Source organism: Rhinoderma darwinii, chromosome 8 (assembly GCF_050947455.1).
Source record: "Rhinoderma darwinii isolate aRhiDar2 chromosome 8, aRhiDar2.hap1, whole genome shotgun sequence".
NCBI lineage: Eukaryota > Metazoa > Chordata > Amphibia > Anura > Rhinodermatidae > Rhinoderma > Rhinoderma darwinii.
This window is the reverse complement of record NC_134694.1, coordinates 27,032,984-27,105,072: the sequence shown is the minus strand read 5'-3', so window position 1 is coordinate 27,105,072 and position 72,089 is coordinate 27,032,984. Positions and strand designations below refer to the sequence as shown.

At 41.7% G+C, this 72,089-nt stretch overlaps 1 protein-coding gene across 8 annotated transcripts; it reads right to left on the bottom strand.

Moving 5' to 3' along the window:
- Positions 1-16,319: 16,319 nt before the first annotated feature.
- On the bottom strand, positions 16,320-54,539 carry GTF3C3 (general transcription factor IIIC subunit 3). 8 transcript variants are annotated; one of them, XM_075835536.1, is made up of 20 exons: positions 54,344-54,539; positions 54,002-54,148; positions 50,826-50,975; positions 48,769-48,880; positions 47,607-47,797; positions 47,043-47,166; positions 45,800-45,991; positions 45,208-45,373; positions 42,223-42,370; positions 40,141-40,207; positions 35,904-35,998; positions 35,226-35,397; positions 33,605-33,807; positions 29,386-29,487; positions 27,481-27,616; positions 24,672-24,909; positions 23,114-23,304; positions 19,851-19,975; positions 17,906-18,058; positions 16,320-16,500 (listed from the first exon to the last, which is right to left on the bottom strand). In XM_075835536.1, the coding sequence occupies exons 3-20, from the start codon at positions 50,925-50,927 to the stop codon at positions 16,378-16,380; spliced, it is 2,640 nt and encodes an 879-aa protein (XP_075691651.1). In that variant the 5' UTR covers positions 50,928-50,975; positions 54,002-54,148; positions 54,344-54,539; the 3' UTR covers positions 16,320-16,377. The 8 variants fall into 8 exon arrangements, 6 of the variants coding, with proteins under 6 accessions (XP_075691651.1, XP_075691652.1, XP_075691650.1 ...); XM_075835537.1 differs by having other exon boundaries at positions 54,430-54,531; XM_075835535.1 differs by lacking the exon at positions 54,002-54,148.
- Positions 54,540-72,089: the final 17,550 nt, after the last annotated feature.

Sequence of the window (72,089 nt, the reverse complement as noted above, 5' to 3'; positions counted from 1 at the left end):
AATTATGTAACCTAGTTTTACTAACACAAACAGTAAATTGAGAATAGTCCACAGCCCTGTAAAGGATAAGTCCCCGGATTAATAACCGACTACAGATAGTTTGAGATACTATTTTTTAAAGTGGCACGTTTTTATTTGAATAAATTTGCAATCTGCACTTTCATCGTTTTACCTACTTTTTCTTTAATCAATGTTGATAAATAATTAAACTCAGCCTGTTTCTTGGAGTCGGATGCAAAAACTTTAAGGGTACGTTCACACGGCTTATTTCAAGGCATTTTTTGGGGTGTAAACACCTCGAAAAACACCTGAAAAAAAACGGAAGCTGAACGCCTCCAAACATCTGCCCATTGATTTCAATGGGGAAAACGGTGTTTCGTTCCAATGGGGCGTTTTTTACGCAGCTGTTTGAAAAACGCCGTATAAAAAAACGCCCTTTAAAAAGAAGTGCATATCACTACTTTAGCCGTTTTTGGAGCCTTTTTTCATTGTTTTAAAAGAAAAACAGCTCCATAAACGGCTTAAAAAAAAACTGCATCAAAAATTGGTCAATGCTTTAAAAACAGCTCCGTATTTTACGTTTTTAGTTCAACGTGTGAGCAAACACTAAGTAAAAAGTTAAAGTTACGAGTTCCTACCTACCATGTGCTGTTCACAATACTGGCGTCTTATATGTGTCAGAGGGGTCTCTGTACACCCTAAACCCCTGGTCAAGAGTCCCTTTTTACGGCCCGAAAATAGGCTGTGTGAACATACCCTCACTGTCAACTTACAGCATCCAACAGAAGCCCTAAGGAAAACAATGGGCATGGTGCCATGGGCACAACCATGTCCATCCTGCTTGGCCTGCTTAATGGGACAATTCTTTCTCATAGAAGCTGCACACATACGATTTCTCATTGGCTGGCTTGTTTTTGTTACCCCCTAGGTCTGTACTGGTGACTTTTAATAACTTCTTGCCATGCTAAAACTGTGCAATATTACCACCATGTGTGTACTGACGGTTCCGCTCATTATTTGCTATTATGCCTATGAGCTTTTCCATGTCAATTATATCCAGTTTTATGGTGCTAGGTAATTTTTTTTAAAATTCTTTTCACATTCTATTATATTTCACCTTATATTTAAAGTGGATCTGTCACCATATTATGTTGCATTGTTTAAGGGCAGAATACTATAGAGACAGGTCTGCTGCAATATTAGCTCAAACGGCACAATAAACTATTATCAGCTAGCGAAGAATACAGTGGACTCAGAGTTGCTCATATCCTCACAGCTCAGAATCCGATATATTATATGTCCCCCCTCCTCTCCCAGCATAGTAATAGTAATCCGATAAGGTAAAGGGTGTGATTTTATTTTTATTTACTCAAATAACGTGTTCATTTAAAAAAATAAAAAAATAGAACATTTGGAGCTCTGTATTAGGGCCCCCCCCCCCCAAAAAAAAACAAAAAAACACCCAAAGCTCTGGCATGTATAAAGATATTGTATAAAATTAATTAACACAGAATGCTGGACCTAAAATTGACATGGTCACTTTTGGTAATATTTAAAAATGAAATGCCTGAATCCTGGCAATAATGAGAATAAAATTTGTTCAATTCTGCTTCAGAATGTACAAGTCACATGATATGGAGGTTGTAAGCAAGAAAAAAATAACACAAAAGCTACACAAGATTGAGAATTGCGCAGTATACCTTAGAATGTACCTATACTTTCCAAAAAATGTTGACATGTCCAAGCATTGAGAGACGAGCGAGCGGTGTACAGACTGAATAGAAAGTCCGTAGACTGCTCGCTCAGCTTTCTGAGGAAAGCCAAGCAGAAACGAAGAGACACAGTGTTCATCTGAGATCTGAGCGTTTCTGCTGATTCGTTTTAGCGATCGGTGGGGGTCTCAGTGCTCAGACACCCCCCCCCCCAATCAAAACTTCTCACACGTCTCTATAACGCATGAAACGTTTTTTTTAAAGTACAGGCACACATTAAAGTCAACAGCCAACTTTTAACACTGTTACTTTTAGTTCAAACATTTTATCTTCACAACAATATTCTGGGTACAGAGCGCTAAATGCCCTTCATTGGCAGTGCGTTAAATGATAAAATGCTGGGTTCTGAGAGCTGCTACTAGAGGTAGCTTAGAAGCGGCATGCTCTTTTATAGAATTCAACGTATAAATATATTGCGTAAGCTCCAAACGTCCTCCTAGTGTTTTTTAAATTTAACTATATATCTATGCAGGGGTTTTAAAACGCTGTATTAGAAAAACTGGACTTCGACCACTATAAACTCTATAAAGAAATTAATCAGCAAAGAATTTTGTGCCTATTAGGCCTAATTCACACGAGCGTATTTCACGTCCGTGTTACGCGCGTGAAAATAACGCACGTCACACGGACCTATGCAAGTCAATGGGGCCATTCAAACATTGTGTTTTTCACTCAGTGTGTGTCCGCTGCGTGAAACTTACTGCATGTCCTATACTTGCGCGTTTTTTGCGCATCACGCACCCATTGAAGTCAATGGGTGCGTGAAAATCACGGACAGCACACGAACACACCTCCTTCAGTTTATTTAACTGACGTGAAACGCGTGACATACTGATGACATACGCTCGTAGAAAACGCAGACACACACCATACACTGATGTCACACGGAACTGCAACACAGGAAACCGCTGCATTTTTTAGGCGCGCAAAACGGACACGTTCATGTGACTAAGGCCTTAGTTTGTCAAAAAAATTAAATTGTGTTCCAACAGGGAGATTCACTTTAAGGGGGTATTAACTTTGGACAACCTCTCCCTACGTTGGTCTTCCGCAAGGGGATACAGCTGTTGGGAAAAGAGGGAAACAAGTGTATATTTCAACACTGCAGGTATAATGCACGGATGAACTGGGTCCTCCAGATGGGGCGCAATTCTTCCCAACGACCCATTCAAGGTAATTTTTTAAATCTAATTAATAAGCTACAAATTTGTTTATGCAATGTCTTTTTTTGACATTGAGGCCATAAAGTGCTGGTAGAAAGATTTTTACATATGTTGAAAAAAGACGCAGGTCCATCAGGTTCAACCTTTCTCAATAAATTACCCGTCATTCATTGATTGATTAATTATAACCCTCAATGCAGTTTGTCAGTAAATAATCCTCTAGCCTTTTTTTAAATGTTGACATAGTATCTGCCATTACTACCTCTTGGGGAAAGGCATTCCATAGCTTGACCACTCTAACTGTAAAGAATCCTTTCCTATATTGATGTCTGAAACGTCTTCTGCACACACTGAATGTCCCCTGATCCTTTGTAGAGTCCTTGAAAAGAACAGATCATGCGCTAGTTCTCTGTATTGACCACACATATACTTATACAGTGAAGGAAATAAGTATTTGATCCCTTGCTTATTTTGTAAGTTTGCCCACTGTGAAAGTCATGAACAGTCTAGAATTTTTAGGCTAGGTTAATTTTACCAGTGAGAGATAGATTATATTTAAAAAAAAAACAGAAAATCACATAGTCACAATTATATATATTTATTTGCATTGTGCACAGAGAAATAAGTATTTGATCCCCTACCAACCATTAAGAGTTCAGCCTCCTCCAGACCAGTTACACGCTCCAAATCAACTTGGTGCCTGCATTAAAGACAGCTCTTACATGGTCACCTGTATAAAAGACTCCTGTCCACAGACTCAATTAATCAGTCTGACTCTAACCTCTACAACATGATCAAGACCAAAGAGCTTTCTAAGGAACAGGGACAAGATCATAGACCTGCACAAGGCTGGAAAAGGCTACAAAACCATAAGTAAGACGCTGGGTGAGAAGGAGACAACTGATTACAGCCTTTTCAGGTACATTGCCCAATAACCGTTGTACTGCGTAGGGTGAGCAGTAAAAACGAAAACTTATCATATACTTATCATTAATAAACAACTACAATTTTGGACTCCTGGCTTTAGAATTCCTCTCCGTCAAAATGATTCCAGTTAACCAGAATTAACAATGCATCTCACATCTACATACAGTATACTACTACATTATAGCGTGTATTTCTGCCTTTTTATTTAAAGGGGTTTTCCAGTCACTAAAAATTGATGGTCTATCCTCAGGATAGGCTATCAATAGCTGATCGGTCGGGGTCTGACTCCCGGGACACCCGCCGATCAGTCTTTTTGAAGGGGGTGCAGCACTCGTGTGAGGACAGATGGAAGGGAGAATGACTGCAGGGTCACAATACACACAGGGTTTGTTTGTAGTCTGTAACCATAGAGACACATAGTTCTGCATAAAAGCTGTAAAATATTTTTAATCAAGACTATTTGCAATGTTGAATCACTTTTTTTTATTATTCTAGATGCATTGAAGCATTACATATTAGACACTGCATCTGCAAATGTTCTCCGGTTCATCTGTTTTCTGCTTATGGTGTTGCAGGAAGCAGCTGCACAGAAGCTCACAGAGAGACTTATGTTATAGAAATACAGCACCTCTGTACGGCTTCGTTCACATCTGCGTCAGGGTCCCGTTCTGACGTTCCGTCTGAGCTTTCCGTCAGAACGGAGTCCTGACTGAAACAAAAGGAAACCATAGGTTTCCGTTTCCATCACCATTGATTTCAATGGTGACGGATTCGGTGCATATGGTTTCCGTTTGTCTCCGTTGTGCAAGGGTTCTGTCATTTTGATGGAATTAATAGCGTATCGACGGAACATCAGAACGGAGCCCTGACGTAGATGTGAACTAAGCCTAAGGCTACATGCACACATTGCATAATTTGATGCGGAAAATCCACATTACAACTGCAGATAAACGCAGGTAAAATCTGCGTGTAATATTGCAGTTTTTTTTACTGCGTCTGTAAGTGCGGAAACCGGTGCATATTTAGGTGGTTTTTATAAACTAGTCAGATGCAATTCTGAAACGGAAACTCAAGCTAAATTGACATGCTGCGGATTCTAAAACCACACCGCAGATGAATTTACATGCAGAAAATTATCCGCCACGTGTAGGTGAGATTACTTGTAATCTCATTTACTTTGCCGGTACTTATTGCGCTGCGGATTCTCCACAGGAAATCCACGCGGCAAATCTGCATTGTGTGCATGTGGCCTTAGGCTGTGTTTTCATATCGCGGTCAACTTGCATTTTTTGCAGCAATTTTGGCACGATTTTTTTTTTAAAAAAAACAATCGTGGCAAAAAAAACAACAACTTGACTACTATGTGAGAACACAACAATATCTGAGGTTTACCTGGCACTTTGGCTAACATATTATTGCTTAAATAATCAATGTTTTCTTGCTCATTCATAAAAAGTTCTCCTCATAATTTCATTGTGTGACTTAGACAGCAGGAAACCTAAAATAAGTTTTCTTACAATGCCATTTTATCACACCAAACAATATGTTTCTGCTCTTTCAGGAAACTGTGGAAACAGCGATAAGTCCGTTAACTTTCGACACAGCATACTGACATTAACGTTGACCTGGGACTAAAAAAAACATCAAACTGAAGGGTTGCCGTATCTTACAGTGACTTTAAAATTAACGTATCTATTCCTTAAGCTAATTTTTTAGATTCTGGAATTCCCGGCCATATTTTTATATAATCAGACGAGTGTGTTTGATACGCCGGTGTTTCGGGCTGTAGTAACTATTGTATTCTGAGAGCAGGTAACTATGGACAATACACATAAACATCAATGTTTTTTTAATATTGTGGACATATATGCGCCTCTCATTCATCCAAACCCGTTTTCCTGTCCTGGGAATATCGTGCTATGCCTTTTCAGGATACAGGACTAAGGTACATTGAAGACTTTGCTCCAGCAATGCTGCCAGATACAGATGGAACTGATCTGAATTTGCATGTGAACTGTTCATGTAAATGTGACTGTGATCACGGAGCCAGGAATACGTTGTAGGTTTACTTGTAGTCCTACTCATGTAGAATACTTAGAATTTAAATTTTAAATACTTGGCAGAAAAATCCCAAAGCGATGCACCTAGGAAACAGTAATCGTAAGACCTCATGCACACGACCGTAGCCGCGGTCTGTGATTACGGCACGGACGGGATGCGGAGCTTCTTCCGCATTTGCAGACCATGCTCGCGGTAATAAGTATAGGAGTACGGTCCGTAAATATGAAAAATTGGACGTGTCCTATTTTTTGCGGCCCGGACAGACACACCCGTAAATATATAGGAAGGTGTCCGTGAAATGAGTAGAAATTAATAGATCCGTAATTGCGGATAAAACTATGGTCGTGTGCATGGGGCCCCATACGGTATATGCATTAAATGCAATACAGTTGGAGATCGCAGAAGAAGAAAAGGACTTGAGTACTCCAGTTTGACGTAGGCTAAGCAGCAGTACTCAATGTCAAGCAGCAGTTGCAAAAGCAATAATTTAGGGGTGTAAAAACAGAAATAAAAACCTGCAATCCAAATGTAATATTGTCCTTCTATATATCCCTCTTAAGACCACATCATGACTATGGGATGCGGCTCCACTTTGTAAAAAGGATACAGGAGCGGAAAGGGTCAAAAAAACTTCTCTTAGAATGAGAGGCTGGGAAAAAAAGATGCCTTAGAAGTGATCTTCATTACTGCAGCTCTGCTCCTATTCAAGTGAATAGAAGCAGAGCTGCTGTAACCCACCATGGCCGCTATACAGTGGTTGGAGCCTTCTGCTTTCGGCGCCCAGAGGCGACAAAACGACGGGTCTGGTGCACAACAGAGACAAACGGAAACCATGGGCACCAGATCCGTCACCATTGAAATAATAATATATTTAAAGTGTTGGAAATGAGAGGATGCCAGGAAGAGAGGAATGTGGTTTAGAAAAAATAAACAAAAAACACATGACAGGCCCTCTTTAAGGAGTTAATATGAGTAGAACGATTGCATACCTGGGGCCTTCCACAGTATCTGAGTGGTTAAATGGCCGGAAACTGAATCTTCGATCCGGGCCGTTGCAGTGAGGGGTCAGCTGGGACATACAGCTGACACCTACTGAGTAGTCGTGAGTGAGCCCACTGTGAGCCAGCTCTAAATTTCCCTTTCCCGTCTGTGACATAACTGTACATCAAATGTGTTCTTTCATTCCCCCTGAAGCTCCGTAGCCACGTCTATCTGAAAAAGACCTTGTAACCGTTCCATTAAGTGCAACATTCGCTTTAAATAGCTTCCCTTCTGGGAAAAAAGAAAAACAACTAAAAACCAACCCATTCCTTTTTGTCCTCGGCAGCACCCATAGGATTTTGATCTCGACCTGATCTAGGATAAAATAAACTACAAAGCAGCAAGTAAGGCCCTGTTCACACTGAGTTTTTTTGCAGGCACAAAATTCTGGATGGAATAATCAGCTCGTTTTTTTAAGTGGTTTTGCACCACACGCGTTTTTTGCTGCGGTTTTTGAGGCACTCTCCAACAGAAAGATAGAATAACTGGGAGTGTTTTTTGCAGGAAAAAAAAAGCGTAAAAAATAGTGTTTATTTCCATCTCCCATTGATTTCAATGGGGTTTTTGAGGCGTTTTTTTTTATAGGGGTTTTTGAGGTCTGCATTATTTTGCTGGTATTGGTGCAGGCATTCGCCATCACATATAATTATGGTTTTGATTGCCAGCGGCTGCCACGGTGTATGTTCTCACCCTGATCGCAGCCGTGGCCTTATACATGACATTGCTCGCATTTTTTATTTTTTCACACCAAAAAGCATGAAATCTGCTCAGCAATGTAATGTATTATAAGGCCATGGCTGCTTTCACAAAGGTTTGCTGTGGAATTGAAAACGATGCGAGAAAAGTAATGAATAAAGAGGAACTACAGCATTTTTTTTTGTTTTGCACATTCTAACCTACCAGCAATATTCTAGCACGGTCATTGGTTTCTTCCCAGTTCAGCTGCATCTATACATTTTGACCCCTTTCATTATGGGCAGCTGTGTCATGTGATCTCAGTCTGACCACCAGATCAGCCCATGCTCTCATGTGGGGGTCAGTTTCTCCTGTGGGTCTGACTTCCTGCAAACTACAGGATTACATCACCAATCAAATCCCTCCGGCAGATCTGAGACATCTCCCCACTCCCCACTTGTTTGTCTAGATTTCCCCCATGCATATAGTACTGCTGAGGTGATCATTTCTCCCCTATAGAAGGGAGAAGGCGTGCAGTGATAAAATAAGTGAGTCCATACAATGATTAGCTGCAGAGTTATAAAACGCCTTACTCACACCAACTGTCTATACTATCTGTGTGTGCTTAGTGTTTCTACGAGATGCTGCATCTTACTCCCTCCCGTGTGAAAGCAGACAGAGAAATCTATCACTGGCAGGAGGCAGGGTAGAGAGGCTGAAGTTGCATTACATAGGATACACAGACTGTGCAGTAAGGGGACAGAAGTTCTATGTCACTGATCTGTCACCCGATTCACTTCGATAGGACTCAGAATAAAGCAAGTGCAGTGTGATGAGACTCCACCCCCTCTGCAGAGCTAGAGGCATTATGGGAAATGTAGGCTGCATTAGGGGGAACCATATCAGAGGGGAACTAGGAATCAAGATGGCAGACAACTCATAAATGGCACATTAACTAAAACAGGCATAGGCGGGGGGCGTGGCTTAGCGGCGTATGTGAGAGGAAGCAGGAACCGGAGCTCCCGCTGCCGATACCCTGGAAATCATCCTGAGACTCCACTATACTAACGCGGACATACCTGTAGTGACTGGGGAGAAGACGGTGATCCTCCAGGTACAATTCTGGAGCTGATTGAGGCTATTATGACCCGGTCCAGGAAATCTAAGGTGGCAGAGGACGGTGAGCTGGGGCTGCAAGATGGCGCCGACATGTGCTCGTATACAGAGAGCAGGGATGTGAGAGGGGCGGCAGCATCCAGGCTGGAACGCTTTGCGAGGAAGGCCCCTATGAAACCTGAGGCAGCTGGAGGAATGTCGGATGGAGGGAAGGAGCAGGCTGGCAGCTCAGGCTCGAGATATGAGCCGCTGCGAGCACAGATGGAGTCAGAGGAGGAGGAGGAAAATGGAGGAGACGCTCCAGGAGGTTCAGGAGGAGGATTGAATGGAGGCACGCAGAACTTGGACAAGCCGGGCCCCATGCTGGCAGATGTTTTTTCGGCGGTAAGCCTGAGTAATACTACGCTGGCTAAGCTTACTTGCCAGGTGGGGGGAATCAAGGAGGATTTGTCTATCATACGCCATGACTTGCAGAAGGTGGCAGAGCGCACAACAGCGGTGGAGGGCCGAGTCAGCAACTTAGAAGATGGCATGCTGCCCATGAGACGGGATGTAAATGCGGTGGCGGAGGATGTAAAGTATCTCTTGTCTAAAACTGATGACTTGGAGAATCGTTTAAGATGAAATAATGTGAGGATGGTGGGAATCCCTGAAAAAGTGGAAGGGTCTAATCCGGATTCCTTTTTTGAAAAATGGCTATTGGAGGTCTTTGGAAAAGAGTCACTGACCCCATTATTTGCAGTGGAAAGAGCCCATAGAGTACCCACACGTCCTGGTCCACCTGGGCGGCCACCGAGACCTGTTTTGGTAAAGCTGCTCCATTATAAAGATAGAGACATAATTCTTCGAAAGGCCCGGGAAAGTCAAGATATTCGGGTGAACGGTGTGAAGGTGTCTTTTTATCCGGATTTCTCTGCAGAAGTTCAGAAGAGGAGGATGCAATTTCTGGACATAAAAAGGCGGCTGAGGAGTCATCGAGTTCCATATTCTATGCTGTATCCTGCAAAGCTACGGGTGGCGGCATTGGGATCCGTGCAATTCTTTGAAAGTCCGAAAGATGCACTCAGATGGCTGGACAGTCATGATGATCAACTGAGACACGATCGAGAGGAAGCGGCGGCGTGATCAACAGGCGGATGGTTAAAGAAGGGACTCTGCTATGAAAAGAGGAAGATGAGTTACATGATGGCATAAGGCCTTGTTTTTATGCAGTTTTATGTTGGTCTAAGGTTAGGCTGCAGTTCATGTGTCATTGATAGTTGGAGGGGAGGAAAGTGCTGTCAGTTCAAGGGCAGACTGAGATGTTGGAGTCATTAAAAATACTAATTGTTTATTGAGGAGGAGGTAGCGGGAAGCTCTTGGTTTTTGAAGTTAACACTGTAGGGGGAAAAAGAATGTGTTTTTACAAAGAGAGTGGGAAGCTGTATGGTCATAGAGGTGAAGTTCTCTTCACCAGCCCGGGCCCTCTTAGGAGGGTATGTTTATGGATAGTTGGGGGGGTTAGGGTGGGGGGAGGGGAGAGGTTTTGGAGGGAAAGGGAGTTTGCAACGCAGTACACTCAGATAGCCACTGGAGGTAATAGGAATAGCCACTGTCAAAAGCAAGAAATGTCCAGATGGGGGGTAGGGTAAATCTGTTGTCCTGGAATGTGAGAGGTATGGGGGAGGTAGTTAAAAGGCGGGCTATATTTGATTATTTGAAAGGGAAGGCCGCTGGAGTGATAGGCTTACAGGAAACTCATCTTACGGCTGATACGGTGCAACAGATACATAGGGTATGGATACGACACAGCTTTCATTCTTTTCATTCTACATACTCGAGGGGGGTTAGCCTCCTAGTGCATAGAGATGTACCGTTTAGCTGTTTAGATTCCTTTAAAGATAGGGATGGGAGATATGTTGGGGTGCATTGTAAATTGTTTAATTGGGAATGTATATTTGTGGTGATGTATGTGCCACCCCCGTACTCTGTGGTACCAATGAGAGAGGTGTTGGAGAAACTGGCTGGCTGGCCTATGGTACCGACCATATTGATGGGAGATTTTAATAATATAATGGATAAAGGGTGGGATAAATTTCCAAACGGGGGGGGGAGAGATGTTTGTCTGACAAGGTTTGGTAAATACATGACGGAAGTTGGGCTCACAGATATCTGGCGGGCAAAGTGGCCGTATACTACGCAATACTCATGTGTATCATCTACATATGGATCGCTGTCCCGAATAGATTTAATGTTTAATAGGGATGGAATGTGTGGAGGGGGTGGAATATTTGTCACGATCGCTGTCTGATCATTCTCCAATGTTGCTAAAGCTCCGAATAGGTGTACAGACGGGGGGGCTGAGAATGCACTGGAGGCTCAACCCATTTTGGATACGCTTGGTGGGGGAGGAGACCATAACCATGAGCTTGAGAGAGTACTTCGAATTTAATAAGGGTACGGTTCCTACAGACATTCTGTGGGATGCTATGAAGGCGAATATAAGAGGGGTGTATATAAGGGAGATCACCCACATAAAAACTAAGACAAGGCAAATGGGTCAACATTTGACGGATCGGGTGACAATAACAGAGGTGAGCCACGTTACCAATAACAATGCGGAAACTTTAGCTCAATGGAAGGCGGCTCAAAAATTGCTTAAGGAACATCAGATAGAGCAGGCAGCTAATAAAAGATTGTTTTTGCAGCAAAAATACTATGAGGAGGGCGAGATGACGGGTAGGTTGTTAGCAAATATCGCACGGCCGGCGCGGGAGAGTGCGTTCATACATCAGTTAAGGACAGCAAGTGGGGCTCTGGTGGAGGAAACAGGAGATATACTAGGTGTGTTGACATCATTTTATAAGGAACTATATCGCACTAAGGTGGACTATCCGGAGGATCTTCTGTCAGAATATATGGCAGAAATGACATGGGTTACTTTGGGAGAGGAAGAGAAGGAGGGGTTGGAGGAATCTATTACTTTAGAGGAAATACAGGAAGCGGTGAGTTCTATGGCAAATGAAAAGGCCCCAGGGATAGATGGTATACCCACTGAACTGTATAAAACATATGGAGAGGCGGTTCTGCCAGAGTTACTGGAGGTGTTCCAGGATAGTTTCGCCAGAGGGCGTTTACCGCAGACAATGTATGAAGCTGCTATAGTTGTGATTCCTAAAGAGGGGAAAGATCGGACACAACCTGACTCTTACAGACCGATATCTCTGTTGACTACACACATAAAAATCTTAGCTAAAGTGCTAGCTAATAGGTTGTCACGAGTAGTTACTACAATAGTAGGGATGGATCAGTCGGGATTTATGCCAGCACGTTCTACAGCAGTTAACTTACGTAGACTTTTCTTACATTTGCAGACAGATGCTCCGGATAGGCGGTGTAGAGCAGTGTTGTCGTTAGATGCTGCCAAGGCGTTTGATAGTGTGGAATGGAGCTACTTATGGGCTGTATTGGAGCGGATAGGCTTTGGAAGGAATTTTATTAAATGGGTACAATTATTGTATAAGGAACCGGTGGCTCGGGTCAGAGCAAATGGAAGGATCTCGGACTCTTTTAGGTTGGAGAGGGGGACGAGACAGGGGTGCCCACTTTCTCCGTTACTGTTTGCGCTAGCGATTGAGCCACTAGCAAATATGATAAGATAACATCCGGGGATAGAAGGGTTTCGTTGTGGAGAGTTGGAGGAGCGTATAGCACTATACGCGGATGATATATTGCTGTTCCTGGGGGAAATAGATCATTCACTGCCAGTGATAATGACGATATTGGAGAGGTTTGGCATTCTCGGGGTTGTTGGTTAATTGGTCTAAGTCGGTTATGTTTCCTCTATGTGCAGAGTATCGCTCCCGGTAGGGGCTCCCTGTCCCGTTGCAGGTCGTGTCTCAATTTACGTATCTTTGGGTGCGGATCTCCCTTAATTTGTTACGCTTTCGTGAACTTAATCTTTGTCCCTTAGTGGCCTCTACTGAAAAGCAGCTAAACTCTTGGAGGAACCTCCCCCTCTATTTATATGGTAGGATAAACCTTTTTAAAACGATATATCTGCCTAAATTTCTTTACCTCCTACATATTTGTCCGGTTATTTTGCCCAAACAATTTTTTTGCCACTTGGATGGGATTCTACGTGGGTTTTACTGGCAAGGCGGCACACCCCGGTTTAGTCTCAGCCTTTTGCAGGCCCCAAGGAGTGTGGGGGGGATGGCGGCACCCAACCTTTACTTATATTATTTGGCTTCGCAGCTGGTACTGGGTCACTGGTGGATTGACATCGACTTAAGTAATGTGGCCACGGCGCTCGCTGGAGCACTCATGACTTCCTATGAGAGTCTTACCAACCTCTTATATAGGTTTAAAACATCGTGTCGGGCACCCTTACCGTTAAAAACTATTGCGAATGCCTGGAAGAAGGCACAACTCTTACTAAAAGATACTACAGATTCTTCTGTTTCCCCTAGAACAATCCATGGCTGCCTCACCTGGTGTCCGTGCCGGGAGCGATGATGTGGGCTGGGGTGGGAGTTCGAGTTTTAGGCCAAATATACTCTGTGGACAGTGGGTTTGTCTCCTTTTCTGAACTAGAGGAGAGGTTTGGGGTCTCGAGTAAGGTTTTTTTTTATCATTATCTCCAGTTGAGACATGCCTGCTCGGCTCAGTTTGGATCTGTCACGCCAGCTTTGGGGTTTTCCAGATTGGAGGACCTGCTCGGCACCCCAGACCTTCCTAAGACCCTTACTCAGACGTATGCCCTGTTGCTGTCCTCTGTAAAACGCCCCTTTGATAGGGTGTACCTGGGGTGGAAGAGAGATATCCCTGATTTGTTGGAGGAGTGGAGGGAGGTGGAGCTTTCCTTCTTTGCTTCCGTAGTTAGTGCTCGAGACTTTTTAATACAATCGCGGTTTCTACACAGAATTTACTATACTCCAGTTAGACTTAAGAGAATTGGGGCCTCTGGGTCGGACAGCTGTTTTAGGTGTCAGTCGGATGTTGGCACGTACCTTCACTGTGTCTGGTCCTGCCCTAGGATTTCACTATTCTGGTCAAGGGTTGTAGAGTTTCTGCATGATAACTTTGAGTTTCCCCGGGTTCTCTCCCCTCAGGTGTGCCTTTTGGGCATTATGAATGAGTTAGTACAAGGCTATTATGACAAAATCTTTTTCCGATTTGTTTTGTTCTGTGCGCGGAAGGTTATAATTATGGAATGGAAGGCCACGGTGTGTCCTAGTATAGAACATTGGTTGCAATTGATAAATAAGTATATACCATTATATCAGAAGTTATACATTAGCACAGGGTGTCCTGACTAATTCGGGAAGATATGGGCCAGATGGATGGAGATTTCGGACACTGCTGTCTGATAGACAGGTGTGAGTGAAGGGTGACTGGTTGTCTGTTTTGTATGTCTTGGCAATAATGACGGTCAAATGTAGATCCTGCTTTCTTCGCAATACACTTATATGCACCTGTGATCCGCTGGCTTTTGCATTGTAACTGTATTTTTATCTATGATGATTGTTATTGCCAACTAGTGTGGTTGGTCAGTATGCTATGTATGTTTTTGCACGCAATCGTTGCGCTTCTGTACATTTGTATTTTGAGAAAAAAATAATAAAGAAAACCTTTTTAAAAAAAAAGTAGTTAAAACAATTTAAGAGAAAAAACTGGTCAGCCCAAAAGAATGGGTAGCCAATAGGAAAGAACAGCCAAAATGGGTCTCTAGGACCCTGAGCAGAAAACATTAAAGGGAAGAACGGCAGCGGAGGAAGCGAATGGGTGAGCGAAGATACATTGTTGAATACGGAGGTCTAGACAAGAGGGTGTTATCCATTATATATATATATATATATATATATATACACACACACACACACACACACACAGTTGGCGGTGCTGTGTGCACAGCTGTATCGCATCTTCCTGCATTGCCTATATTGTGTGACACACATCCTTAATGTTGGCCTTTTAATAATATCATAATAGAATATCATTTGAACCAGTCTTTTTTTTATTCAGATATTTATTCAGCTAAGGCTAAGTTCACACTACCGTTAATATACATTTACCTCTCTTTTGTCAGGAGGAGAGAATCGAAAGATTAAACAGTACACAACGGTTCCGTTTGAATTACCATTGATTTCAATGGTAATCCTTTCGGGAACCGTTGCTTTCCATTTAATCATTCGATCCTCTCTTCCTCTGAAGAAAGAGAAATGTATATTAAAAGGTAATGTTCCCATAGTCAATGGGAGTCCTAAAAAAATAAAATGGTTAACAAGGTTTGTGTGTGGGATTTATTTGAATAAAAAAATAATTTTCTTAGGGTGTATTTACACAGTGCGGTTTTGCTGCGTTTTTGCCACGCAGCCGAAAACCACATCTAAAAAATTGTGGTAAAAACGCATGCGTTTTTCAATGTGGTTTTCGGCTGCATGGAAAAACGCGGCAAAAGCCTTCAGGAACCTTGAAGCAGATTTTAAACTGCTTGCCCTTTTTTTTTTCCAGAAGCCTATGAGGGCTCTTTCTTTAACATAAAGAGGGGGTTGGAGATGACAAAAAAAACCAAAAAAAACTGTGTTTCCTTCCTTGCAGCTTCCGCCTCTGACCTCCCATTCAAGTTTTTTCGATTAGCTGCAATTGCCGGGACGAAAACAGCGGAAAAAAAAAAAAAAAGGGCAAGCAGTTTAAAATCTGCTTCAAGGTTCCTGAAGGCTTTTGCCGCGTTTTTCCATGCAGCCGAAAACCACATTGAAAAACGCATGCGTTTTTACCACAATTTTTTCGATGTGGTTTTCGGCTGCGTGGCAAAAACGCAGCAAAACCGCACTGTGTAAATACACCCTAAGAAAATATTTTTTTATTCAAATAAAAACCCACACACAAACCTTGTTAACCATTTTATTTTTTTAGGACTCCCATTGACTATGGGAACATTTGGCACACTTTACGCGCCAAAGAATTGACCAGACGCTTTTTTTCCGCAACGTGTTCTTTAAAAACGCTCATGTAAAAAAGCGTGTTGTATGTACTAATGGGAGCGCTTTCCCATTGATGTAAATGGAGAGCTTAATCAAGCATTTGACGTGTTTTTTGGTGCGTAAATTGCGCCAAAAAAAACACGTTAAATACACGCTGCCATTGTAAAATCACTCCCAAAAATGGGAGCTGGACACTGCTTGACAATTTGAAGACACCTTTTCCTGGCTTGTATCCAAAAATAGGGAGTGGGGGCGAGTCTCCCTCCCACATTTACAGCAGTTGTAAGTCAGTCTGCTTAGCCTGATTCACCTTGCTGTAATTCTGGGAAGTCCTCCTAGTGGCCAACATAAGAAAAATGTCAAATTATTATTTAATTAATACTTCTACTCGTGGAAGAAAAAAAATAAAAACAAAAAAAAAAAACATAGAAAATATAATAAAAATATGTAACGGACTAATATATATATATATATAAAAAAAAAACACCTTTGTTTTAATTCGTGACACATTCCCTTTAAATAGGGAACCGTTTGAGTACATTGCATCAAGTTGTTTTTTTTTAATCTGGATAAATAATTTTATAAACTATCTACAATCACAGTCTAACAATACATTTAATTTCATATTGTACAAATGAATTATAAAAAAATACATTAAATAACACAATAAGTAAACAAGAGCATCCGAGCCATTTCTGTGTTACCACTGCCCTGGTAAATAATAGATAAATTGAAGGCAATATCTCTCCGAAGATCAACTTGGTCCTCATCAATTCCCTACAAAAAGTTAAAAAACAAAAACAAAAAAAGTATTAATCCTATGTACTTGAATGATTTGAGCAAACTGTTTTTTAGTTCCGTTAAAAGATTTTCAGTTTGGACAAAAGGGAGGGAAATGCCACAAAACAATAAGAGCCATTACTTGACTGACGGATCCCCCGGTGTTCCAGCTCAGCCGCTCCCAGACGTTCCTAGTTGACCGTGCTACAGCAATGATGTTCCTGTGTACTTACGTGATCACTACAGCCAATCACTGGCCTTAGTGGTATACCGAATGAGACCGCTTATGCAAGCGATTATGTCATCGCTGAGGCTCTGTCAACAAAGAGGGGAGAACCTTAGAGTCTGTGCTATAGGGAATAGGTAGAAAAAAAGGAATTTCCCTCTGGCGCATCCTCAGTTGGAAATAATTATTTGCATTCAAAAGAGGTGATTCAGGCTAAAACGATCTTTATTCAGGTACAATTACGACAAAAAAAGTTTCGAGATCGTACTGATCTCTTCCTCAGGTAGTGTACGAGTGCTTAACAGTGGATATCAGTCTCTGTTTTATAACACAGATGAGTAATTAACAAGGAAACAACTACCGGGTCAAATTGGCAGGTCAAACAACAGTTCAAAAGAAAGGTATGTATAAATAATTTGTTTTTCTATTAAAATACCAAATCAATTTAAAAATAATTTGTTTATACCTTATATGTTACATAGAATTATTTTGTTTTATTTTGCTTTGGTCTTGTATTTGTCCAAAGGTTCAAATATATTAATATACTATAAGGCCCTGTTCACACGGAGTTTCCTGACGAGTTCTTTGGGGCAGAAAAAAAAAAAAAAAAAACTCCTGCAAAAAAAACTCAGTGTGAACACAGCCCAATAAGAAATGATATCAATGATTAAAAGGAGACAGTACCACCTGTTATTTTAAAAGAGATACAATAAATATATTTTAAAATTACATAAACAGCTAAAATAATGTAAAATGGTAGAAATGTAATAACAATATTAATGAAAAAAATTTTTTTTTTTTTTATAAAATAACGAAGCATCACTTATAATATGAAAAAGATGAAATAATTCATTTTTAATGCGATTGAATAACTGTATAGTGAAAAGATATCATCATTTTTTTATTTGATCATGCAACTATGGATGTTATGCTCCTAGCATAGCTCCATAAGGTGAGCATATATTGTTACCTTCAACAGACCTATATCTCTTTTGGTTCATGCACTATTGTGCGCTTTGCATTTTTTCTTTTGTATTTCTTAGAGTCCGTGCTGGAACACTGGGGAATAAGTCAGGTGAGTAATGGCCCTTACTATTTTATGGCATTTCCCTCCCTTTTTTCCAAACTTTGAAAACTCCTTTAATACAAAAGTGAAATGTGTACGGCTCACTGTACCTTTAACCGTAGTGGTGGGAGCTCGAGTGCCTGTTGATAATAGTGTATTGCAAGATGTGTCAGACCCATCTGGTGCAACGCACGACCCAGGTTGTAATACGTCTCCTGACAAGGGCCACGTAAATCAATGTATTTATTCAAAAATGAAAACCCCTAAAAAAGAAAAAAATACATGTTAAAATGTGTCAAATTTTCAGATTTATTTCATTATTAACCTTGAATTTTTTTTCAAATTCAAATATACAGTAAATATTACACTACTGCAAATTATACAGTCTTTAATAGGCAACTGTACAGTTTGTAAGAAGCACATTATTACTTAAAGGGGTTGTCCAGCTTCTGACAACTGATGACCTATCCACCGGATAGGTCATCAGTATGTCATCTGTGCGGGTCAGAGACCCGGACCCCACACTGATAAGCCGCTCCGGTGGCCTGCGGGCACCGGATGTTGTGGTGCATAATACTATGGACGGAGCCCAGAAGCAGTTGGCTCCGTACATAGCATAGCGGCCGTGCTGCAGAACTGCAGGTCTGCTTCTATTCACTTGAACAGCACTGCAGCTCGACCGCTATTCAGTTGCCGGCACAATCTGCTTCCGGCACGTTCGTCCGGTGCACGGAGGCACCGGAGCAGCTGATCTGTGCGGGACCCAGGTGTCGGACCCCCACAGCTCATGTACTGATAACCTATCCGATGGATAGGTCATCAGTTGTCAGAACCTGGAAAACCCCTTTAAAGAAATACTCCAGGAAAATCTGATACACTATGTTGTGCCTAGTGCAGGGTTTGAAGAAAACGCCTAATCTCTTTGGTGTGAATCTCCGAGTCATGCACGGTCCCCCGGGCCCTGCACTAGACATAACAGTGTATCAGTTTTGCTGAGAGTGTTCCTTTAAAGTGTAAGCAGTTCTAAAAATCAGTGCAAAAAGTTCTGAGCCCATATAAAATCACATAACCGGAGACATCAAAAGTTAAAAGCAGAACGCACATAGCAAAAGTGTCTAAAGGCCATTTGCTTTTTAAGGCGGTGTTATGTCGGTGTCTAGCATATACAAACATTTTTCTAATAGACTTTTATTAGCGCTGCAGCTTCTTTTTAACAAGTATACATATAAGCTGACCAAGGCCTCTGTTAGCCGAATCCGTCAGTCAGCTGGACTGATGGCTCAGCTGACAATAGTACCGGCGTGCCTCTGTGCGTAAGAGGCACACCGGAGCCGCTGTCAGCCAAGCAGTCAATCCAGCTGACTAATGGATTCGGCTTACAGCGGCGTTATGCAGATTCTATGTATAATGCATACATAGAAGCTGCAGCGCAAAAACAAAATAATCTATAGAAAAACATTTCAAACAACTGTCAACCGGCAACTGCTGGCATCTAAAACCACTCCAATCCCGGCTGTTTAAGCAGTCAGATGCCGCAGCCAATAGCGAGCACGGCATCTGAGCTGTTATGCAGAGAGAGGGGGTCCCTATGTCCCTTGATCTATGGAGGAATCAGGTTTTTTTTATACCAATGCACCACGCAATTTTACATTTCCAAGTACATTATATGGTCCATTATACTACAACACACCCCCTGCAAAAAAACAAACCCTCATACGACTATGAGTAAGTAAAGTTATGGCTCTTTAAATGAGACATGGGAAAAACCTAAATTGGCTGTGCCTCCAAGGGGTTAAAGGGTTTGTCTCATTTAGGCAACCTTTGTTCAAATTGAGGCCGGCCCAGCTGGCAGATGACATTATTGCCAGGGGTAGTCACATATAGACATATAAATGCACATTTGAATGGCCAAACATGTGATTCATGGATAGGTCGGGTCTGCCAGATTGGGTGCCATTCTTACATAGGAACGCTCTGCCCTGCCCGCCCTCCTTGACATCCATATGCCCTCCTGAGATAAAAGGGCTAAAATAAACACAAACATTCATTCTTTACCTGCACTACCAGGGCATGTCTCTTTAACACGAATTTCTGTGATGCCATGTGAACAAACGTTAATCCAATGCAAAGACAATACATTGGATCATCAGACTTCATTCGAAAGGCTTGGACATACTGAGCTACAAAATATAAAAAGCAATTCAATTAGTCAAATACAAAATTAAACCTGGAAACATAACTAGATTTATTCATGTAGAGAATGAGAAAATTGGGTATTTAAACACAAAACCATATTAAATGTTAGATTCATGGCAGCCCTTTCTTTTCTACTGGATGTAAAATTGCTGGGGCTGACTGTTTGATTGGATAGCCCTGGGTCTAACAAAAGCCCCCAGGGCTGGCCTGTGTAATCCTATTCGGGTATACCTGAGGTGTTCCCTAACAGATGCCTGTGTATTTTACATGCACAGGCAATAATGCATTGAAATACAGAGATTTACTTGTAAAGCAAAAATGCAATTGTGGGATGCATAAAAAAATTCGATAAAATTATTTGTTAGAAAAACAAAAACCACGCACATGAAAAATAAACAATTATTTTTTATTTAAAAAAAAAAAAAGTTTATTAAATATCAGAATACAGTTAGTCAAAAAGTGGAAAAAATGCTGTATCCCCTAAGCCAAAATCAGCTGCATTCTTAAGGGGGTAACCGTTATTCCAGGGCTAGAACTGAGGAATAAAACAGAATTGTACTTTTTATTTTTGCTTCAATTTCTGGTTTTCTATAAATGAACGGGGTTAAAGAGTTTTTCCAGCATTAGAAATACAGATCTGCTTTTTTTCCCCCCAGAATCAGCGCCACAGTTGTATCTGTACTAGTATTGCGGCTCACTCCTATTCAAAAGGCCCCCTTTTTTTTTTTAACTATTGAGTAAAATCTAAACATTTCTGATCTACTTTCACTAGCTATTGAATTTTGCTGATCTCCTGTAGCCTCATCTTCTGGTCGATGTTAGTATAAAAATCTGTTGGTTCCTGCACAGGGGTCTGTCCCTACTATTCGCTGCTAAAAGGGGCGGTCCAGACTACACAGCCAGACTGCTGATAAGGTTGCAGAAGAAATATGGCCAAAAAATTGGGTTTACTAACCAATTAGCTTCACTGTAAAGTTTACATTTTAACCCCTTAGTGACCACCAATACGCCTTTTTACGTGATTCACTAATGGGCTTTAGGCTAGGCTGACGCCTTTTCACGTCAGCCTAGTCTAAGTCCTGCACGGGTCTCCCGTGCAGGCAGGAGCCGGGGCTCTGCTGTCTGATGACAGCTTAGCTCCTGCTCCAACGCCCGCGATCGAAGTTTACTTCGATCGCGGCCGTTTAACCCGTTAAATACCGCCGTCATTAGCGACCGCGGCATTTAACTTTGTTTACAGAGGGAGTGCGCTCCCTCTGTCACCCATCGGCGGCCCGCGAATGAAATCGCGGGTCTCCGATGGGGTGTCATGGCAGCCGGGGGCTTGATAAAAGCCCCCAGGTATGCCCTGGACATATTCCTGTTAGGACGCGCCGGAGGCACGTCCTAACAGATTGCCTGTCAGATTTACACTGACAGGCAATAATGCTCTGGTATACGAAGTATACCAAAGCATTATAGCAGCGATCGGAACATCGCACAGTAAAGTCCCCTAGCGGGACTAATAAAATCAGTCATCAAAGTGAAATAAAGATTATTAATAAAAAGTACAGTAAAAAAATAAATAAAACCATTTTTTTCCATAAAAAGTGGTTTTATTTAGTAAAAGTGTAAAAAAAAAAAAAAAAAGTACACATATGTGGTATCGCCGCGACCGTAATGACTCCATTAATAAAGTTAATAGGTAATTTAAACCGCAAAGTGAACACCGTAAAAAAAAACTCAAAAAACCATGGCGAAATTGCAATTTTTTTCCATTGCCCCCCAAAAAAGTCATAATAAAAATGAATCAATAAGTCCCATGTACCCCAAAACAGTACCATTCAAAACTACGTCTTGTCCCGCAGAAAACAAGCCCAAAAAATCACTACATTGATGGAAAAATAAAAAAATTACGGCTCTTGGAAAGCGACGATGCAAAAACAAATAATTTTAGTTCAAGTGTTTTTATTGTGCAAAAGTCGTAAAACATAAAAAACCTCCACATATGTGGTATCGCCGTAATCGTACCGACCCATAGAATAAAGGTAACATGTTATTTACGTCGCACAGTGAACGGCGTCAATTTAAAACCGCATAGAACAATGGCGGAATTTCAGGTTTTTTTTATAATCCCCCCCAAAAAGGTTAATAAAAGTTAATATAAAAATTATATGTACCCAAAAATGGTGCCATTAAAAAGCACAACTAATCCCGCAAAAAACAAGTCCTCATACAGCTATGTAGACGAAAAAATAAAAAAGCTATAGCTCTTTGAATGCGACTATAGAAAAACGAATAAAATAGCTTGGTCATTAGGGCCTAAAATGGGCTGGTCACTAAGGGGTTAATAACACTTTAATATTTTGTTTGGCTATCATCCCAGAAAATGCTAGTAAGTGTGTACTCATGTCTGAAGAGGTGACATCACAGCAATGCAAACTTTCATTCATAGTTAATGGGAATGAATACCCCCTTTAAACCGTTGCCACTACTTTAATTATCTGATCTGTTGATGTTTTTAGGGGTCATGCACACATCCGTTTCAGTTTTTATCCGTGAAAAAAACGTATCCAAGTGTCCATTTTTAACGTCTGTTTTGCATTTGTGCATCAGTTTTTTGCCATCTGTTTTTATCGAAAAAAAAAAAAAAAAGCGATGGTGTCATTTGGGTCGCAATGGTATCCCAGCCCACTGAAGCACCCATTAAATGGTCACATGACTGTATAGGATCCACTTGGTCCTTCTTTTTACAGCATATCTTGACTTTCAACAAGAAGGGACGCTGTGCAGTGAACTATTCAGGTCTGGAAGGCCTGTAGCATGAGGCAGAGACGATTCCAGTCATTGCCTATCAATAAATGAGTGAAAAACGGATGACCATCCATGTGGTTTTTTTTTTTTTAAACGGATCCCATAGTCTTTAATGAGTAAAGTCTTCAGTGAAAAACGGACAAGAACAGGGCATGTTCTATAAAATACGGATCGGACAAACTAATCCGTAAAAAACACGGATGTGTGAAGTCCTATAGACTTGAATGGGTCAGGGTTTAACCAGTTTTTTTTCACTCACAGAAGATAAAAACGGCCGTGTGAATGAGCGCTTAGGACAGCAAGTTTGACAAGAAAAGAGATCCATTTACCAAGTGCATGTTTGAAGCTCCCAGATACGAATGCATTGTGACCACTAAGGACACACAGCGCTAGGTTATCCGGGTTTTTCAGCATCAACCTCAAGCAGAAACGGTGATGCCTCACATCTTGGGAATGCATTGTAACTTGATTGAAGATATTCCACAATTGAGGTTTGTTCACATTTTCCATCAACATTATTCTGAGCGAGGAAACAAAAGGACAAAACATTGAAGTAACACTTGGATTAAAGGATCATAAAGCCAAAGAACAAATGGTCTTGTAAATTGCTACAAGGCTATTAAAACTCATAATATATTCACATGAAAAATCTCCTATAATTTGGCAAAAGTTGAGATGCTAGACATTGTTCTAAGTTACCAGTAATTTGTGCCAAGGGCATCATCACACGCAACAGGCGGGCAGAGCACACGGACAAGAAGTGCCGCTGCTTTCAGCTTCTGGGAAATACTGGTCTTTTTATTTTTTTAAGCCTCAATCTTTTCCGAGAGCCAAAACATTAAAAAAATTTCACTGATGTTGCTCGGAGAGGTTTTTGTATTAATTTTTTTGTGTTTGCTTGTACATAACATTAAGCGTTTAAATTTATATAAATATACAAAAAGTGGAACATGCACAAAATTATTTTTTTTGCGTGTGTTTTTTTTTTCTTTCTAGTAGGCCCTGTACACACTGATTATTTTACAGGCAGAAAAAAAAAAAGAAAAAAACGGACTCAAAATTCTTTCTGGAATTTAAGGCAGATTTTGACCTGCCTGCTCTTTCTAGCCACGGTTTTCGCAACATTTATGCGGTACTGCGCATAATCGGCAATCACACCATTGACTTTCTATGAGGCTGCCAGAGGTAAGTGTTTGATCAGTGGGGGTCCTACTGCTGGATAGCGATCACCTATCCTGTGGATAGGTGCTAAATAAGGATTATGGGAAAACCCATTTAAGTGGATGACTGCTTCACTACAATTCCTCATGGTGCAAGCTAAAGCCACTGTAGAGTTGTTTTATTTGGTGGGTTAAGAGTTTCTAACAAAAAAGGCAAACGATGCACTATAGCACTCCATACGGTAATACGGTCAACAAACAATTGTTATTACGTTGGGTTAGAAACACCTAGAGGATCAACCTCTCCTGGTAATGTTATGCTTCAAGAATAAGCACAACTAGAAGACATAGGCCAGTAATTCCCCTCGTAGAAGAGGACTTAATATGCAAATATACAAAGATGATAAAAAAGCTACGGCATGATGGGCGCTGCCAGGCAAAGGGATAAGGACATCTAGAAATACAGTGATTGTTTTTATTGGGCAATGATTTTCAAGGGTTAAAACCAACAGAACTTTATACAGAGGTTGGTTTTACCATCAAAACATGTTTTCCAATAGAAAGAATGACTGTACGGTATTTGGCATTCCTGTTTGCCGGACAGCGCCCATCACCCCAATGCTTTTATTATCTTTATACATTCACATCATATTTAGGGAGCAGGGAATAGAACTAAATACATACAAGTTGGAGTCCAACTTAAATTGGTTATATTATTACACGATACCTTATGTAATTGTAGGCTTTTCTGAAGTTCTTATCTAGAATAGCTGTAGAAAGTCCAAAATACTCCAACTCCTTTCGTTTCTGGCGATCATCATAAAATGAGTAATACTCCAAAGAAGAGTCTACCAGTAGCTCTCCCTCTTTATACCGGTCAAGGTCACATAAGGCATAAATTGCTTTTAAAAGGAGGTTCCACCAATCATCTTTGGATAGTACACTGGTGAGTATAGCGAAAATTGCTGCGGAGTAAAACAAATACGGAATATATTACTGGATGAGAAACTATCTTAAATGGAGTAAAAAGTACAAGTCCTATACCTAAAAAGATCTACAACACAGACCCCTGTTTACCATGACTTAATAGAACACTAGTTTACCTATATTTTATAAAATGTGTCCAGTAATCTTAACCCCTATCCAGATTATCCCAAAATGAAAAGATTAATACAGTTTTACCTAAACACGGATCAGGCAGCAGTGTGCACATTTAGGCCACGTTCACACGGGGCTGATACGCTGCGTAAAAGTACAGTGTATAAGCCCTGATCCTGCAGGGAATTCTGGACGAAAAACCGCACCAAATTGTGGTGCCGTTTTTCGGGTGGAATGTCCGCTATGGAAATCAGCAGGTTGGAAACAAGGGCAAGTATAAGCTTTTTTTTTTTATAGTCATGGCGACGCGTCCCGCTGTTGTCCTGCAACCCGGCCTCCTATGATGACCGCTGCAGTCACATGGGAAGAAACCTCATCCCAGCGGGCCGGCCTCGATGGAGAAGTATAGAGATCTCATTTAGTTTTAGGTTTTTTTTAGTTATGATTTTTGCAGCGGAATTGCAGCATTTCCACCGCAAAAAAATTAAAAAAATTTAAAGAAACAAAGAAAAACTTGCAATTTGTTGCGGGTTTTACCACCCCACTGAATTCAACTGGGAAAACCCGCAACAGAAAACCAGCGATTCCGCTGAAGAAATTGGCATGCTGCGGATTAATAAAACCACACCGCTGGTCAATTTTTGAACGGTTTATTGGCAGACTTTTTTTACGCAGCGTGTGGATGAAATTTGTCCAAACCTCATTCACTCTGTTGCTACTGTATTACACTGCGGATTTTCTGCAATGAAATACGTTGCGGAAAATCTGAAGTATTTATGTTACGTGTGGACATACGCTAAATGTTTAAGTTACCAGACTGTCCTCCGCTTTATGTGCTTTCACCTTAGTTGTCCTCATCTTCTATTCATGCTGAATTCTTCTTGTTCTTCAGTTCAATACCCCCTCCCCCATATTCCACTCCACTAACATGTATAAAATACAATTTCCACAGGTGTGAAAAGATTATATATATAGCAAATGGCGCTCTATGCTGGACGGTAATCCTTTGCAACTGTTGGACCGCTGTGTGTTTTTATGGTACAATATAGGTGTTATGTACTACATGAACACTTTGTACCTCATCACAACGGTTTTACCTTTCTTATAGTGCATACTGCTCTAACACACACACCACACACACACACACACACACACCACACACACATCATTTTATCGAGGGTGGAGTTCCCACAGGTTACTTTTAAAAATATATCTTGTATAAATGGTTATTCTAATAAAGATGAACTTATATTATAACGTCAGAAGATTCTTGGTAAATAGTTTTTTCGGTGTGTTTGGTTATTATTATCCAACTGTCTTTGTGGGGCCAAGTGGTAACCTTATTATTTCTCCCTGCTATGTACTGGCTACAATTACCTAGGTCGTCTGGTTTTACCTTCCCAAACAAACAAAGGGCTGGGAAAGGTTGTACTTGATGGACAAAATAATTTTTTTCAATCTATCATGATGGAGTATTTCAAAGTCATAAAACGGGTGTGACTCAATGCCCCCTACCATGTAGGAGTTACTGAGGGTTACAACTTAGGCTTCGTTCACATCTGCGCCAGGGTCCCGTTCCGATGGAGCTTTCTATCGGAATGGGACCCTGACTGACACAAACGGAAACCAAAAGGTTTTTGTTTCCATCACCATTGATTTCAATCCAACGGAACGGACCCCTGGCGCAGACGTGAACGAAGCCTTATCCTATAAGTTGCCTCAGTTATAGTCATGGCTCCATAGGAGGTCCCAGAAAACGATCGTATTCTTGTTCGCTATATACCACGGGCCTCATGTATGAAAACTAGTACAGACGAGAACTAGAGGTGTTGCCCATAACAAGATTTCAACTTTTAGGTTTTTAAGGCGGATTGCTTGCTATGGACAATACCTTCACTTCTTGTATGGGCAATACCTTCACTTCTTGTATGGGCAATACCTTCACCTCTTGTATGGACAATACCTTCACCTCTTGTATGGACAATACCTTCACCTCTTGTATGGACAATACCTTCACCTCTTGTATGGACAATACCTTCACCTCTTGTATGGACAATACCTTCACCTCTTGTATGGACAATACCTTCACCTCTTGTATGGACAATACCTTCACCTCTTGTATGGACAATACCTTCACCTCTTGTATGGACAATACCTTCACCTCTTGTATGGACAATACCTTCACCTCTTGTATGGATAATACCTTCACCTCTTGTATGGATAATACCTTCACTTCTTGTTTGCACTAAGTTTCATACACGAGACCAATTTAATTGAAAAATGAAGACACAATAGCTTGTGTCTAATACAGGATTACATTCTCCATTGGAAACAAGGTAACTGTACTCATTCCTGAACGGAGAGCAGTCTGAAAAACAAAAAACTTTATATTAAAAAAAAAAAAAGAAGATGAAGGGCCTGCATAAAATTACTCATACCTTTTGCATCAGAATTTGAAGTTTCCTGCTCATCGGTGTCAGAGATTGTGTCTCTAGATACTTTAATCAGATATAAATGTCTTTCTCCAGATTTTGAGCTGGAAATCAAACAGACTTGAGCTCGGTTCATTGCAATCTGTAACCAAGTAACAAACCATCAACACAAACTCATTCATATTGCTTTTCATGCCTGAAAACAACAGCCAAACCTAGAGCTTACTCCCCCTAAGGCCTCGCTCACATCTACTTTGGACACTCTATTAGGAGCCTCCGCAGCAGATCTGGCAGAGAATACTGGAAACCATTGCACTATTGCTTCCGATAAAATCACGATTGCCCCAACGAAACACTTTAAAGTTAATGGGTTCTGTTGGCTGCCGATAGTGGCCGTCGCGCAACCGAACTGGAGCTTCCAGTTTTCCTGCTTCCCTGACGGAGCAGAACAACAGAAAACTAAACACAGATGTAAACGAGGCCTTAACCCCTTAGTGACCAGCCCATTTTCGTCTACATAGCTGTATGAGGACTTGTTTTTTGCGGGATTAGTTGTGCTTTTTAATAGCACCATTTTAGGGTACATATCATTTTTTTATTAACTTTTATTAACTTTTGAACTAAAATTATTTGTTTTTGCATCGTCGCTTTCCAAGAGCCGTAACTTTTTTATTTTTCCATCAATGTAGTGATTTTTTGGGCTTGTTTTCTGCGGGACGAGACGTAGTTTTGATTGGTACTGTTTTGGTGTGCATGGCACTTATTGATTCCTTTTTATTATGACTTTTGGGGGGGGGGGCAATAGAAAAAAATTGCAATTTCGCCATTGTTTTTTGCGTTTTTTTTAACGGTGTTCACCTTGCAGTTTAAATTACATATTAACTTTATTAATGGAGTCATTACGGTCGCGGCGATACCATATATGTGTTCTTTTATTTATTTTTTACACTTTTACTAAATAAAACCACTTTTTTTTGAAAAAAAATGGATTTTTTTACTGTACTTTTTATTAATAATCTTTATTTCACATTGATTACTTCTTTTATCAGTCCCACTAGGGGACTTTACTGTGCGATCTTCAGATCGCTGGTATAATGCTCTGGTATACTTCGTATACCAGAGCATTATTGCCTGTCAGTGTAAATCTGACAGGCAATCTGTTAGGACGTGCCTCCGGCGCGTCCTAACAGGCATATGTCCTGGGCAGACCTGGGGGCTTTGGGTGACAGAGGGAGCTCACTCCCTCTGTAAACAAAGTTAAATGGCGCGGTCGCTATTGACGGCGCCATTTAACGGGTTAAACGGCATCAGACAGCCAGGCCCCGCCTCCAGCCTGCACGGGACACCTGTGCAGGACTCAGACGAGGCGAACGTGAAAAGGCGTCAGCCTAGCCTAAGGCCCCTTAGTGACGAACGTTAAAAGGCGTATTGTTGGTCACTAAGGGGTTAACCATCTTGTGAACACTTTTTTTTACTGGTGTATCATTAGAATGTGGTTACTAATCTGGTCAAATAAAAACACATAGATCAATATAAAAAAAAAAAAAAGGAAGGGCTTAAAAATCATAACATGCACTAAAAAAAGATTTCCAACCAAAACTAGAAATTGCCAATATTAGTAAATCAGAAGTTAGAGCAGTAGCCAAAATTTATTAATGCTGTTTTTTTTTACCTAGAAAAAAAATAAAAAAAATTATTTTTTGTTGTGGTGGGCATTTTTTATTTTTTTTTGCAAAAGTGACAAAGAAGTGCCACCATATTGGTTGACACTTTTGAATGACCTTCTCAAGTAAGTAAAAGTTGTGAAACATTGCCAGTCGCTCGAACCACTCTTCTGAGTTAGTTATATATAGCCATTTTTAAGTTTTGGGAGGAAATCATCTTTAAAAACAATCTGCAACTTGTACTTACTTTCAGTAACATGGCGAGCATCGTAAGTAAAGTGTCCACATAGTGGAAAATTTTTCCTTGAGAGTAAAGTAGGGTCGACCGATGGAGCAGCAGTTTCAGTTCCTAGAAGACAAAAATCATGAGACAAAACCTTTAAATGTTTATAAATCTAAATTTATGCCGACCAGCACCTCCACTTTCCATCATGGCCCCATGTGTGCTAAAATTCTACAAAAATACAAATGCTGACATGAACTTGTATGGCATTAATGCGAAAACTGCCATAGAACTGCCTGGAATTAATTAAGACGTTATTTTTCTTAATTTATTTTTGTGCAGTATTTTTGTCTTCAGGCAACCCCTTCCCGACATTTGTCGTAAGTATACGACATGGAAAGCCAGTGCTTCCCGCAAAACGTCGTATACTTACGACAAATGCACGGCATCGGCTCAGAAGCGGAGTTGGTGCCATCATCCCCGGATGTCAGCTGTATCTGGACAGCTGACATCCTGCTGTAACGGTAAAAAGTGTTCAAAAAGTCGCATGTACCCCAAAATGGTGCCAATAATAACTACAGCTCGTCCCGCAAAGAAACAGCCCTCATGCCACTACATCTATGAAAAAATAAAATTAGTTAAGCATTCCATAAGTCAGGAAATAAAAATATGCAGGTGTGCCGGCCCGAGGGGAACATTTCAAGAGGCGATTTATCGGGGCCCTAAAATTAGGGAACCAGGAAGGGGAGGGCCCAAACATATCTGCTAGAAAAGAGGGTGCCCATATTATACCAGGACAACACTTCCTAGCAAAATTCCCCAAACTACAACGGTGTGGAGTGTTGACCAAAAGGGAGATAAGTAAAGACACCGTTTATCAGTCCGACACCGGCCTGTGCAGAAATAATTGCTTCACAGCGTAACAAACATCTATAGATTATTTTATTCCTTACCCCATTATTATACCTCCTGACTATGGCCCCTGATGTACTCTGCCCGGCTTACATATGCCCCCACATTATAAACGGAAACACCAGTAATACTCAAAAAACTACTACCACGCAAAATCTACGCTTCAAAAGCCAAATGGCGCTCCCATCCATCTGAGCCCTACAGCGTGCCCAAACAGCCATTTACGTCCACATATATGACACCGCCATACCCGGGAGAACCCTTTTAACAATATTTGGGGTGTGTGTCTACAGTGGCATAAGCTGGGCACGACATACTTGCCACTGAATTGGCATATCTGGGGAAAAATTTTAATTTTTACTTTGCATCATACTCAGCGCAATCATTTATGGAAAAGACCCGTGGGGTGAAAGTGCTCCATGCACCCCTAAATAAATGCCTTGAGCGGTGTAGTTTATAAAATAGGGTCACTTTTGGGGGACGGGGGGGTTCTTTTATTATTTTCTATTTGAGCCTCTGCAATTGTGAACCAATTCTGTGTAAATCGTCACATTAGGCCTCAATTTTGCATGGTACTCTCACACTCCTGAGCCCTGACAAATGTCCAGGCAAAAGATTAGGGCCCCATGTAGGGTGATTCTAAAACTGGGAAACAGCATAATAATTAGAGAGCTGTCTTGTTATGGTGGCACAAGCTGGGCACATCATATTGGCATATCTATTGAAAAATCCCATTTTCACTCTGCAATATCGAGTGCACACTAATTTATGCAAAACACCTGCGGGATTAACATGCTCAGTACACCCCTAGGTGAATACCTTGAGGGGTGTAGTTTCCAAAATGGGGTCACTTCCGGGGGGGGTTTCCACTGTTTTGGTCCCACAGGGGCTTTGCAAATGCTATATAGCGACCAGAAACCAATCCAGCAAAATCTGTACTCAAAGCCAAATGACACTCCTTCCCTTCTGAGCCCTGTCGTGTGCCCAAAAATGAGTTTATAACCACATATGGGGTATTGCCATACTCAGAAGAAATTGCTTAACAAAATGGTAGGGTTCTTGTTCTGCTTTAATTTTTTGAGAAAATGAAAAATTTTGCGCTAAAGCTACGTCTTATTGGAAAAAAAATGTAATTTTTATTTTCACTGCCCAATTCAAATAAAATCTATGAAACACCTGTGGGGTCAAAATGCTCAATACACCCCTAGATTAATTCCTCAAGGGGTGTAGTATCACAAATGGAGTCCCTTTTGGGTAGTTTCCACTGTACTGGTACCTTAGGGGCTTTGCAAAAGCGACAGTGTCAAGAAACCAATCCTGCAAAATCTGTGCTCCAAAAGCCAAATGCCACTCCTTCTCTTCTGAGCCATGCCATGTGCCCAAACAGCAGTTTATGACCACATATGGGGTATTGCCGTACTCGGGAGAAGTTGCTTTACAAATGTTGTGGTTATTTTTTTCTTTTATTTGTTGAGAAAATGAAAAATTTGGAGCTAAAGCTACGTCTTATTGAAGAAAAAAGATTGTTTTTATTTTCACTGCCCAATTCTAACAAAGTCTATGAAACACCTGTGGGGTCAAAATGATCACTTCACCCCTAGATGAATTCCTCAAGGGGTGTAGTTTCCAAAATGGGGCCACTTGTGGGGGTTTCCACTGTTTTGGTCCCTTAGGGGCTTTGCAAATGCGACATGGCCTCCGCAAACCATTCCTGCTAAATTTGAGCTCCAAAAGCAAAATGGCGCTCCATCCCTTCTAAGCCCTGCCGTGTGTCCAAACAGCCGTTTATGACCAAATATGGGGTATTGTTTTACTCGGAAGAAATTTCTTTATAAATTTTGCAGTGCTTTTTCTCCTTTAGTCCTTGTGGAAAATTAGAAAAAATTAGCTAAACCTACAATTTTCTTTGAAAGAATGTAGATTTCCATTTTCACGGCCTACTTCCAATAATTTCTGCAATAAACCTGTAGGGTCAAAATGCTCACTATACCCCTAGATAATTTCCTTAAGGGGTGTAGTTTGCCAAATGGGGTCACTTTTGGGGCATTTCCACTGTTTTGGCACCGCAAGATCTCTTCAAACCCGACATGGTGCCTAAAATATATTCTAATAAAAAAAGGAGGCCCAAAATCCTCTAGGTGCTCCTTTGTTTCTGAGGCCGGTGCTTCAGACCAGTAGCACGCTACGGCCACATGTGGGATATTTCCTAAAACTGCAGAACCTGGGCAATAAATATTGAGTTGCGTTTCTCTGGTAAAACTTTGTATTACAAAAAAAAATTGATTCAAAATGAATTTCTGCAACAAAAAAATTACATTTGTAAATTTCACCTCTACTTTGGTTTAATTCCTGTGACATGTCTAAAGGGTTAAGAAACTTTCTAAATGCTGTTTTGAATACTTTGAGGGGTGAAGATTTTAAAATGGGGTGACTTATTGGAGGTTTCTAATATATAAGGCCCTAAAAGCCACTTTACAACTGAACTGGCCCCTGTAAAAATAGCCTTTTGAAATTTTCTTGAAAATGAGAAATTGTTGCTAAAGTTCTAAGTCTTGTAACGTCCTAGAAAAATAAAAGGATGTTAAAAAAAAAAAAAACGATGCCAATCTAATGTAGATATATGGGGGACGTTAATTAGCGACTATTTTGTGTGGTATAACTGCCTGTCTTACAAGCAGATACATTTAATTTTAGAAAAATGCTAATTTTTGCAATTTTTCGCTACATTTTGGAGTTTTTCACATTTAAATACTGAATGTATCGAGCAAATTTTGCCAGTAACATAAAGTCCAATGTGTCACTAGAAAACAATCTCAATCATTTGGATAGGTTAATGCATCCCGAAGTGATTACCACATAAAGTGAAACATGTCAGATTTTAAAAATGAGGCTCTGTCAGAAGGTCAAAAGTGGCTAAAGAGGGAAGGGGTTAAAAAAAACAAACTTAAAATTCAGCCACTATTTTTGTAGTAGTGCTGCGTATATATAAATGTACAATCCATGTCGATTCAGAAGTAAAAATAGCAAGTGGTCATCTTAGACCTGAATGTGCGGCTCTCCAGAAACGGGCTCATAATTTGGATCAATAGAGCCATTATATCTGTCCCTATGCCATGCTTGGGTAAGGCACCATGAGATATATAGTTCCCAGAACTACTGTCTACATACAGTGATGTCTTCAAATCAAGATGGCGGAGCCTGATTATTCACTTCTAAATAGTTAGTAGTTGTTACCGGAAAAAAACAAACAAAATCACATGCCACTGTTATAATGCTGGTTAAGATAGTAGATGGCTGGTATAACTTCAAAAAGGAAAAAAAAAAATTCTACCTGTTGGGCAGCATTTGCATCTTGTGCCAAGGTATCTGGATCATACATTGGTTCTAATGCCTCTAGTGCTTTTTCTGGGTGGCCAAGTTGCTGCTGAAGCGTAGATAGGGAGATCCTTGCATCCAAGTGTAAAGGGGCCATGTCCACCACCTTACAGTAACTCTCCGCAGCTTGCTCCATGTGTCCCAGGGCTTTTAAACAGTCTATTAAATAAAACAGTTTAAGGTCGGGTAGAATGTAGCTTACTTTCCAAATGGAGATGAAAGAAAGAAAGAAACTTTAGTCATTGAGCACATTAATCTCCTGAAGATGGTCCTGTTGACTAATATTTCCAGTTATTTATCGGTCCCTTTATACAGAAATGTCTCTATGTTTGGGAATCTTATATTAATCTCCTTTTTGTGAGAGGAGGGTGAAGTTGGCCTGAAGAACTCTTAAATTCCAATTAAGACACAGACATGACAGATAACCAGAACTAGAAAAAAAGTGGCAGCCCTCTGCGCTAAGTATGGAATATCTCAGAAGGCAAAAATTCACCTATGTCCAAAAAAAAAACAAACAGATTTCAGAACTTAAAAGTGTTTTCACACGAGGGACGTTTATGACATATCCACAGGATACGGGTCCCACCTCTATCTCTAGAATGGGGCCTCCTAAACCCCGTTCTAGCTTTTTGTGCTCACACTGACTCCCGGCCTCTTCCTAATTACGTGGTCGGGAGTTACTTAAACAGCTACGCTGTTTCCATAACTCCCATAGTAGTAAATGGCAGTTACGGAAGCAGCGTAGCATGCGAGCTACGCTGTTTCTGTAACTACTATTCAGTTCTATGGGGCTTACGGAAACAGTGTAGCTCTCCTTCATGGTCAGAAATCAGCCGGAACACAAAGTGGTAGAATGGACTTTAGGGGGCCCCGTTCTAGAGATAAGTTCGGGTCCCAGAGGTGGGACCCGCATCTATCCGACAGTTATGACATATTCTGTGGATAGGTCAAATATCGCTTGCAGGAAAACCCCTTTAATGTCCAATATGAAAAGATCCGTGACATCATCCATGTGGAAAAATATATATAAGTGTTTATTACCACAGCCCGAAAAGAACGCACGCAACATTTCGAGTCTTTGCCGAGCATACACGTCGTATAGATTGGGAGCCTTTTAAATGCATGCACGACCAGGGTTAGTCAATCGATACATAAAGCGTTAACTCATTCCATTCTCGTTTCCTTACTAGTGAGAAATTGACCCGCAAGATTTAATCTAACTTACAATAAGTCATTAAAAAAGTGCACTTGTATGTCCTTAAAAATGCAGTATTAAACTAGTAAAACTATCAGATAGATGCACATGAGTAAGTGGGAAACATGAACCGGTTTGGATTTTTTCTTGTATTACCGATTCCCTGGTTTTGCTGCTTTGTATTGTTTTTGTCCCTTTAAATCTCTTTATATTGGTATATGTTCATTCTGTAACATCTCTTACACTTTTGAAATGCAAAGCCGTGGCCTTACATCATTCTGGTTTCCCTTTTCCCCTACGTGCCTGGTCTATCCTACCCTGCAGTGCTGGCCGAATATCCTGATTCAGCATTATCAGAACAGTAGTAAATACATCAGCATACCTGCATGTCGTAGCCAGACAACAGCCAGATTGTATTTTTCAGAGCATACTAATGCACTTAACAGGGGCAAAGCCGAATTATATTCTCCAATGTCCAGAAAAGCTTCTGCAACGTCTAGATACAAGTCTCCCATATCTTCAGGGTTTTGCTCCATTAAAGAGGTCAGCATGGGCTAGAGAAACAAAAAGAGCCTACTTACATGTATAGTCAACAAATCTGATCAAGTATGTGCACCCCATCCCATTGTGCTACCATTCTGTAATGAAGAGCCACTAGACACCCATCCACTGACTACTATTTTTTTGATTTTTAGAAAACAAAATCCTATATCATCTATGGCCAAGGGGGCGGCATGACAGAAGTACAATTTTAGCGAGTAGGACTGTACGACTATTTTCCAGGACTTTCATTCACTTCTACGGAAGTGAAGGTGGCCGGAAAACCTAGCCAGCTCAGCAGACAGTGGGCGCAGCCCAGCGACAGAAGATAGGACGTGGGTCAGGTGTTGTAGAGATAGGGGCAGGTCCCAGATGTAGGACCCGCATGTATTAGACATTTATGGCATATCCGGTGCCATAAATGGCCCGAGATGGGAATACTCCTTGAAGCAATATAACAAAATTAGTGTAAGGGGAATACATATTTAAGAAAAATAATCTTGTATTAACGGTCACTCACACTGACAGGTTCCAGAATATTTAGATGGATCAAGCAAAGCATCATTTTCACTGTAATATCTATTGGAACGCCTTCAGGAACATGACACATAACTTCTATAGAGGAGATAAAAATAAGCCATTGTTAGATGTAGACACCAGATGCTGATTTAGGACCCAAATATCTGGTCAGAAAAAAAGAGGTCACGTTTCAGAACAAGATCAACCAAAAAATCCTGGGATGCCAGCAGACATACCAACCCCTACAGTTTCCCAGTCCACAGTATGATATGGTATAGAGATACTCAGTGACAGAACGTCAGGGACAGGCAATATGTACAAACTGGCCAGAAATAGGAAAATATGCCGTTTTTCCAGGTTTTCTTCCCCTTCCGTAATCTAATATAGTTCCTTTAACCCCTTAACGACCAAGGACGAAAATGAACGTCATGGTCGGCTGCTAGTTCCCGCACCATGACGTTCATTTTCGTCCGCATTTCAAACTGTCACTCTGTGTAAACACAGAGTGACAGACCCGCGCTGACAGCTGTCCTAGACAGCTGAGACATCAGCCTCGCCGGACAGCGGACCATCGCCGCTGATTTCAGCAGTTAACCCCTTAAGTGCGGCGACGGATTGCCGTCGCCGCATTTAAGTGGTTTGAAGCACATCAGCAGCCCCCACGAAGTGATCGTGGGGGCTACCGATGCTTGTCACGGCAATCGGAGGTCAGATAATGACCTCCGGGTTGCCATGCACGGAAGCCTCGGAGGAACAGCCTCCGGCCGTTCCTCCTCTGCTTCCTGTCAGTGTGACAGTCACGTCACAATGACAGAGTACATCACACTACGTGTGTAGTGTAATGTACTCTAGCAGCGATCAAAGCTGCAAGACTAAGTGTCCCCTAGTGGGACAAGTTAAAAAAGTAAAAAAAAGTAATAAAAATGTTTTAAAAAAAGTGTAAAAATAAAAGTTATAAGTTCTATAAACACTAAATGCTTTTTTTCCTATAAGACTTTTATTATAGAAAAAAAATGAACACGTTAAAAAAGTACACATATTTGGTATCACCGCGTTCGTAACGAACCCAACTATAAAACTATAATGTTATTTTTCCCGCACGATGAACACCCCAAAAAAAATCAATAAAAAACTACGAGAGAATCGCAATTTTTTGGGTCACCACCGCTCCCTAAATAAAGAATAAAAAGTGATCAAAAAGTTGCATGTACCCGAAAATAGTACCAATAAAAACTTCTATCCGTCCCGCAAAAAACAAGCCCTTACACAGCTTTTTTGACTAAAAAATAAAAAAATTATGGCTCTCAGAATATGGTGACACAGAATTTTTTTTTTTTTTAGAAATAAGTCATTTTATTGCGCAAACGCTAAAAAAAAGGACCAAACCTATATACATATGGTATCACCGTAATCGTACCGACCCGCAGAATAAAGTAAAAATGTCATTTATAGCGTACGGTGAGCGCCACAAAAAGAAAACCTAAAAAACGGTGTCAGAATTCCTGTTTTTTGCTCAGGATTGCAAAAAAATTGAATAAAAAGTGATCAAAAAAAAAAATCGCATGTACCCCAAAATGGTACCAATGAAAACTACAGATTGTCCCGCAACAAATAAGCCTTCACACCACTCTATTGATGGAAAAATAAAAAAGTTATGGCTCTTGGAAAGCGGGGAGTGAAAATCTAAAATATGAAAGCAAAAAATGGATCAGTCCTGAAAGCGTTAATTCATTTCTAATGAAAAAACGTATGACCCCATGTGGGGTATTTCCGTACTCGGGAGAAATTGCTTTATAAAAAAATGGTTGTTTTTTTCCTCCTTTATCCCTTGTGAAAATGAGAAAATGCAACATTTTAGTGGAAAAAATGTTGATATTAATTTTCGCGCCCTAATTCTAATAAACTCTGCAAAAGACCCGTGGGGTGTAAATGCGCACTATACCCCTAGAAAAATTCCTTGAAGGTTTTTCCAAAATGGGGTCACTTTTGGTGGGTTTCCCCTGTTTTGGTCCCTCCAGTGCATTGCAAATGCGACATGGCACCGAAAACCATTCCAGCAAAATCATAAATCCAAATGGCGCTCCTTCCCTTCTGAGCCCTGCTGTGGGTCCAAACAGCAGTTTATTACCACATATGGGGTATTGTCGTAATCGGGAGACATTGCTTTACAAATGTTGGGGTGCATTTTCTTCGTTATTCCTTGTAAATAATAAAAAATTCTATTTTGTTTCAGAAAAAAAGTACATTTTAATTCTTACAGACTAATTTCAATATATTTAGCGAAAAACCTGTGTGGTCAAAATGCTAACTATACCCCTAGATAAATACCTTAAGGGGTCTAGTTTTCGAAATGGGGTCGTTTATGGGGAGTTTCTATCATTCTGGCAGCTCAAAGCTTCTCCAAATGTACATTGGGGCCTAAAACATTTTCAAGCAAAATATGAGTCCTGAAAGCCTCCGGGTGCTCCCTTCCTTTGGGGCCCTGCCATGTGTCCAAACAACGCATTAGGGCCACAATGTGGGTATTTTTAAAAACAGGAGAAAGAGGGTGATAGATTTTGGGGTGCGTTTCTTCATTTTCATGGTCGCTTTACAAAGAAATCGGTCTTCAAACAAATACTTTTATGAAAAAAGTGAAATTATTATTTTTTTCACCTGATATGCATTAAAATTTAGCAAAGAACTGTGGGGTCAAAATAATTACTATACCCCTAAATAAATACCTTATGGGGTCTAGTTTTCTAAATGGGGTCGTTTATGGGGAGTTTCTATCGTTCTGGCAGCTCAAAGCCTCTCCAAATGTACAGTGGGGCCTAAAACATTTTCAAGCAAAATATGAGTCCTGAAAGCCTCCGGGTGCTCCCTTCCTTTTGGGTCCTGCCGTGTGTCCAGGCAGCGCATTAGGGCCACAATGTTGGTATTTTTGAAAACAGGAGAAACAGGGTGATAGATTTTGTGGTGTGTTTCTTCATTCTCATGGTCGCTTTACAAAGAAATTGGTCTTCAAACTGATACTTTTATGAAAAAAAGTGAAATTATTATTTTTTTCACCTGCTATGTATTAAATTTTGCAAAAAACTGTGGGGTCAAAATACTTACTATACCCTTAGGTAAATACTTTAAGGGGTCTAGTTTTCTAAATGGGGTCATTTGTGGGGGTTTCCACCATTCTGACACCTATGAGCCTCTGAAAACCTGGCTTGGTGCTGTAAAACAAAATGTACTTCAAAATTTATAAAATTATTATTCAATTTGTAAGTCCTCTAAATTGCTGAAAATTTATTTTATTTTTTCAAAAGTGCTGCCAAAATGGAGTAAAGAGATAGAAATATATATTTAATTAAAAAAATTGTACAGTATGTGTGTACATATGTGACATATTGCAGTTAAAAATAGGGGAAAATGGTAATTTTTACAAAATTTCTTCAATTTTTCTATTTTTTAATTAATTTCCGAAATCGTAACAGTCTACTTTTACCACTAAAATAAAGTACAACATGTGACGAAAAAACAATGTCAGAATTACTTGGATATTCAAAACTTTCACAGAGTTATTCTCTGATAAAGTCAGACATACCAGATTTGACAAATCTGGCTTGGTCATTAAGGTACAAACATGCCCGGTCATTAAGGGGTTAACCAACAAAGTGTATACTAAAAAGAAATGCTATAATTCTTCCGTGCGTAATGATGTCAAGAGTGTACTTTATCTGGCATCAATAAAACGAAAAAATTAGAACTTGTTGCTTTAATTGCATCACCCTCTATTAATTTATTTGTACATACATGAAATACGCACCTGTATGGGAATTCTTAGGGAAGACATCACAGCTGATGGCCAGGGTTCATTGGACAAAAATTGAGGGCCAGGAATACATTTTATATGATTAGGGTAAACCGAATATGCATAAATGCCCGGTGACGCCAATACAAAATGCACCCACGTTATACAGTGCAGGAGCGAGTGCGTGTCTTATTTTAGTTTCATACTATTTTGATATTGCAAACAGCTGACAATATCGGACATAGCTGGTCTTTTGAGCACATATGACATGTAAAAATAAAAAAAAGCTTAACTTTTGTAGCAAATATAGCCTTATATACAATATATAGGTGTAAAAAAAATAAATATATATATATATATATATATATATATATATATATATACACACACACACACACACACACATATAATATACCACGCACTTGCACTTCACATTATTTAAAGACTCAATTACCTGAGCTATCTTCGGGAGTACAACCATCTTTTTTATTTAGTGTAATTCCAGAATATTGAGTGATAACCTTAAAAATAAAATAAAAAAAGGTTAGGTAAACCTACAAGGTCCATGTCGTATGCTCTGCGTGCAAGTCAACTAGGACAACTTGAAATGATAAAATTGTCTTTCTACTGGCACCACTAGAGGGAGCTTGTGAGCCTAGTGCATACAGATTATACATTGACCTCAATAAAACAGTTTACAGTAAGCTCCCCCTAAAGGCTGATGTACCGCTCCAACACCGCTGAGGACAGATTTGAATATTTTTCTGGCCTCAGAATAAATTAGATCAAGTCTTTACTTTTGCCAATAGGCACTTGTGAATTGGGGGACAATTGCAAAATAATGGTAGTAGAACCAGGTACTTCTCTTCATTATTTGGGACTTTAAATTTCATTTAGGATAGAGGCTCTTATTGACCTAAATGTTAGACCTCTGCTTAAAGGGAAGGTGTCATGATTTTTTTTTATTTATTAGTGTTGTCACAATACTTTTTACTGGGGGCTGCCATTTTTTTTTTCATCTCTGTATGTGTCGACACATACAGAGATGCTATACAGCACATACAACCCCATGGAGAATGCGAACAGGAGCCGTTCCATTCTCAGAAGCATGCGCCGCTCCCACAGAACAAGGACGAGGTGTCTGAAGTGCGTTTTCAATCTACACATAAAAAGACATTAGTCACAAAACGGTCAATTTTGACAAGGCATCTTATAGCGAGAAAATGGATGTCTGCCCATTTAACCCCTTAATGACCAGGCCTTTTTGCGCATTAATGACCAAGGATTATTTTTTGTTTTTTCCAGTCGCATTCTAAGAGTCTAGTAGAACCTATCCACAGGGTATATACACGTGCCATTTTACATAGTTATTTCCCCATATAACACGACTGTGCTCCTTATATATATTGCACCAAAAAAGAGAACATGGAGTCTATAAGTCAAAAGATAAAACGTAATTTTTATTTCACAAATTCTAAAAATCAGTACATGAGCGGTTTAAAAAAAGAATCACCACTGTTACCAGCCTCCACAGCAAAACCAATAGAAACCCCCCTACCACTGTTCCATTATACTCCATATTATAAAGTGCCAAGTCCAAAAAATGAACAACCTGGAATAAATGGTGGACTACTGACCCATATTGCTGTGTCTCAAAGATGGCGATCTGCCCCCTGGTAACAGTGTAGTTCTCATATCTCAACAGCTCCCTCCCTATGTCAAACATATTAGATGCCGCTGTCGCTATTGACAGCGGCATCTAATGGGTTAAACTGCCGGAATCGGCATGCGCTTCGATTCCGGCAGTTGTGGCAAGAGCCCGGCTTTGTATAACAGCCGGGCTCCTGCCGCTGATCACGTAGGTACACTGGCAGTACATACGAGATCAGAGCGACGGGAACGAACACCTGTTTGCAACGGATATATCCGTCGCTCGTCATTAAGGAGTTAATAACGCGAGATACTTGGCTAACATTAGCAAAACATATTTAGAATTAGGAGCGCTCTTTTAAAAGTTGAGAGGTCAGTAAGATTCTCAGATGCGCTACTTTCACTGTGGTCTAAGTTATTTGTTCAGGTTCTGTTTGGTGTTTTTTCTCTCCTTCACAATCCATGGTGTGGAGGTTGGAGGGGAAATAAGGTTGTGATTTATATTGTATATGGAATTAAAATTGTGTAAAAGTAAAATAAAGATTAAATAAAGAAAATAAAATGACATAACAGTGACGGCAATATTAATACGTTAGGTGAACAGTAAGGCCCTGTTCACACGGAGTTTTTTTTCCATGTTTTTTAGCGCGGAAACAAACTGCCGAAATTGCGGCAAAAAAACGCTTGCGGTTATTCCTTTTGTCTGTTGAAGAGATAGGTAAAAAAAAAAAAAGTATAAAAAGTGTCAAAAAACGCCTTAAAAAACCGTGGCAAAAAACACGTGTGGTGCAAAACCACTTAAAAAAAACGGAGCTGATTTTACCAGGCAGAATTTTCTGCCTGCAAAAAACTCAGTGTGAACATACCCTAAAGCTTTTCTAAATACCTCAAGTGCTTTTTCATATCGGTTGTTGGAGATGTACAACTCGGCAGCAATATTAACGTCTTCTATTGCCACTAGATTTTGATGTTTGGAAAAAGCTTCTTCAATAATAACAATGGCCGAGGAAACATCATTGGTTTCATAATAAATCCTAAAGATAAAAATGGAGCAAGCGTGTGTCACACACAAGTACATTCATACAATATCGGTCACTAGTCTGCACAGCTCTCCTGTAATCTGCAGGCCGGCCAGAAAACATGAAGCGTGCGGGTAATACCACCAAATCTACAATGCTAGAATATCCTTGAAATGTTACCTCATCAAAAAATATGACAAAACGGGCATTATGATTTAACGTACAACACCCTCAAAATAACATAATTATTCAGCTTCCATTTGTCTCGATCAGCTTTAGTCGAGAGGGAGGAAGACGAGCCACAGACTGTCATGCACGCCGGTCTTCATCACTCCAGAGCAAGGCTGGGTTAACATCTATCTTCTGGGTTTCTGTTGCTCGGCTCCGTCATAGGAGCAGAACAAGAATACGGGAAGCTCGGGATCCGTTACACGACAGAAACCAACGGCGCCTGACGGAATCCGTTGACTGACAGCTTTCATCGGGTATCCGTCATGGTGTCCTTTATTTCGCAGGACATAACAGGGCAGAATGCGCTGCTATTTTGGCCACCAAAAACAACAAAATCTCCAACGCAGATGTGAACAGCCAGTAAAGCAGGCAGGCGCCGATCCTGCATAACATTATGAAGAGTGCTGCATCCTCTTCATTCTAAGGGCATGTTCACACGTGGCGGAATTGCTGTGGAACTCCGCTGTGGACAGTCCGCAGGGGAATTCTGCAGCAGCCGTTTTTTACATTTGTTTCTATACATTTTTAGGCAAGTTAGTTCAGACATTGCGGAAAACTCCGCTGCGGACCATAGGCTGCGGTGCACAATTTTCCCTCCGCAGCATGCACTGTCTGTTGTGGAGAAGTAGCAGAATTTCACTGCGGATTTCAGCCTTTGCAATGCAAAAACTGAAATCTGTGGCAAGTCCGCTGTGACATCTGCAACGTCTGAATTACCTGTCAAATATGGAAACGTTGGTGCAGATTCGTTGCGTAATTGCCCCAAATCTGCACCAACATTTGCAGCGGAAAAATTCTGCCACTTGTGAACATGGCCCTACAGTCTGTGGGGGGGCACAGCACACAGACCGTCACAGATCGGTTCTTGGAAACTGGGAGATACACTCTAATGTGACTGGAACGCAACGGGTTATAATGAATGCTTGAGAGCATTACATTGAATGACGTCTCTCTTTTTAGTGCCCTATTGGACTTGTTTCGGAACGGAAGGGCTAAGATTATTTCGTTTATGCCTGATATGGGCAGAAATTGCCCAGGTTAAAAAAAATCTAATTTAGATTGTGTCAAAACGTGCAGCATGTGTCTACTTTCGCTTCTTTTGGACACAGCCAGGTCTTTGATGCTGGGAGAGCATGGTGTGTTGTTGTTTGGCCTAGCAAGCAGGGTAGCCCGCTCTATGAATTATCAAGGCGTCACAAATAGGCTTCTACCTGGCTAGTCACGTTGCGCCTCATGACTTACACACTATTCCTCCATGTTTCACACACTTGCATCCCATTATTCATTTATTTTTTAGGCACTTCACTCATTACTGCCCCCTATATTTCACTCACATTATTACACTTGCACATACACTATTCATTTATTATTTCTTACTACACATCCCATGCACCACATACCACTCCCCTCAAGACTAGTGGGAGTGGCTATTATTATTTAAAGCACCTGCTCACTCGCCTTCATCAGCGTTTCAGACCTGGCTGTGTCCATTTGTAAGTATGGCCTTTTTCGGTGTTTTTGAATAAATGTCCTTGTTTTTATCTGTTTTGTCTGTACATCAGGAGCTTTTCGCTCCAGTTAGGGACTCGCAAGTCTGGGGATCCTTGTCGTGGATTGCGAGCTTGCGTCCTTTTGGCCAAAATGATCACTAATACCCCAGGTATTTTTCATTATTACTTATATTCGCTTCTTTTGGACACAGCCAGGTCTTTGATGCTGGGAGAGCATGGTGTGTTGTTGTTTGGCCTAGCAAGCAGGGTAGCCCGCTCTATGAATTATCAAGGCGTCACAAATAGGCTTCTACCTGGCTAGTCACGTTGCGCCTCATGACTTACACACTATTCCTCCATGTTTCACACACTTGCATCCCATTATTCATTTATTTTTTAGGCACTTCACTCATTACTGCCCCCTATATTTCACTCACATTATTACACTTGCACATACACTATTCATTTATTATTTCTTACTACACATCCCATGCACCACATACCACTCCCCTCAAGACTAGTGGGAGTGGCTATTATTATTTAAAGCACCTGCTCACTCGCCTTCATCAGCGTTTCAGACCTGGCTGTGTCCATTTGTAAGTATGGCCTTTTTCGGTGTTTTTGAATAAATGTCCTTGTTTTTATCTGTTTTATGTGTCTACTTACGCCAAAAAAAGAAATTAAGCGAGAAAAGTGGGAATGGTCAAGTAGTACATATACTTTTATTCTCATTTATCAAAGCTGTGATTGACGAGTTGCTGTATATCTGCATGCAAAGCAGCCAGGCATCAACCACTGCTTTGGGGGCCAGGAGAGGAAGGAGCGCTACCCTGAAAACAAAAAAAACAAAAAAGTGCCGTTTGGGCTAATAGAAGAGCAGACCTATCCCCACGCTAAAAAAAAACATGCAAATGTACGTCTGCTCATAGAAAAAGTAAAAATAAATCATTCAGACAGACAACAGGTTAAGAAGCCTGCGCTTTTTAATAAATTAGGCTCCGTTTTCGCCAATCACCCTCTTATTTCATTGGTGCAAAATCCCCCATTATTAAAGACTGTGGTCTTTGATAGACGTAAATAAACGGAACATTTAGTAACGTAAAAAGGTTGAAATGAGAAATAAACAATTACTTAGCCATATCTCTTGCCAGCTGCATGAAACGTTCCCCATCCGCAGGAGACAACAGATTCAGGATCCGCCGATATCCATCCATGGCCATTTTATGGTCCCCGACCTGTTCATATAGGCTGGATCTCTCCCACAAATAACGAACGTTGGTAGGATTATACTTAAGAGCTGGAAAATATCACAAATAGTCCTCACTGATGGTGTCCACAGGTAGTTAATGGTATATATTACCTATAGATACTGGATAACAGGGTTTGTTTTCTGATCATCAGTGGCGCGGTCTAACACAACTTCAAGGGTTTGACAGAAGAAAACCAAAAGGTATTTCTTAATATGATATAATTACGAAGTTACTTTACTTATACTCTCCATGTCTCTGGGGGAAAAAAAATGACCCAAACCTGAAGGTTCATTAGAGAATCAATGAAAAGGAGCAGTTCTGATCAGCAGATACGACCGGCCTTTGTGGTGTGGGCCTGAAGGGCCTTTGTCAGGGGAGACTTATCCACTCAAACGTACTAGTCATGTAACTGGGTTTTCAGATTAACTTTTGCTTTTCTAAACTGGATTTGATTTCCAAGACTGCTAACAAACCTTTGGAATAGCAAAATATAGCTTGTTTGATGTTGTCTTGCTCCAAAGACATCTCTGCCAGCCGGACCCATTCTTCGGTGTCGCTGGGGTTCAAATGAGCAGCAATCAGCTCGAATTGCAGAGATTTTTCCATGTCTCCTTGGTCCTCGTAGATCATTGCGAGTGTTGAGAATGGTTCGTAAGCCAGTGGAGCTGAAAAGAAAAACTGGATCAGCTCTGCAACAACTTACAAGATGACCGGTACCTCAACTTATTAACACTTCCTGCACTTTTAAGCAATTGAATTGCAAATTAAAAAACAAAAAAAAAGTGTTTCGTTTTCTCCTAACCCCTTAAATTTTTGGCTTGAAAACAGCTGAAGGTGTGAGAATTTCAGCTAGAGCAATGTAGGGGGTGGAGAGGTTGATCTACAGGGACATGTCTAGAAGAAAATATGTTATATATTCTTCACTGTTTGAATCATAATAGGAGACCGGATATGATCAAAGGAGAGGAGGATATTAAGGATGGAATTTCGGGTATTTTTCTGCATTTAGTGTCCCTTTAAAGGGGTTGCCGTGATCCCTGTCGATCGCTAGTACAAAGTAGCATTGGCATTAGTAGAGGGCCATTCATGTGACTGCATGAAAAGGACAAGCGGAGCCGTGAAAAGACATAGTAGAATGGCGCTTTTACTAGTTCCGTGGATCGGTCATTGATAGAATATTCTAGCCACCAGTGTCGGTGATGAGACAAGTCCTTTAACTAAAGGAGATAAATCGGTAGAGAATTCATTTAATATCTTATTTTTTCCAAAGGAAATTGCAAAGAGTGAAAAATATAGCACAATCCGGAAAGGAAGAAGTGGGGAATACAGATCTGTCTCTATTTGATGTCTTGATGACCCAATATAGATATACTTTGCTGTTGGCATTGTATGGATCAGACAGGTCATAACAGCCAAATTGGTTCTGGCCGGGCGAGCACTCCATTCAGACGAATGAGAGTAATGCAAATCTATCAGTGCTCTCACTTACGAGGTTTTAAAACATATTATCAATAGAACGTTAAAATGTACGCAGGGCCACCGCTCCGAGGAATGAGACTTGTCAAATGCCAAAATTAGCTTGAAAAGTCTTCCAGAGTCTATAGCATCAACGAAAAACTAAAAATTCAGATGAGATGATTTACAGGTACTTCAGCAGCCATTACCAAGTAATTGTAATTGTACTTTTTTTTTCCCCTGGAAACATTCATTCCATACCTTGTCTAATGATTTCCATACACATTAATATGGCGTCTTCTGCCTCCCCTCGGGCAAAACGGATGTTGGCCTCTCCCATGAGGCCTCTGAGAGCTCTAGGGAGTTTACTGCGGGGTCTTTTTGCCTGAACAGAAAAGTGCACATTATAAAGGATCAGTTACTTCGCATAAGCCCTCGTTTCCATCAAAATCATTAACATAACGAACCTTGATGAAAACGTATTATGATTAAAGACTAGCACAAAGAAAGAAAAAAAAAAAGCGAAGTAGATCCCCCAACCTGATCAACCCCTTTAATAGAATCATTGCCTGTGAGAGGTATTAGAAATCATGTGAACGGTAGACTTTACTTGGTAATCCCACTCCCAGAAAGCCATAGCAAAATAAAAATGAGGTCGGCAACATGTTAAAAAATAATTAATTTTGAGCTATGGTTGAATTATTTGGTGACCATTCAGACACATACAGGGACTTCTATGCGTTTTTCATTAGAACAGAAAACCCATTAAAGTTACTCATGTTTAGCGGTTTAAACTTTTGAGTTGGAATCTGATCTGTAAAATACCTTCATCATCTTTCTGTTTTCTCTACTCATTTCCATTTCCAGGGCAAAGACATCCCCGACAGTTGGTTGTTCAGAGATTTCCTCTCCATCATCTTCCTCGTCTTCCTCCTCTCCATCATCTTTATCATCTTCTCCAATCATTGATGCAAATACTCTTTGAACGGACTTGCTGACACCATCTGAGGTTTCATCTTCCAAAAACAACCAAATAAAACGTTCATGAAAATCGAACGTTCCCACACTTTTATACTATTCGTTTTCTAGTAACACTTCACGGCAATAACCCAGAGGAAGTTATAGTCGCTGAAAGCAATGGCAGCAGTTATGGATGAACCTACAAAAAGCGTCCCTTTAGGGGAAGTGACGTCAAGGAAAAAGTCGCGTCTCAGACAGAGCTATAGTTACAGAGCGCGCTGCCCCGGGCACCTTGTGCGCGTACACCCCAAAGCCGGGCATGCACATAAGATATGCCAAATGACGTGTTTATTTTATATTTTCACAATTCGACTCATTGTATATTGTACTCAGTATTGCTGTGTCCTGCCACTCTCCTGCTTTCTCAGCAGGTCTTCAGCCGATTATTGGCCAATGTTTACAGGGCAGCGATTAGCCAAACGCACGCTTGTTTATTGGCCGATCACTGGTTTACGCAGGATGCAAACCCAATCGATGTCGGTAGCACGTCTCTGTGTAAACAAAGGATGTGCTACTGACAAACTTGATGGGGACCGAACGATCGCTCATCCCTATATAGTATAGTATCAGCCTGCTGACGAGTGCCAATAGACTTGATGGGGACCTAATGATCGCTCATCCCTATATAGTATAGTATCAGCCTGCTGACGAGTGCCAATAGACTTGATGGGGACCTAATGATCGCTCATCCCTATATAGTATAGTATCAGCCTGCTGACGAGTGCCAATAGACTTGATGATATTTGGTTGATCAGCGCTGGATATGGGCAGAAGTCGGTCAACGTATGTAAACAGGTGACCTCTACTGCTGTGTGATTCAATCCTGGAGGTTAATAAAGACACGGACACCCAATTTATACTTACATTAATTAATTGGGAGGAAAAGTCAATAGCTACAATCGCACCAAACTCATAGTATGATACTTGTCACACACCACCCTAGTAAATGATATGTAATTATAGTTACCCTTATCCTTGTAGGTGTTAGATTTCGAGAGGCATTTTGCAGAGGTGGATGGAACATTAGGATCATCTACGTCACATTCTGCATTTTCGGAAAATTCTATATCTAAAGAATCCTAATTGAAAAAAATTTAAAATAATGATATATATATATATATATATATATATATATATATATATATATATATATACACACACACACACACACTTCGCTTGAAAAAGGTAGAGCTGAAACGAAGCATTGGACTTATGGATCAATAAAGCGCCACACTTTTTACATTTTACCTCTGGAGTGCTGCCTATTTTTGGATCGACTTGTTCGGGTCCTTGGTCGTGACCCTGGCGGGCTTGCACCCATCCAAATTTGATGACTGTGCGGCTGACATTTTTGTTTTTTTATATATGGACTGCAGTTATAACACACGCTTATGTATCCTTCAGGATTAGGGTTGTCACAATACCAGAATTTGGACTTTGATACTGTTACTTTGTGTAGTATTGTGATTCTCCATACCAGAACGATACATTGTCAACAGTAATAAAAAAATTTAAAAAAGTGCTTCCATTTTCTGATGTGAGGCGCGAGGTGTGATGAATTTTGAACCTCCCTGTGCCTCACATTAATAGTAATCAAACCCATCAGGTTTCTCACTGTCATAATGGACAACATTGGGTTAATGTGTGAGGTACATGATGGGGTTATTTACTATTAATGTGAGGCACTTGGAGGCACTAAATTCATCACACCCCATGCCTCACCTTAAAGAGGCTCTGTCACCACATTATAAGTGCCCTGTCTCCTACATAAGGAGATGGGCGCTGTAATGTAGGCGACAGCAGTGTTTTTCATTTCGAAAAACGATCTATTTTAAACCACGTTATGAGCGATTTTTAGATTTATGCTAATGAGTTTCTTAGTGCCCAAGTGGGCATGTTTTTACTTTAGACCAAGTGGGCGTTGTATAGAGGGGTGTATGACGCTGACCAATCAGCGTCATACACTTCTCTCCATTCATTTACACTGCACTAGCGATATAGCTATATCGCTATGTGCAGCCACATACACAAACACTAACGTTACTGCAGTGTCCTGATAATGAATATACAATACCTCCAGCCAGGACGTGATGTTTATTCAGAATCCTGACACGTCTGTAGCGTCTCTGTGAGATTTACAGCAAGGCAAACGTAATCTCGCGAGATTACGATGTAATTGTCATTTCAAACGAGATTACGTTTGCCTTGCTGGAATCTCGCAGAAAAGATTCAGAAGTGTCAGGATTCTGAATACACATCACGTCCTGGCTGGAGGTAACGTATATTCAGTATCAGGACACTGCAGTAATGTTATAGTGTGTGTATGTGGCTGCACATAGCGATATAAATATATAGCTAGTACAGAGTAAATGAAGGAGAGAAGTGAATGACGCTGATTGGTCTCTGATTGGTCAGCGTCATACACTCCTCTGTACAATGCCCACTTGGTCTAAAGTAAAAACACGCCCACTTGCGCATTAAGAAACAAATTAGCATAAAGCTAAAAATCACTCATAAAGTGGTAAAAATAGATAGTTTTTCTAAATAAAAAGCATTACTGTCACCTACATTACAGCGCCGATCTCCTTATATAGGAGATAGGGCACTTATAATGTGGTGACAGAGGCTCTATAAGTGAAAGAAAGCAGTTTTTATTTTATTTCTTAACAGCGTACACATTATAAATGACGCAAAAATTGCGTTGTTCAGGTTATAACGGCCGTGCCGATACCGAACGTGTGTTTTATGTATTGAGATTTACTTTTATTTTAATGTTTATTGTAAAAAAAAATGTGTATTTGTATTTTTTTTAATTTAACATAACTGTAATTTTTTTATTTTTAAACTTTAATGCACGGCATGAAAATAGTATCGATATTTCAATGCATCGTGCAACCGTATTCAGGATTAGAAAATAGTAGTGGCGAATAGCAGTGTATCAGAAGGACCAGTATATATATATATATATATATATATAAATATAAAACTAGATAGAAGTCAATATTATCTGATTTTATACTACACCTTTTTCTCGCGGGCTTGTCTCTCTTCACGACGTTTCTCAAATTCTTCAAAAGAGATTTTACCTTCCAGGTAATCAATTAGCTCCGGACTGAACCCGGACATTTTCAGATTCTATTGACTCACGTTTTTATAAACCTTCATGACTTTCACCTGGAAAATGTGAAGATAGATATCAGAGGAACGGTTACAGCACGATGAGAGAGAGGAGGTAAGGGAGAAGTATTACTTGGGCCTCGTTCACATGACAGCGTTTTTATGCTGAGTCAAACGCGTTTTCTGCATCATAATGAGCATGAAAACCGCTTGAAATAAGCCTACAATTAAAAGGGGTAGTCTGGTCACAAGAAATTATCAGCTATCCAATTAATAGGTGCTGAGCGTTAGTTTGGTGGAGATCAGAACGCTGGGATCCCCACAAAATAGCCAAAACGAGTGGTCCTCTTTCCCCCTCAGCCACAAGCCCACTGCCAGGAGGTGTTGCATAGAGCGCTGGTTCGACAAGTGCCCTGCCGCTCCATTCGAAGTATATGGCACTGACAGAAACAGACAGTGGATAGATGATAATTTGTTGTGACTGAAATAAGTAAATAAAAAGGTGCAACCAGTTGTTTGTTTTTGGGAACCAAACTGAGGAATTGGGACAATAAATATTTTTGCCTTCTCTCCTGAAATCCTGCAGTCCCCAAATAAAAAATGAGCGGCAGAAACGACACAAAAAAAAAAAAAAGAAGAAGGAAGGAAGAATGAAGGAGGCAGGTTTTTCTTTAAAGAGGCTCTGTCACCACATTATAAGTGGCCTATATTGTACATGATGTGATCGGCGCTGTAATGTAGATTACAGCAGTGTTTTTTATTTAGAAATACGATCATTTTTGACGGAGTTATGACCTATTTTAGATTTATGCTAATGAGTTTTTCAATGGACAACTGGGCGTGTTTTACTATATGGCCAAGTGGGCGTTGTACAGAGGAGTGTATGACGCTGACCAATCGGTGACCAATCAGCGTCATACACTTCTCTCCATTCATTTATACAGAATATAGCTATATCCCTATGTGCAGCCACATACACAAACATTACTGCAGTGTCCTAACAATGAATATACATTACTACCAGCCAGGATGCGATGTGTATTCAGAATCCTGACCACTTCTGTGGCGTCTCTGTGATATACAGCACAGCACAGCGAGATCTCGCTGTGAATGACAGATTACAGCGTAATCTCGCGAGACTACGCCTGCTATGCTGTAACTCACAGAGACGCTACAGAAGTGGTCAGGATTCTGAATACACATCGCGTCCTGGCTGGTAGTGATGTATATTCATTGTCCGGACACTGCTTTAATGTTAGTCTTTGTGTATGTGGCTGCACATAGTGATATAGCTATATTCTGTATAAATGAGTGGAGAAGTGTGACGCTCATTAGTCACTGATTGGTCAGCGTCATACACTCCTCTGTACAACACCCAGTTGGTCAAAAAGTAAAACACGCCCAGCTGTTCATTAACCCCTTAGTGACCACTAATACGCCTTTTAACGTCATTTACTACTGGGCTTTAGGCTAGGCTGACGCCTTTTCACGTCAGCCTAGTCTAAGTCCTGCACGGGTCTCCCGTGCAGGCAGGAGCCGGGGCTCTGCTGTCTGATGACAGCTGAGCTCCTGCTCCAACGCCCGCGATCGAAGTTTACTTCGATCGCGGCCGTTTAACCCGTTAAATGCCGCCAATAGCGACCGCGGCATTTAACTTTGTTTACAGAGGGAGTGCGCTCCCTCTCTCACCCATCGGCGGCCCGCGAATGAAATCGCGGGTCTCCGATGGGGTGTCATGGCAGCCGGGGGCCTGATAAAAGCCCCCAGGTCTGCCCTGGACATATTCCTGTTAGGACGCGCCGGAGGCACGTCCTAACAGATTGCCTGTCAGATTTACACTGACAGGCAATAATGCTCTGGTATACGAAGTATACCAAAGCATTATAGCAGCGATCGGAACATCGCACAGTAAAGTCCCCTAGTGGGACTAATAAAATCAGTCATCAAAGTGAAATAAAGATTATTAATAAAAAGTACAGTAAAAAAATAAATAAAACCATTTTTTTCCATAAAAAGTGGTTTTATTTAGTAAAAGTGTAAAAAAAAAAAAAAGTACACATATGTGGTATCGCCGCGACCGTAATGACTCCATTAATAAAGTTAATATGTAATTTAAACCGCAAAGTGAACACCGTAAAAAAAAAACGCAAAAAACTATGGCGAAATTGCAATTTTTTTCCATTGCCCCCCAAAAAAGTCATAATAAAAATGAATCAATAAGTCCCATGTACCCCAAAACAGTACCATTCAAAACTACGTCTTGTCCCGCAGAAAACAAGCCCAAAAAATCACTACATTGATGGAAAAATAAAAAAATTACGGCTCTTGGAAAGCGACGATGCAAAAACAAATAATTTTAGTTCCAAAGTGTTTTTATTGTGCAAAAGTCGTAAAACATAAAAAAACCTCCACATATGTGGTATCGCCGTAATCGTACCGACCCATAGAATAAAGGTAACATGTTAATTACGTCGCACAGTGAACGGCGTCAATTTAAAAACGCATAGAACAATGGCGGAATTTCAGTTTTTTTTTATAATCCCCCCCAAAAAGGTTAATAAAAGTTAATATAAAAATTATATGTACCCAAAAATGGTGCCATTAAAAAGCACAACTAATCCCGCAAAAAACAAGTCCTCATACAGCTATGTAGACGAAAAAATAAAAACGTTATAGCTCTTTGAATGCGACTATAGAAAAACGAATAAAATAGCTTGGTCATTAAGGCCTAAAATGGGCTGGTCACTAAGGGGTTAAGAAAGTCATTAGCATAAAGGTAAAATAGCTCATAACTCCATCAAAAATGATTGTTTTTCTAAATAAAAAACACTGCTGTAATCTACATTACAGCGCCGATCACATCATGTACAAGATAGGCCACTTATAATGTGGTGACAGAGCCTCTTTAAACCGATTGGCTAACTAAAAACTATTCTAACAAAAAGTGTTGCTCATAGCAACCAATCAGATCACTTCTTTCATTTTCATACCTGTCCTAGAAAAAAAAAACAGAATGTGATTGGCTGACATAGGTAAAACTTTGTTATAACAGTGCTCATGTAGGACAGACATTACATTGACACCTGTTATGGGGGAACTGTGGTAGGAACGGAACACGGTAGATCCGCTGTGTGAGTAAGATGTCACTACAGGCATTGTTTCATGGCATCTGCAAGTTTGCTTTTGCAATACATGTATATGAAGCGAGTATGAATGCGTGGACTTTCTCCCTGTAAGAAATAACGTCCTAGTCCAGCTACACAGCAATGTGCACTAATATATAACACAAGACATATAAAAAAACACACACACACAATAAAATATACCTATTTAAATGTAACACAATGCATAGTTATATAAGGCAAGTACATTATATACATATAAAACCCATACGATAGTACACACGCCGATAATATAATATATACCTCCTGATATATAATAAACACACCGCTATACGGTATAACACGCCCCTTGCTGTATAATATTCACAGTTACGTATAATAACGTGCACCTTGCGCCAGAGACCAGACTCCTCGCTTGTACGGATAACTCTGCGCCATGTACAGGACGTCAGCGGCGCTCACATTGTACACCAGGAACTGTGGCGAGAGCGGTCATGTGACCCGGCCCGGCAATGACGTCACCAGATCATGTGACCGCGTTCGATTCAAACCAAAGTGGCGGGGGATAGATGTGTAAACGTGATGAGCGGGCGGGGTGTACATGTGATGAGCGGGGTGTAGATGTGTGTACATGTGATGAGCGGGCGGGGTGTAGATGTGTGTACATGTGATGAGCGGGCGCGGTGTTGATGTGTGTACATGTGATGAGCGGGGTGTAGATGTGTGTACATGTGATGAGCGGGGGTGTAGATGTGTGTACATGTGATGAGCGGGGGTGTAGATGTGTGTACATGTGATGAGCGGGTGCGGTGTAGATGTGTGTACATGTGATGAGCAGGGTGTAGATGTGTGTACATGTGATGAGCGGGGTGTAGATGTGTGTACATGTGATGAGCGGGCGGGGTGTAGATGTGTGTACATGTGATGAGCGGGTGCGGTGTAGATGTGTGTACATGTGATGAGCAGGGTGTAGATGTGTGTACATGTGATGAGCGGGGTGTAGATGTGTGTACATGTGATGAGCGGGCGGGGTGTAGATGTGTGTACATGTGATGAGCGGGGGGGTGTAGATGTATGTACATGTGATGAGCGGGCAGGGTGTAGATGTATGTAAATGTGATGAGCAGGCAGGGTGTTGATGTGTGTACATGTGATGAGGCGGGGTGTAGATGTGTGTACATGTGATGAGCGGGCGGGGTGTAGATGTGTGTACATGTGATGAGCGGGCGCGGTGTAGATGTGTGTACATGTGATGAGCAGGGTGTAGATGTGTGTACATGTGATGAGCAGGGTGTAGATGTGTGTACATGTGATGAGCGGGCGCGGTGTTGATGTGTGTACATGTGATGGGCGGGGTGTAGATGTGTGTACATGTGATGAGCGGGCAGGGTGTAGATGTGTGTACATGTGATGAGCGGGGGTGTAGATGTATGTAAATGTGATGAGCAGGCAGGGTGTAGATGTATGTACATGTGATGAGCAGGCAGGGTGTAGATGTGTGTACATGTGATGGGCGGGGTGTAGATGTGTGTACATGTGATGGGCGGGGTGTAGATGTGTGTACATGTGATGGGCGGGGTGTAGATGTGTGTACATGTAATGGGCGGTGTGTAGATGTGTGTACATGTGATTAGCGGGCAGGGTGTAGATGTGTGTACATGTGATGAGCGGGGGTGTAGATGTATGTACATGTGATGAGCAGGCAGGGTGTAGATGTATGTACATGTGATGAGGCGGGGTGTAGATGTATGTACATGTGATGAGCGGGTGGGGTGTAGATGTGTGTACATGTGATGAGCGGGCGCGGTGTTGATGTGTGTACATGTGATGAGGCGGGGTGTAGATGTGTGCACATGTGATGAGCGGGCGCGGTGTTGATGTGTGTACATGTGATGAGGCGGGATGTAGATGTATGTACATGTGATGAGCGGGCAGGGTGTAGATGTGTGTACATGTGATGGGCGGGGTGTAGATGTGTGTACATGTGATGAGCGGGCAGGGTGTAGATGTGTGTACATGTGATGAGCGGGGGTGTAGATGTATGTAAATGTGATGAGCAGGCAGGGTGTTGATGTGTGTACATGTGATGAGGCGGGGTGTAGATGTGTGTACATGTGATGAGCGGGCGGGGTGTAGATGTGTGTACATGTGATGAGCGGGCGCGGTGTTGATGTGTATACATGTGATGAGGCGGGGTGTAGATGTGTGTACATGTGATGAGGCGGGGTGTAGATGTGTGTACATGTGATGAGCGGGCGCGGTGTTGATGTGTGTACATGTGATGATGTGATGAGGCGGGATGTAGATGTGTGTACATGTGATGAGCGGGGTGTAGATGTGTGTACATGTGATGAGCGGGCAGGGTGTAGATGTGTGTACATGTGATGAGCGGGGGGGTGTAGATGTATGTACATGTGATGAGCAGGCAGGGTGTAGATGTGTGTACATGTGATGGGCGGGATGTAGATGTGTGTACATGTGATGAGCGGGCGCGGTGTAGATGTATGTACATGTGATGAGCAGGCAGGGTGTAGATGTGTTTACATGTAATGGGCGGGGTGTAGATGTGTGTACATGTGATGGGCGGGGTGTAGATGTGTGTACATGTGATGAGCGGGCGCGGTGTTGATGTGTGTACATGTGATGAGGCGGGGTGTAGATGTGTGTACATGTGATGAGCGGGCAGGGTGTAGATGTGTGTACATGTGATGAGCGGGCGCGGTGTTGATGTGTGTACATGTGATGGGCGGGGTGCAGATGTGTGTACATGTGATGAGCGGGGGTGTAGATGTATGTAAATGTGATGAGCAGGCAGGGTGTAGATGTATGTACATGTGATGAGCAGGCAGGGTGTAGATGTGTGTACATGTGATGGGCGGGGTGTAGATGTGTGTACATGTGATGGGCGGGGTGTACATGTGTGTACATGTGATGGGCGGGGTGTAGATGTGTGTACATGTGATGGGCGGTGTGTAGATGTGTGTACATGTGATGAGCGGGCAGGGTGTAGATGTATGTACATGTGATCAGCGGGCAGGGTGTAGATGTGTGTACATGTGATGGGCGGGGGTGTAGATGTATGTACATGTGATGAGCAGGCAGGGTGTAGATGTATGTACATGTGATGAGGCGGGGTGTAGATGTATGTACATGTGATGAACGGGTGGGGTGTAGATGTGTGTACATGTGATGAGCGGGCGCGGTGTTGATGTGTGTACATGTGATGAGGCGGGGTGTAGATGTGTGCACATGTGATGAGCGGGCGGGGTGTAGATGTGTGTACATGTGATGAGCGGGCGCGGTGTTGATGTGTGTACATGTGATGAGGCGGGGTGTAGATGTGTGTACATGTGATGAGCGGGGTGTAGATGTGTGTACATGTGATGAGCGGGCGGGATGTAGATGTGTGTACATGTGATGAGCGGGCGCGGTGTTGATGTGTGTACATGTGATGAGGCGGGGTGTAGATGTGTGTACATGTGATGAGGCGGGGTGTAGATGTGTGTACATGTGATGAGCGGGCGCGGTGTTGATGTGTGTACATGTGATGAGGCGGGATGTAGATGTGTGTACATGTGATGAGCGGGGGTGTAGATGTATGTAAATGTGATGAGCAGGCAGGGTGTAGATGTATGTACATGTGATGAGCAGGCAGGGTGTAGATGTGTGTACATGTGATGGGCGGGGTGTAGATGTGTGTACATGTGATGGGCGGGGTGTAGATGTGTGTACATGTGATGGGCGGGGTGTAGATGTGTGTACATGTGATTAGCGGGCAGGGTGTAGATGTGTGTACATGTGATGAGCGGGGGTGTAGATGTATGTACATGTGATGAGCAGGCAGGGTGTAGATGTATGTACATGTGATGAGGCGGGGTGTAGATTTGTGTACATGTGATGAGGCGGGGTGTAGATGTATGTACATGTGATGAGCGGGCAGGGTGTAGATGTGTGTACATGTGATGAGCGGGCGCGGTGTTGATGAGTGTACATGTGATGAGCGGGCGGCGTGTAGATGTATGTACATGTGATGAGCGGGCAGGGTGTATATGTATGTACATGTGATGAGCGGGCAGGGTGTAGATGTATGTACATGTGATGAGCGGGCAGGGTATAGATGTATGTACATGTGATGAGCGGGCAGGGTGTAGATGTGTGTACATGTGATGAGCGGGCGGGGTGTAGATGTATGTACATGTGATGAGCGGGCAGGGTGTATATGTATGTACATGTGATGAGCGGGCAGGATGTAGATGTATGTACATGTGATGAGCGGGCAGGGTATAGATGTATGTACATGTGATGAGCGGGCAGGGTGTAGATGTGTGTACATGTGATGAGCGGGGGTGTAGATGTATGTACATGTGATGAGGCGGGGTGTAGATGTGTGTACATGTGATGAGGCGGGGTGTAGATGTGTGTACATGTGATGAGGCGGGGTGTAGATGTATGTACATGGGATGAGCGGGCAGGGTGTAGATGTGTGTACATGTGATGAGCGGGCAGGGTGTAGATGTATGTACATGTGATGAGCGGGCAGGGTGTAGATGTGTGTACATGTGATGGGCGGGGGTGTAGATGTATGTACATGTGATGAGCAGGCAGGGTGTAGATGTGTGTACATGTGATGGGCGGGGGTGTAGATGTATGTACATGTGATGAGCAGGCAGGGTGTAGATGTGTGTACATGTGATGGGCGGGGTGTAGATGTATGTACATGTGATGAGCAGGCAGGGTGTGGATGTGTGTACATGTGATGAGGCGGGGTGTAGATGTGTGCACATGTGATCAGCGGGCTGGGTGTAGATGTGTGTACATGTGATGTGGTCAGCGTCATACAATTCTCTTCACAACGCCCACTTGGTAAAAAGTAAAAACACGCCCAGTTGTCTATAAAGAAAGTCATTAGCATACATATAAAATTGTTCATAACTTTGTCAAAAATGATCGTTTTTCAAAATAAAAACCACTTCTGTTCTCTATATTACAGCGCCGATCAGATTATGTAGGAGATAGGGCACTTATAATCTGGTGACAGAGCCTCTTTAAATAACCTCCTGAACTGTCAACGGGGCGTGTGCTGGCAAGGGGGCGTGTTACTATGGCTGTGACACTGTCCAGGCAAGAGCGAGGAGAGAGTGTGTGCGTGTGCGCGTGCTCACTCTTCAGTTTTCAAGATCAGTCTTCTGCCGAACTGGAAAAGGGGCTTGTCACTGCTACGGACAGTTTAAGAGCTGTGGAGAGGGGAGCGCACTCTCATCTCTTCAGCTCTTGCGAAAGATCAGTCTTGTACTTGGTCTGCCGAACTGGCAAGGGGGCGTCACTGCTCCGGACAGTGTAAGAGCTGGGGAGCGCTTGCATTGTCCGTAGCAGAGACACGCCCCCTTGACAGTTCGGCAGACAATGTACAAGACTGATCTCTCGCAAGAGATGAGAGCGCGCATGCACGCTCTCCTCCCCACACCTCTTACACTGTCCGTAACAGTGACACGCCCCCAAGACTGATCTTGAAAGCTGAAGAGTGAGAGAGTGTGCGCGCGCACACACTTTCTCCTTGCTCTAACACTGTCCATATCTGATTGCACAGTGTCACAGCCATAGTAACATGCCCCCTTGCCATTACACAGTTGACAGTTCAGGGGGTTATTTAACTATCGGGCACCAAATATAACGGCAGCGATATCTAAATAACGGAGGGAGGTAGAAAAAAAATTTAAAGTGTCCCAGGGTTTGTGCAGCCCTTCTCATTACATGCTGCACTCAGCTACACAGGTATGGGGAGGTAAAAGATTCTCTTTAACAGGACACGAGAAAAGTAAGACTATGTTCACATTGCGTTGGAGGACCCGTTTTGAGCCTCGGTCACAGATCCAGCCAAAAGTGATGGACAAAATAACAGACAACATGAGGGAAACCCGACAGAACCCATTAAAGTCAATGGGTTTCGTTGGGCGCCGTTGGTGTCTGTCAAGCGATGGATCCTGAGTAGAACGAAGGAAAGACTGAAAACAGATGTGAACAAAGCCTGAGATACCTCATTAGATTGGATCCTTACATGAGAATATAATCTAATAGAACATTGATTATAACTCAAAGCACGGTGACAGACTCTTTTTAAAGTTCTGGTCTAGGATTGTAACTTTACATATGATGTGGTACCGTCACTTTAGATATCATATCAAGGTTGGGTAGCTATATTTAAAGGAACAGTGTCACGAAAAAAAATTTTTTTACATCAGTTTGGTTTTAGTGTTTTATTAAAAACTTTTATATTTATTTGTGTGTTTGTGTTTTACTTTTTTTTATTTTTTCACTTTTTCTTCCCTATGGGGGCTGCCATTTTTTTTCCATTTCTGTATGTGTCGATTAACGACACATACAGACATGGAATACGGCAGCTACAGTCCCATACTGAATGCGAACGGGGCCCGTTCCATTCACTATGCTGTACGCCGTCTGTGTGGGAACGGCGCATGCGCCGCTCCCACACAGTCCAAGTTGAACTGTGCGCCGTCCGGCGCCATTTTCCTGTAGACCGGAAGTCGCGGCCGGACAGTAAGATTACTACTTCCGGTCGCGGCTTCCGGACTTGTGCACTTGGAGCGGCGGTAGCAGACGGAGCGGACGGACTGGAGGGAGCGGCGGCGACTGGAGCAGGTAAGTTATTTCTATGTATGTTCGTGTTTTACTGTGTGTTTACTACTGTATGTTAACCTACTACACTGTGTGTTAGCTCAAAAAATGGCGACACACACAGTGTAGGAGGTTTGACCGTTCAATCCCCTCGTTTCTCCCGGCACTAGCCAGGATAAAGGAGGGGGGATTCTGAGAGCTCACTAGAGCGAGTGAGTTTTCCCAAATTTTGCAGCATAAAGCAATGTGGTTGCTTTACCACATGCAATGCTGCAATTTTGGGAATTGCTCCATCTAGTGACCAGCGCTGGGAAATATTATAAATTAGAATCTAATTTATAATATTTCCTGACTAGTGAAAAAAAGTAAAAAATTAGAACAATGTTTAATCATTTTTACACTAACTGTTCAATTAAAAAAAAAACTCGCAACACATTCCCTTTAACTACGACATGCTTTCTTCTATAGGATAGCACTGGTGTCTTCAAACAACCACTTCCTGTCAAGCCGAATGGAGATCATGAGTGAATGCTACACTCCCTCAATTGGATTCAGGACAACCTTGACTTGGCTACTGAAGGATATTAACATCCATAAATATTTCCCTTACAGCTTTGGCTTTTTGTTTGGAGTCTTTGTCTAGCTTGGAAATAAATCTACTCCCATGTTGCAGTTCTCTTGCAGACTGCAGCAGGTTTTCCTCCAGGATTTTCCTGTATTTTGATCCCATCATTTTATTATCCTAAACTTATCAATGTCTGCTGCAGTGTCTAAAAGTTTTATTGAATTCACGATAATTCAATGCGATTGCAAAATAAAATGTGAAAAAGTCCAAGGGGTGTGAACACTTTTTTAGGCAAAGAAGACCAGTCTAATGTAAGACTAAGATTCTACACCCAAAATATTCAAATCTAAAGTCTTGACATGACACAAATGTATTAATGTGATGTTTTGATAAAAAGGTATTTTCTTGCGTTATAATTTTTAGCGCTAGTTTGATTATTTTTTTTAAAAGCCAAGGAAATGGTGATATAAAGTTGAGGCGAGATACAGCGTTGTGTTATTGATGGTCCGGTCCTGGGAGGGCTGGCAGAGGCTGCTGCGGAAAAGCTTGGTCCAGCTGCACAATCTCCAGTTCAGAAATGTTTATACATACCGAGAACATTCAATCTGCAATAAATATCCCTTTGAAATTGTCTATATTAACTGTCGTCTTGTGTATTTTCTGTTCTAAACAAACATGATGTGATCACGAGTGTATTTTACAGTTTTTATGTTATGTTTTACTTGTGCCTGTCTTGGTTGTGCATACTCTACTTGTACGCTATACGATATCCTAAATGCTTCTTAGCCTTCGTTCACATCTGCGTTGGGGTCCCGTTTTGACGTTCCGTCTGAGCTTTCCGTCAGAACGGAAGCCTGAACAGACAGAAAACTAAAAAAAAACATTGATTTCAATGGTGACGGATCCGGTTCCCGTGGTTTCCGTTTGTCTCTGTTGTGCACCGATCGTTTTGCTGGAAGCAATAGCATAGTCGACTACACGATTGCTTCGCTATTGCTTCCGGAAAAACTACGGGTCCGGTGCACAACAGAGACAAATGGAAACCATGTGCACCGGATCCGTCACCATTGAAATCAATGGTGATGGAAACGGAAACCTCTGGTTTCCGTTTCTGTCTGTTCAGGGTCCCGTTCTGATGGAAAGCTCTGACGGAACGTCAGAACGGGACCCCAACACAGATGTGAACGAAGCCTTACATATTATTTTACGTATTATTTGTTAACAAATATTTAACATTAGATAATTGTACCAGATCTGTCAGCAGACAAAGCAATGTAAGCTGATCTCATATTTTAAAGGAGTTGTCTGATCTGGACAACACCTCTCCATATGCCCTATAAGGCTATGTTCACACGGAGTATTTTGGGGGAGGAATATCTGCCTCAAAGCTCCAAACGGAATTTTGAGGCAGATATTCCTCCCCCAAAATACTCAGTGTGAATAGCAATTATCGCGCCGTTTTTCGCCCGCGGCCATTGAGCGCCGCGGGCATAAAACACGCTTTCTCCTGCCTCCCATTGAAGTCAATGGGAGGTCGGACGCGGAAGCGCCCGAAGATAGGGCATGTCGCTTCTTTTTCCCGCGAGGCAGTTTTACTGCTCGCGGGAAAAAGACGCCGACGCCTCCCATTGAAATCAATGGGAGGCGTTCTCGGGCCGTTTCTGCCGAGTTTTGCGACGCGGTTTCCGCGTCAAAAAACTCGGCAAAAGACCCCGTGTGAACGAGTATCTGGATGGCAGAGAGAGGGGTATCCCCTGCTGGGGACCCACCTCTCTGAGCCAAAGCGGAATCATCCTAACAACCCTGTCCATCCATGTTTTGCATGGAGTGCCATTAATTTGAATGACACATGCAATTCTACATTCCCCAGCAGTGGCCGACTGCAACTTCCCCTAGCAAAACCAGCGGTTTGCCGTCGGTCTTAGGCCCTGTTCACACAGAGTTTTTTGCAGGCAGAAAAATCTGCCTCAAAATTCCGTCTGGAATTTTGAGACAGATTTTGTCCTGCCTGCAAGCCGTTTGCCGCGCTTTTCGCAGTGTTTTTCGGCCTTGGCCATTGAGCGCTGCAGGCAAAGTACGCTGCAAAAAACGCTTTCTCGAACTCCCATTGATGTCAATGGGGGGTCAGAGACGGAAACGGCCGAAGAAAGGGCATGTCACTTCTTTCTCCCGCAAGTCTTTTTTTTCCTGCTCGCGGGAAAAAAAACGCCTCCGCCTCCCATTGAGATCAATGGGAGGCGATTTTGGCCGTTTTTTGCTGCGGTTTCCGACACTGTTTCCGCGGAAAAAGGCTAAGGGTATTTTCACACGCACACGCTGTGTTTTCGGGGCGTAAACGCCCTGAAATACGCCCCAACAAGCGGTAGCTGAACGTCTACAAACATCTTCCCATTGAATTCAATGGGAAAAGTGGCGTTTCATTCAGACAGGGTGTTTTTTTATGCCGCCGTTTTAAGAAACGACGCGTAAAAAAACGCCCCATAAAAAAAAGTAGCATGTCATTTCTTGAGCCGTTTTTGGAGCTGTTTTTCATTATGTCAATAGAAAAACGGCTCCAAAAAACGCCTGAAAAAACATTTTTAGCTTCAAAAACGGCTGAAAATCAGAGGCTATTTTAAAACTCTGAAAACAGCTCTATTATGTTCAGCCATTTTTGACTTTGCGTGTGAACATACACTTATAAGCCAGACTTGTGGTGATCAGCTGATCAATATGAAATTTTGAGGTTTAAAATTGTGTGTCTAACCTGTGTTTTTGTTGTTTTGTTTTTTTTCCATCCATCTACTTTCCTTTTGACAATGTGTATATTCTCTTTGCCTCTTGGTGGGAAGCCTCTACCTGGGGTGATGCTATTGATGTACTCTGCACTGGAGTCCATGAGATATCGACACCCTCCTGCTCCCACTCCGCTCTCACAGAATGTAGTTTAAAGTGTAGCTAAACATTTGACAAACTTCTGACATGTATATATGCAAAAAATAGCGCTTCAAAAAAATAGCGCTGCTAACATCCAAGGGTATTGTCGTGGAAATCAATGGCTCAAAATATATTAGACTGAAATTTATACGAGTCCAAGCAGACTCTCAGGCCAAGCCCCAATATTCAGTATCCTAATTAGGATATTTCACCGATATATATCGAGAGAGGAGAAGAAAACACACAGACACGCTGAAATGCTCAAAATGCTCCTCTGAAGGATTTATTACCAAACTCAAACTGTTAAACTGAAATTCAGAAGGGGTGTAGGCTTGAGGTTAACCAATCAGAGACAATGTGACAATATTTGTTATTCAGTAAAAAGCATACAATAAAATACATCCCAGATACATCATTATAATTCTTCACACATTAGGTTTGCAGGTGTCTTATCTCTCTTGGACAGAATATTCTCGTAGAGATGGGGGAGACTCTCTTCACACACATATTTTGACCCTCCCTTCTCACTCCCTGTTCTTTCTCTACACACTTCGCATGGGAACCAAGGTCAAAGATAAAACATACGAAATCAACATTACTTGTGTTAAAGGAACAATGACTTTCCTATTCACTACAAAAGAACTAAGATGGGAACTCCAGACAAGATGGCTACTGCACGAAACAAAATCATTTAAACATTATTGTAATCACTTTCACATAATACATATCTTAGTAATTCGGCCTCCTCCTTGATAATTCACAATGTAATTTCATACAGAGAATATAAGCAAATAAACCGTCCTTCACAGTATCTTCACACACAAACTCGAAAACGTCTCAAAATACGGAGCTGTTTTCAAGGGAAAACAGCTCCTGATTTTCAGATGTTTTTTAAGCCACTAGCGTTTTTCGCAGCGTTTTTTAAATCAATGGGCAAATGTTTGGAGGCGTTCTGCTTCCGGTTTTTCGGCCGTTTACAGCCCGAAAAACGGCCGAAAATAGGTCGGGTATACATACCCTAATAGAGGAGAATCCAGTAGTTCAAAACAAGACTACATTTATTGGTACAAACTTAAAATAGACTAAGCGCTTCTACGCCGAACCGGTGTCTTCATCAGGTCAAAAAAAAAAAAAACGGGTTCGGTGTAGAAGCGCGTAGTCTATTTCAAGTTTGTACTAATAAATGTAGTCTTGTTTTGAACTACTGGATTCTCCTATATTGGCTGTTAGCAGTGCTATTTTTTGAAGCTCCATTTTTTGCATATATATATATATATATATATATATATATATACACCCAGCGGTTCCCCTATTCAGGTGGCTGGTTCTTCTAACCCAGCTGCAGCTTCATCCTACACATCTTTACCATTGCTGTGCTTGTTGCAGCACAACTCCAATAGGTGAGCAGTTATCAATTCACAGCACTGAGCACTGAGCACTGAGACCCCCCACCAATCGCTAGAACGAAGCTGCTGAAGCACTCGTGTGAGCACTCAGCTGCTTCGTGTCTGTTCGGCTTTTTCCGGAAATAAATGTATCGGTGTACGGACTCAATAGAAAGTCTACGAGCCCGTACTCTGATACATCGGCTTTCCGGAAAAATATGCTTCAAAATTCCGTCTGGAATTTTGAGACAGATTTTGACCTGCCTGCACGCCGTTTGCCGCATTTTTCGGCCATGGCCATTGAGCGCTGCAGGCAAAAGACGGTGCAAAAAAACGCTTCCTCTGACTCCCATTGATGTCAATGGGGGGTCAGAGACAGAAACGCTCGAAGAAAGGGCATGTCGCTTCTTTTTCCCGCAAGTGTTTTTTTCCGGCTCGCGGGAAAAAAGAGGAACAGACACGAAGCGGCGGAGCGCTCACACAAGCACTTCAGCTGCTTAGTTCTAGCGATTGGTGGGGGTCTCAGTGCTCGGACCCCTACCAATCCAAACTTCTGACATGTCACTGTGACATGTTAGAAGTTTGTCAAACATTTAGCTACACTTTAAGGCCAGGATCTCACACAGAGTTTTGATGCAGTTTTTGGAGCAGTTTTTTAAGCCAAACACAGTAGTGGACACAATAGAAACTAGATGCATCAGTCTTTTGTTTATACCTTTCCTTCCTTTTGATCCACTTCTGGCTTTGGCTCAAAACAATGAGCCAAAAACTGCATCAAAACTCTGTGTGTGATTCTGGCCTAACAGAGAGAGAAACTGCAGCTGCGTCCAACTCCTTCCTGTCTACTATTTATTGATAACGTTTTTAGGAACTGAGGAGGTTTCTGTCCACACACGGCAGATTTGTTGCAGAAATTTCTGCGACTGAATAGTCAGTTCCATCCATCTGAATGTTTCTGCATCAGGTGTTTGGATTTCTGCATGCTCCATTTAGATGAATGAAACAGATTTTCACTCTCAGAGATTTCTGCATCATATCTGCTGCGTGTAAACATACCCTAAGGCCGGGTTCCCACGTAGCGTAAATGCTCCGGAATTTCCGTAACGGAATTGTGTGTGGAAATTCTGCAGCGTTTAAGCAGCAACAAAGTGGGTGAGATTTAGTAAGTCTCTACCACATACTGTGGAAAAAAAGCTGCATAAACATTAATAAATTGATCTGCGGAGCGGAATTTTATTCCGCAGCATGTCAATTAAGGCCCCATGCACACGAACGTAAAAATGTCCGTAATTACGGGTCCATAGACTTCTATTGGCCACGGGTACCTTCCCGTTTGCATGTCACTTCTTGGGACGTAATTGGAGCCGTTTTTCCAATGAAAACCAGCTCCAATTACGTCCGTAATAGACGCCGCGAAAAACGCGTGCACTTGTCAAAACGTATGAAATTTAGGAGCTGTTTTCGCCTGAAAACCGCTGCAATTTCAGACGTAATTGGCGTTGCCGTATGAACATCCCCTTATGCTGTGTTTTCATTTATTTTCTGTTGTGGGTTTTCCCCATTGAATTTAATGGGGATGCAAAACCCCCAACAGAAAGCCAAGTGTTGCGACTTTTGCTGCGTATTCACAGTGCTTACGCCGCATAAATCGCAATGCCGAAAAAACAAACAAACATACTTACTCAGAACGCCCTCATTGTTCGTGCAGCCCGGCCTCCTGGGATGATGATGTATCCCATGTGACTGCTGCAGCCAATCACAGGCTACAGCGTCACATGGCCTGAAATGTCATCCAGGGAGGCTGGAGCGGACGTCAGAGGAGGGAAGGGGTAAGTATGTGCGCTTAATTACGCAGCAGAATTTCCGTCTGAAAAATCGCACCACAATGTGGTGCAATTTTTCAGACGGAAAGTCCTGCAGGTTCCAGGTTCTATACGTTGCGTGGTTTTTATGCACCATATACGTCCCATGGGAACCCAGCCTAAGGGTAGGTTCCCACAGGCAGGATACGCTGCAGAGGAATCTCAAAAAACCTCAGGTAATTCAGTCACAGAAATCCGCAGCAAATAGTGCATTATTGCTGCTGTTTTACCTGCGGATTTCAAGCATTGATTATTGGAAACTATATGATTACCTATGGATTTCAAGCGGGTTTTACTGCCTTGTACAATACTCAACTTGCCTATTTTAGTGCAGAATTTATGCTCCTCATCCAAGTCTGTGGGCCAAACACGCAGCATCTCCGTATAGAATACGCAGCATAAATTGACATGCTGCTGGTTTAAAAGTCGGACTGCACGACTTTTGTGCGTTTTTTTTCCGCAGCGTGGGCATGAGATTTTCAAAATCATATTCACTTTGCTGCTACTGTAAATACTGCGGAATTTCCTGCAAAAAAGTCAACCTTGTTTTTCGCTATGCGGGAAGCATTAGGCTGAATGCACACGATGCGTATGAATCTCTGGAATCTCATGTACACGCTGCGGTATTTTTCAGCACGTAAATTGACCTGCGTTTCCGCTTGCGAATTGCATCAGCCTAATACTAAGTAAAAACGCACCAAAACCCGTAGCATGAAAGCGCACCGATTTACGCATCAAAACGTAATAAATTGCCAGAAAAAAGCATAGAAGAACGCGCGATCTGGTGTTGTTTTATTTGCACATTTCCTGTGTTTTGCTGCGGTTTTAGTGCGTATTTTCCGCAGCAAAATATGCAACGTGTACATGTAGCGTAAACACTGCGGAATTTCCGTCCAGATTTTCTGTGATTCGGCAGCATATTTGAACAATTTTCATCCACACCATGTGAAAAAAATAAGCAGAAAAAAACTGCCGAAATTGACTTTCAGTGGAGATTCTCAGGCCTCATGCACACGACCGTAAAAACTCCCGTTATTACGGGTCGTAATTACGACCCGTAATAACGGGCTCATAGACTTCTATTGGCCACGGGTACCTTCCCGCTTTCTTACGGGAAGGTGCCCGTGCCGTTGAAAAAGATAGAACATGTCCTATTTCAGGCCGTAATAATGGCACGGGCAGGTCCATAGAAGTCTATGGAGCTCCCGTAATGACACGTTGCTAAGCGACGTCAGTAAATAGTCACTGTCCAGGGGGCTGAAAGAGTTAACTGATCGGCAGTAACTCTTTCAGCACCCTGGACAGTGAATTCCGATCACAATATAGAGCAACCTGTAAAAAAAAAAAAAAAAAGACGTTCATACTTCCTGAGAACTTCCTGCTTCCTCCAGTCCGGTCTCCCGGCCGTTGCCTTGGTGACGCGTCCCTCTCGACATCCGGCCCGACATCCCTGGATGACGTTTCAGCCCATGTGACTGCTGCAGCCAATCACAGGCCAATCACATGCTGCAGCGGTCACATGGACTGCAGCGTCATCCAGGGATGTCGGGCTGGATGTCAAGAGAGGGACGCGTCACCAAGGCAACGGCCGGGTGAGTATGAATTTCTTTTACTTTTACCTCGGAAAGGGCTGTCCCTTCTCTCTATCCTGCACTGATAGAGAGAAGGGGCTGCCGATTAGTGCAGGTCAATTTTGCATCGAAAACGTGCCCGTATATACGGGTGGAATACTGGTGACACCGGACCCGTATTTACAGGCACGGGTCCGTAAATACTGGTGCAAAACGGGTCGAATACGTGTGACACCGGACCCGTATTTACGCCAGTATTTACGGGTGGGAAAAAATACGGTCGTGTGCATGAGGCCTTAATCTGTAGCATATCAATTTCTCTTGTGAAAACGCTGTAGAATTTCCGCCCCCGAAAAAAAAAAAAAAACAGCTGCATATTCCACAGTGTTTATGCTAAAACTGAGCAGCTCTTCCAACCCAGAACCCGCAGTATATTCCGTCCGAAAAATCACACACATTGGGGTGCGGTTTTTCAGACGGAATTTCCGCTGCAGAAAGCAGCGCTTGAAAAAAAGAAAAAACACGACAATACTTACCCCCTACATCTTCTCTGCGAGTAGTCCGGCCTCCCATGATGATGTTGCAGGCCATGTGACTCTGCATCCTGTGATTGGCTACAACAGTCACATGAAATGAAAAATCATCCCACGAGGCCAGACTGGAGAAGTTGCGATTTTTGCGGCGTAATCGCTGTGAATACGCCATAAAAGTCACGACTCTTGGCTTTCTGTTGCGGGATTTGCATTCCCATTGAATTCAATGGGGAAAACCCGCAACAGAAAATCAACTAAAACGCAGCATAAATTGACAATTGTCAATTTATTAAAGTTTACGCTGCGTGGGTATCAGATTTTCTACATTTAATTCACTTTGCTGCTACTGTAAATGCTGCGGAATTTACGCACAGAATTCCGTTGCAGAAATTCCGCAGCTTTTACGCTACGCGGGAACCCGGCCTAAGGGTGAAATTATCCTTACAGAGAGGCAACAGGGGAACTACAGACTGTAGTAAGATGCCACCTTCCCTTAATAAGGGATATATATATATATATATATATATATATATATACACACACACATACATATATTCACATGTACAACTGATTTGTAAAAGAAAACAATAATGAGTAGGCTTTAACACAAATCCAGCTTTGTTTTAACATAAGGTTTTATAGAAGTGAATACTGATATCTCAAATTGTTGTCTCTATAGTGGAATATTCTGCTTCTCCCTGTATCCAGAGTTGCACAGTGTTGTGAGAGTGTATTCTGTATGTGAATAACTCCCCCTGGTGGCAGATTTATTAAATCTTAATAAATCTTCTCTACTTTTGTAAGAGTAAATCGTCCAGAGTGTGGCCGTAAAGCATCTTATGGCCAGGATCACACACACGGTTTTGATGCAGTTTTTGGCTCAGTTTTTTTTTAGCCAAATACAGAAGTGGACATAAAAGAAAGGAGATGCATCAGTCTTTTATTTTTTTCCTTTTGAATCCACTTCTGGCTTTGGCTCAAAAACCAGAGGCAAAAAACTGTGTGTGCGATCCTGGCCTAAGTGCGGTTTTACTGCTAATTGGCGTGGTTTTAAATGCTTGTCCGCACATTAAAACTGCACTGAGCAGCCCGAAAGGCAGTCGCTAAGTGTTGCCCTACCCTAAGTCATTTTGTTTGAAAAAAGGAAAATATACAATAGTATGAAGTACATCCATTGTTAATTATAAGGCCATATATTCACACCGCATATTTTCTGCCAGAGTGTAAAACACTCGTATTACGTTACAAAATACTGTATTTATGTACTGAGCTTGGTTCTGGTGCTGTATATATGTACTGAGCTTTGTTCTGGTGCTGAATTGATGTACTGAGATTGGTCCTGGTACTGTATTTATGTACTGAGCTTTATTCGGGTACTGTATTTATGTACTGAGCTTTGTTCTGGTACTGTGTTTATGTAATGATCTTTGTTCTGGTCCTGTATATATGTATGAGCTTTGTTCTGGTGCTGTATATATGTACTGAGCTTGGTTCTGTGGATGTATATATGTATTGAGCTTGGTTCTGGTGCTGTATATATGCATTGAGATTGGCTCTGGTACTGTATATATGTATGAGCTTGGTTCTGGAGCTTTAATTATAAAGGATATATTTATAATAACAAAATTACAGGGCAGATGGAGTTGTTTTCAATTCATTGTATATTTAATGGGAACCTGTCAGGTTGTTTTAACCCCTTGAACCGCCACCATGCGGTAATACTTGACCTGACAATATTTCCAAACATTCCCCTGCATGGTTTTTCAGATGTAGCAAAATCTATAAAATAAACTTTTAAAACGGCGCACACTATATGCTAATTACCCTATTAGGGGTCAAGGGGCGGTGACGCTATCCTGACGAGTCACATAGTCCTGCCTCCAAACACACCTTTCCATGCTTGATTGACATTCCCTGGCTGTTATACATCACTACAAGCCTCCACCAACTTTCTCAGATGCGCCATTGCAGCCATTGGCAGCTCAATGGCTGCAGGTGAAAAACATCTCGAAGATCGTGGCAAGAAATTGCAGGCAGGTCAAAATCTGCTTCAAAATTCCTGAAGGAATTTTGAGGCAGATTTTTCTGCTTGCAAAAAAACTCAGTGTGACCAGGGCCTAATATTGGTTCACACTTTTCTCAACATGTTTCCCTCGGATTAGGCCTTGTTCACATCTGCATTGGAGGCTTCGTTAGGGGCCTCCATCGCAGATCTTCCCGAGAATAATGGTAACATTAGCACAGCATGCTGCACTATTGTGGCGCCTGTGGAGGAACGGAACTGGTGCTTCTGATTTTTCTCTTGTTCTGCTCCTCTGACAGAGCAGAAAACAGAATGGCAAATGCTGGTGTGAACCCAGCCTTATTTGGGTTCATCGGTGGAACTATTGACTGTGAAAAAACAAGGTAGGTGAAGTAATTAAAAAACTTAACGACATCAAATGTGATGGTTATTTTGATAACTGCCTCAACTATTAACCCCCTCAGGACGGAGCCTGTTTTGTCCTTGTGGCACATCCGATTCTTTTCAAATCTGACATGTTACTTTATGTGGTAATAACTTTGGAATGCTTATACCTATCCT

Bases quoted from the DNA above. Each gene is read 5' to 3' on its own strand.
- GTF3C3 (XM_075835536.1), bottom strand. From the start codon at position 50,927: ATGTCCGGGTTCAGTCCGGAGCTAATTGATTACCTGGAAGGTAAAATC. The intron at 40,208-42,222 runs GTATTTAGAAAA...TTTATTTTTAAG, and splicing joins GATATGAAAAAGCACTTGAG to GTTATCACTCAATATTCTGG. The intron at 19,976-23,113 runs GTAAATGGATCT...TATATTTTGTAG, and splicing joins GAGCTTCAAACATGCACTTG to CTCAGTATGTCCAAGCCTTT.